Here is a 57,671-nt window from a genome sequence, read left to right on the forward strand (position 1 = left end):
ACAACACTTGACAAATTCTCTCAGTAACACTCATCATATTGGTTTGGCATATGTCAATGTATGTTGACATATGCGCAACTTGGTTCAGCTGACAACAAACCATAAACTGATTTTTTTTTTTTTTTTTGCTTTTTTTGTTCTATATTTCTATCTAAAAGCTTGAACTTTTAACGTTGAAATCTCTCAAATTTTGGATCTTAAATTCGCCACTACATAGTCACATAATAAGAATCAATAAGATGTCAGAATTGGCTACAATACTTGACAGGTGGTGACCCAAGTGATTGTGTTCCTTAAGCCAAACGTCTTGGCAACGTCCAAGGCCGACATGTTTGGGGGTCAAAACAAATTCTCAATGGAACCATTTTTTTTCTCTATACTGTTCTGAGACACAAAGCTGCGCACTGGAGAGGGACCTATGCTAAAATGCGCGTGCCTGCACACGTCATCATCTACAACTTTGGCTTTTGTACTTGTATGAATACGCCCTTTTCATAAAATAAAAAAAAATCTGACAAAAAAAATAAAGGATCGAAAGGAAGAAGAGAAGCAGCCTTTTTTGTTCAAACGGTAAGGCTTTTCTTTGTTTCTTAGCTCATGACTGTTGACTGGAGGGGACACCATTTATTCCTTTTGCCTCATTTTCCCACGTAATTTCATGAATCATAGTTACCACATTTTGTTTTCAAATAACTAATAGCGTGTGAAAATGCGAGTTAGATCAGTTAGTCAGGACAATATGTCTATTCTCTTATGCATGAGTTCGAATCTCCTCTTCAAAGTTAGGTTACTTGGCCAGAGTAATGTGCATGCTCACTTACTTTTGAGTTCAAATGCGTTTGCACGTAAAATAAAGTAGTTTACCATGTCACATTGGTAAAAGGAAAAAACAAACTCAGTTTAGATGTGTGTGTTTCTCTATAGCTTTTGAACGGACACAGGGAGAACGGACCACGGTACCACCTTTGCCTGGTTGAAAGTTGCAACTATTCCATCAAGCTGTTTCTGCAGCCAGAGTCTGCAGAACCAGTAAACACAAGTTGATTAAGGCAAAACTAGAACAACCCCAAACTTATTACACGAAGCTAAACTTGTTATAACTTCAGTTAACCTCGAGTAGCCGGCCTAAAGTAGCTAAAGAGAAAGAGGCAATCGATCGCTCTCTTTCACTTGTAACAAATTCTTATGAGTTTAATAGGTTGCCGGCATCGCATCTTTGCATATTCAACGATGCAAATAGCGTTGAAAAATCGCATTCTTGTTATGCAATTTGCTTGGTGCAGTCTTACAGCTTCATAATTCACTGGTATTGCATGAAAATCCTGAACTAAGCCGTTACTCACACCGCAAACGATTAAAGAACTACTTCTCAACAAGAAAGCCTCTTACTCTAAAAGCTTCACATTTGTCTAAGTACAGCATCGCAAACAAAATCAGGATCTAACGCGTTAGCGAGTGGATGTATTTGATCAGTCTACGGGGAGTAATTTCCACACTCCCCTTTTCACTTCCATTTTTTCTCTAACTTTTCTAGTCATTAGATTGAATAGCTCAGAGGACAACCAACGGACGTAGTTAAGGAGAGGAGTGCTGGAGGTGAAAAGGCGAGTGCTGAAATCACTCCCCTTTATCTATTAGACTGCAAACCAGATCCACCATAGTATTGCTTGGTGGTTTCGCGTGAGAAGTCTGCAAATGTCATCCCATCTTTCAACCGCAATGCAAGAGGTGGTACAATTTTCTGTATTTCTTCGGTCAATTTACTTTGATCCGGATCATCAACCTGTTTGATCTCTGATGATGTCCCCATGTTCATGGGGTAGTCTGTTACCGAGAAAATTTTGTTCCACGCCGGCTGCAAGAACACAACAAAAGTCTCTCTGCTCAAATTATCGAACTTGGAAGGCCTGCAAACAGACCGAAGGGTGGCGCGGAGCTTTCCTCTTGATATGATATCAGCCGACTCCCCACCTGAATTATAAAGCTCTCAGGAGAGGCCTTCACCATGAATACATTATCCTTTCTGGGATCAAATATTTGCAAATAAGTATTCCATTAGGATAAGGACACTCTTGATCCCCTTCTCCTTTCGCTTGTCGATCATTCGACAAGCGAAGAATTGGAGCTGTCAAGAAGGTGAAAATCCCATTATCATAATGCCATTGCTGCCACAGATTATCAGAACAAATCCCCGAAACTTGTTTGCATTTGTCACCAGTCCAATTCCTGATAAAGAATGGATCTACTAAACGGTGAATGATTCTTACTCATTCGTCGATCCGTGTTCTGAATTCAATTGGGGTTCGTCAAAATCATTTGAATGTTTGATTTGAGTTGTGAAGGGCGACACATTTCTCTTAGGGTTCTTCAAACTCGAGACACATCACTCCCCCAAGTGGTGATCCTAAACAAACACTTAAAACAAGGAGAGGGTTTATATGATACGGTGTATCGCAAAGGTAAAGTTGCATGCCAATGAAATGAAGATATTTATAAGTTTTTGTTCAAATATTTTTGTTTTATTGGCACGTAAAGCTACATAGCAATGTACCGGTACTATGTAAGTTATTCTCTATATATAAGAGCAATTTTTATGTGATGAACATCATGATGTTTCGTACTAATAGTATTATATGGAGATTGGAGAGACTTAAACATTATAACAAGAAGTCGAAAAATTTATTAAAATCCAAGTGCTTCTTGAAAAGCACTTAAAAGTGATTCTCCAAAACTCGCTCATATAGATAAAACTTGCAAAAATACGAAAAGAAGACAAAAACCAACACAAACTAAAATTAAAAACCATTCAAAATTTGTTTTGAATTTTATTTTACAGCTTCCACTCACGTTGATATCTTCCTATAGCAACCTTCAGCACGAAGATATTACACAGCTACTCTTTTAAAATTCCAGAAATCCAAGACGTACGGAATTTACAAGATAAAGCAATCGCAATGCGAGAATGCGAACTAAGCCGTGGTTTCTTTGAAGCTCTTGGTCAACCAAATGGCTGTTTCCCTCGGAGAAACCTTCTCGGGTCCGAATGGCTTCAAGAGCACTCCGAGCTCGTCGAACCTTTCTTGTTGTAGAAGACGCGCGCTGAACTCAAGCAACCCTTCCAAAGCCTCTGCACGTTGCTGGAATGATGAGGTGTCGAATCGCTGCTGTCGTGACTCCGAAGATGAATGGCTCGAAACACCAGCGGTAGTTTTCTGCTCAGGAGATTCACTGCCATTTCGAGCAGTTCCATGGCTGCCATCAATTGTACTGGACTTGGAAATGGTTTTGTCTATAACCTGGATCATGCACTTGTCCTTTGTGACAGAACGGTTGATGCTGTTCGGCTTGGAAGAAGGGCATCGTGCAGATGTTGATGAAATTCCACGAGTGGGAACGAGTGGGTCTTCAGAAGAGGCTAAGGGGAATTCAGCCATCTTGTCAATTCGCGGGGCATTGACAGAAACGTCTGGAGACTCCATAATCCCAAGGGGACCAACATTGGCTCTATATGGGGTTTGTGCAGCTGCAGTACTTGTCAAGAACGGAAGAGAAGCTCTTCGAGTGGACTGGGAAGATTTTCTGGCCGGAGAATCTGACACCGGAAGCTGCAATCATGAGAGTAACAAAGTTGTCAAAATCAATAAATAAACACACCGAGTTTATCCAATTCACTAATTTAGTAGTATGACTTACCGAATCACGTTTTGAGTTGACGTGAGAAATTCTTGACTCTGTAATGTGTTTCGTGGGAGTAGCAGAAACTTTTGCTGGTGCTGCTCGTGGACTATTAACAACATTGTACTTTGTGGACACCAACTTTCTGTTACCATAATCTTCCTTGGTACTTCCCATAGATACCTCCGTGAATTTACGACTTAAACAACCTGGAAATTCCAGTGTCCTCACGCTAGAACTTGGAGAGCCCTGTTCAGTTCCAGAGATGCTAGGATTTAAGGTCCTATCATTGCTGAATGATCGTCTTTTCTCTCTGCTGGTACGAACAGGACTAGTTTCTGGCTCCATGAATCGTGTTTTCCTCACATAACTGGACCGAGACCAGTCAACTGGGAAAGTATTCCGTCGAGGGCTATTCAGTTTTAGATGAATCTTAAGCACATAAGGCTGAAGATGGGGATGAGCAAGCACCTCTGCAGCCTGATAAAACATGGATAATGTCGTAAATAAATCCACGTAAATGGATGATTCACTTCTATAAATAAGTATGTGTAACTCAACAAACATTCATGCAATGTACATCATACATGATCTACTAGTACATGTAAGAATCAAATAAACAAAAATGTATTCGGCAAAGAAACACAAATAAATAAACTTACACTTGGCCTAAGTTCTGGGTTCTTCCGCAGCATGCTTTTAACAAGACCTCGACTGCAAAAGAGAAGAAAACAGAGAATACGGAAACCATACTGTCAATCAACACATTTGATTCATTGAAAACCATATGCAAACAAATATTCATTGAACAAACATCAAAATTTCCACCGACAACGTCTAAGCTCAACTCACAATAAAATCCATAAATGAAATTGCAACCATTAAAAGAACTTAAAACCCAGAGGCAATCGAAGCAGGAAGTAGACTCACAATGCACCAGAGTACAACGTTGGAAGTGGAGCCACTATTGACTTGTTTATTTTGTTAATCAGAGATTGTATATCCTGTACTCAGAACGAAATTCATAAGTTATCAAGGAAAAAGGTAAAGCTTGTAGTTCCATTCAACTCCTCAAGCCTTAGATAATTCTTGTTTAGTGCCAACATACCGCAAACAGGTAATACAAAGTTCACAAAATTGAAAATTCCTAACCGAAAATTAGCAAACTTACAAAGGCTTTAAATGCAGGCCTGAACGCAGCCATTTCATATATACAGCATCCTGCAAGACACATTCTATTTATATGTGTGTATGGCTAAAAAATCGAGGACAAAAAAATTGATGGGTTTGGGTGGAGGTTAAGAGGAGGGAAAACTTACCTAAAGACCATATATCTGACTTAGAACCATAAGGTATGTCAGCAAGAAGCTCAGGGCACATATAACTGGGAGTTCCGACTACCTGAACATGGAGCAGACATACCGGATCACACATAGGCCAGGGTGTAAAACTTCAAACTATATGCGTCGGCTGAAGTACTTACAGAGGAAGCTAGATCATCCGAAGTTAACATTTTCGCGAGACCAAAGTCACCTAGATATATTATTATTGTAAATTCAGGATACAATTATCAAGGGCGAACACAAAAATGTGAAACCGAACTTGAGTGAATCAGCAATGAAAGAACTATAGCTTACCCAGACGTATGTCTTGATCTTTTGTCAAAAATATATTTGAACACTGAAGTAGAAGAACACAGTCAGAGAAAACTCTGGAATTTCAAACCTGTAACACTAAACAAATCGCTCCTTTACTTGCCACTGACCTTGACATCACGGTGAAGAATATGGTTGGCATGCAAGTAATCAAGTGCCATCAAGAGTTGAACTAGCCATTGGCAGAGTTTCTGTTCATTTCCAAATTGCAGGAAAGAAACATAAGTTATTGGGAGTATCACACTTTGATCAAACGCCTAGGATACAATTAGGAAATTCATAAAACCAAGTGGAAAGTTCGCTGCAAAGTAACAACCTCTTCTGAGAAATGAACACCACGGGCCCTTTTTATGGCTTCCATCCTGTACAGCAAGAGGCATTAACATGAAAGGTCAGAAAAGCGGTGGGAACAAGGCCAAATCAAATAATTCCTAAACTAGTAATGAACCGTTTTAACGAAGAAGCAAAACTTACATGTCGCCTCCTTCACAATACCCTATAACAATGCACACAAAGCAACCCTGAAAGTGAAAGGCATCGAAGCTTTAATTGCAGAACTAGAGAATTATGTGGAACGTGAATAACAAGCAACTCATGGGGGAATAAAAAACAAACGTTCTTATGAGATACTGACCCTTTCAACCCAGGAATCTTTGTACTCCACGATAAACGGATTCTGTACCGTGGAAATAAGCTCCATCTGCATTACAACAAACCGAGATAACCATTTAAATTTCAGATTCTTACAACCACCATTCCAGTACTACTCAAGTCTCAACACTGTTAGCATACGGATTTAGTTTTAAACAAAAAATAGAGAACTCCGACCTCCTGGTGTGCAGATCTCCGGCTTCTATCAGTTTGACGAGCAAGACGGATCTTCTTAAGGACATACCTACGCATGTAAGTACGTATCAAAATTTAGTAATTCTATCTCAAAAGTAAATACTAGACGTGAGTTGCAAGGAGACTCACTTCTTCTTTTCGTGCTTATGCCTCACGAGAAGAGCAGAACCAAAGGAACCCTTCCCAATCTGCTCTAGAACTTCATACTGCTCCATCATATGTTCTACCACTCTCACTCTTCAGTGTCTACAAAATACATCTACATCTGAAAACAATGCACAAAAACAAACCACACATGAAGAAATTAGTGAACTTTCAACAATGTAACCCCATACACTAGTTTATCAGCTTAAACAAGGAAGTAAACTATGAATCGTACTATGACAAACACAAGCCATCAACCCATTAAGCAATATTCAGTCCCTAATCAAGCTTAATTAGCAATTTAATCAATACACAATACGAACACGTGCGTCAATTCATCACAAACAAACCATGAAAACAGCAGGAAAAAGTAAGAGCAACAGTAACAGGAAGTACAAAGAAAAGTACCCAAGAATCCAGAACGGCAAAAATCACCAAGAAACTGGAAGAACAAGTGAATCTGTAGCTTCTTCTTCCTTAAAAACTTAAACTTTAAATTAAAAAAAAAAAGAGTTGGAGTAAGTAGCTTAATTAAATGGGGACAAAATTAGGAAATTCAGATTAAAGCCATCCACCTACTTCCCTCCTAATTAATTAATTTCCTAATTTTACTCCATCAGATAATGCGAATGACAAGGTGGGCGCCAAAAGAAGTAAAACGAAAGCAATGCCGAAGAAACAAGAATTCAAGTTCAAAATTTGCATAGAGAGAGAGAGGTTTTGGCTTGGCTACGAAAAGATTCTGGATAAGGGTAAGGATCCTCTCCGATCCCTTCCTTCTAGTCCACTAAGTTCGAGGATCTGGGCCATTGAAATTTGATCCAACGGTTAAAGTTATTATAAGTTTTAAAGTAAGACCTTGTTTGTAGCCGTTGGATCAAATTTCAATGGTTCTGATCTCCGAACTTTATAGATTAGGAGGAGAGAATCCGGAGAGAATCATTTCCTGAAAAAGGACCGGGGAATTGGGGTAGGGCCCACTGCACGGGTGGTTGGACAAGGAATTGGGAAGGTGCCAAAGGAGGCCCCCACGTACACGCCGTTCGAAAGGAGCTTTTCTTGGCGGATTTTGCGGGATTTTCAAATTTGTCGGAAGTCGGATGCCTGCCCTTGGTTACGAGTCCAGTTGGTGGGCTGAGGCCCAGAGTTAATGGTTTGGTGGGCTTTTTTTTTTTAAATTGGGAGTTTGTGAGTTCGGGTGTTAAAACTTAAAATTGAAATTTTGTTTGGAAATTATTTTTCGTTTTTACCAAAAAGTGAAAATTCAAGACCAAATTCTGAAAAATCAAGAACGTAGTTTTCAGTTATCGAATAAGATTTTAGTTTTCAGATTTTCAAAAAATAAAAACTAAATGGTTATCAAATAGTGCTTTAATATTTAATACGAGCCATATGAGGAGGAGGGGCGAAGAATTAAAACTTGAGACATTTGCATCTAAGTTTGATTTGATCTGTATAAACTAGCAAAAGGCACACATCGAACAAAATTTATCTTTAACTTTTGTTCCGAATTACTATTAATGTGCATCCAACAAATGATAAAAATTATATCAGACAAGAAATATAGAGGATTATCAACATCTTGCATGGATGCTAGCCACTTGGGTGCATCAATGGGTGGACTTCAAATGGCTGAAACTACTAAATAGAACTTACAAACCGAAAGTTACAGAATAGTTCTTCTATATCGAAGAAATATCACCTGATTCTTTCACATAGCTAGGGTTTCAAGGCTTCATTGCTTTCAATTCATCGTTTGTAACTGTAAAAGAAGGTAATGAGGCGCCAATAAGGGTTAGTTGAGTTGGTAAGATCGTTCTCTTTACCAGACTAAAGCATAGATTCGAGTCCTGTTGCCCGCAATCATTTTTGGTGGGCGATCTGTGAAAAAAAAAAAAAAAAAAAAAAAAAACTAAGACCCTCTCTGTAAGTTCTCAAAAAAACGTGTAGTATGTCATGATCTTAAGATGGGTAACAAGGCCGATTTTTATAAGGAAATTTTAAATATGATGCTCGACAGGATGAATTGGAGGCTATTTCGTATATATTTTAACATATATATGGAAAAGTTTATAGAGACGACATGAAGTTTGATTGGAGGCAGTAGGTTCTAGTTTCTCTCAACGCTTGACCTTGGAGGCAGTAGGACGCAGTAGGTTCTAGTTTCTCTCAACACTTGACCTTGGAGGCAGTAGGTTCTAGTTTCTCTCAACATTTGACATCTCTAATTCTCTGCGCCCGATGTTGTGCACGGTTTGTATTGGCCTGAAGGATCGTGTCATTTGTTCTCAGTCAAGAACTTCTTGTCGCATCTTATATTTCGGGTTCTTTAATAATATAATTGCTTAGTGTAAATATTGTCACTTTCGTGAATGACAAGTTTCATACTAATTATTATGGCTGGCTACTCAAGTATGTAAGATGATTTTTTTTTTTTTTGTTTTTTTGTCCAAACGTAAAGAAGATTTGGCCCGCTTCAATATGTAGTTATGTACGCAAACAAAAGAAATTCTGCCCTAAATGCAGGCAGTGGTAGGTTTCAGGGATCAGTGTTCAACAAAGCAACACAAACAACATGCATGTTCTGTTTCCTCACAAAATTCTTAAGAGTACAGTCAGGGACCCCCGTTGCTGCAATAGGGTGATGCGTACTTATGTAGTAGCCCAATTAAATATTCCAACTACTTCCACATGAATATTAGGCCGCATACCTAAACACAAGCACAACACATGAATAAAATGCGCTAAATAAGCCTGGAATTACAAGATGATGGACGGGGTTTAACTTTAGTTATTATTGAAAAAATTAGAACACGAGCTTCATTTACTGCAAATCACTTCCGGTCGCATAGTAAAAACTTAACGCACACATGACAAATTGTGCCTTTTAAGTTCTTACGAACAAGTATTTTCCAAATAAAATATAATAAACTAACGTTCTTCTATCTAGTGTAATTTGTTTTGTTGTTGTTTAGACCAGATGGAGAGTACTTCATGTTCCAAGCTGACTTTATAGAAAACAATTTACATACATCATCATGTGTTGTCTCGTACCAATGGAACAAAGTCATGTGAAAAAGTACTATCTCGTTGAAAGGTTCTATACATCCGCCCTTTCTCCTTCTCCACTTTACCAGGCCAACTTGCAAGTTGCAAGTTGCAACATAGGCCACTATCAAACATGGGACGGAGAAGCATTTGATTTTGGAGAGCCATCTGTGTCTAATCCATGCTGCTTTGTGAAAGTAGTAGAAATAAGTTTTAAGGTAGGGTCAATCTTGAAACGTTTCAAGATATGAAATGATCTAAAGTAGAGGTTAAGGGAGTGCTAATGGAACTGGAATGAGTTCCTCCTCACGAGATCCATTAGCATATCTCCGCATCTTGGACCACATTCATCTGCATATATCGTTTTTGTGCACACTATATGTCGCTTAGAATGCTCTAATGGTCACAGCTCAAGAAAAAAATCAGTTTTCAAAAGCATGGAAAGAGGGTTTTGGAGAAGTACAAAGAGATAAGCACTGCTTCTATATCAAAGTAGTAGAAAAGCAGAAGAGTGGTAGTTTCTTTCACTTTATTCTGTATGATTCTTATGGATCCAATCTTTGCACATTATCTTTTGTCTGCCTACGTGATACATCAAGGGGATTTTAATAATATTGTCACATTAAGCTGATGTTCTTACTTGTTCATATTTTATGAGATATTCTAGATTTATTCATATTTAGGTTTTATACTTATAACGCAATTCAATATTGCAACGAGTATATCTCCATATAGAAATATATGACTTCTAATTAAATGAGTTCTTTCTCCTTGTAAGGAAACCAAACATTACAGTTAGACATATAAATATTTTATTCGTGATTTTAACGAGTTATTTTTAAATGTGTGTTAGACATAATCGATCATTCCATATATAGTGTCAAGCAGCTATCCATCGTTTTTTCATCCAATTTGTATTTTTATACAGAAAAAAGTAATAGGATGTGGCAATATGAGCACAGACTTGAAGGGGATTTCAAGCTAACTTTTATTAGAAAGCAGCAAGAGATATGGCGATGGATTGATGGGCCTAATACTGCTGAAAAGAGAATCTCTGAGAAGACCTTGGAGTTTCCTAAGGAAAATGTGCATGGTGGAGTGTGTGAACAGTATATCATTAAGCAAATGCTAATGTTGTATAGAAAATAAAGCCATTTGCAAAGTAATATTATTGGAGAGGACAATTATGCATGAAATTTATGAACACAATAACATTAATATATATTTGATAAGGTTCTAAAATGCGATAGGCACTAAACAAGCGGCAAATAAGGTCTAGCGCATAGGTGTCTAGGTGAGGCTAAGTGGGCCCCAGGTGGGTACCTTGGCTTTTTTTTATTTTAATTAAATTTATCATTTAACATATAAATAAAAGATAATGCTATAGAGACCATATTTTTAAGGGTAATGTCTTAGCGACACTAAATTTTGAGATAAAATTTGCAAACTAAACTATGTACCGCCAATAAAAATGAGCACATTTATTAATGCTTAGTAGTAAACCAATCATCAACTTTCATGTCTTTTAGTTTCCAAAATTTTGTCTACAAATTTAATCTCCCTAGCATTACCCAATTTTTAAACCAAATGATGTGTCACGATTCACCAATAGGAAAAAAGCACGTTAATCAAACTTAAATAATAATCCACATCATTTGGTTTACAAAATTTGGTTTAGAAATTTTGTCTCCCTAGCATTACTCATAAATAATGTCTACTTATACTTAAAAATATACATAATTGTACTGAAATACATAAATTGCAAATATAATAAAGTATTAGAACAAGCATATAGTGAGAGTTGCGATCTAAGCCGGTGGCTAGGCAAGTCCAAGCGAGTGCATAGGCGGGTGGGGTGCCTAGGTAGGTCTAGACGTCATTTTTAAAATTTTCAAATGCTTAGGAATTAATCGAGGCGTTGGACAGTCACCTAACTAGCTCCTGGACAGAGATTTTTAGAACAATGATGTTTGATATTTTTCAGTGAGCCACATATTCTTTGATCAATAACTTCCATGAACCTTGAAGAAATTAAGGAAAGCATTGGCACCATACATTCCTTCTCAACCTCTTTGCTCTTTGTTTCTAAAAGTCGAAGGAAATATTAACGGCAGCATTTTGAGGCCACAATTCTTCCACCCCATTTTTGGGGTCACGCCACCAACTGCCTATTCCTGTCCTGCTCAAGTATATATTGATTTCGGGTTCATTGCAGTGGTCATATATTCTGTTTGTGGAGGGCCTATCTTCCTTTACTGTACATATATACCTGGTGAAAAGCAAAACAAAGGTTCAATGTAAGGCACAAATACAGTGCTTTCACAACATGAAATAGCAATCATCGCAACAACCACATTGAACTCAATTAAAAAAATCTGTGAATTATAATATTTGTGATGCAAATAACACTGTTCCCACATTTGATTTTATTTTTTTTTATTTTTTTTTTTGGGGGGGGTGGGTTTTTGTTTTTGGGGGGGGGGGGGGGGGGGGGGCGGCGGGGAGGGTGTGCATGTTTCACATGTCTTGTTACTCAATTATACAGCAGCACACTGAGTTGCAGACTGGAGCAGGAATTGTACCATAATTCAGGTAGAAATATTTTAGGCCATATTATACTAAAACTCAGTTGAGAATCACTGTTCAGCAACAGGGCTTTGACGAAAAAGGCATGCATGCTACTGGGTCCGATGTAGTAGATCATCTGTAGCCACCAATTCTGCGCTCCCCTTGAAGACATTATTATGCTCGCTTTTAATTTTATTGGAAACTCATTCATGGTGTCCTAAAAAATGCCAGAAGTTTGAGATGAAGTCAACCAATAATGCAGATTTGATATCAATTCAATTAATAAAGCAGGTTAAGATAAATGAATTGTTATTAGCATTCCAAAAATCTCATTTAGCACTTGAAACTTTTTATAATTAGAAAGAAAAATACACTTATGAGGATGTGTATAATGAAATTTTTGGAATGCTAATAATAGTTACTTAAGATAAACTTAGTCAAAGTAAGCCTTGCATTCATCAAAAAAATATGAATGGATGTTGATAAAGGACATGGATCCTATCCGATCCATGCATCCTAATCCTAGGGATCCACCAATTCGGACTATTGAAATTTGATCTAACGGCTAAAGTTATTATAATTTTTAAAGTGGGCCCCTGTTTGTAGCCGTTGGATCAAATTTTAGTCGTTGGATCAAATTTCAATAACCCAAATTGATGGATCCTTAGAATTAAGATGCATGGATCCGGAGAGGATCCATGTCTGTTGATAAAATGGAAGTCATATTATTGTCATTGTACTTGAAACATAATTTCCATGTCATAATATTGGTAAAATATAGTACTGTCATTTAGTTGATCCCAATGTAACACTATTTTGTATCTTTTTTTTTTTTTTTTTTTTTGTAATAGATATGAATCTAATTCTAGCATGCAATCATAAATATATCTCGTTTGTCTTGTATTTCTCACCACAGTTAAAAAAACGCATAACTAAGGTTCAAAATATTTTTGAATGAATTCAACATATTTTTATTAATTTAGGTAGTCGAAATTCATTACTAGATGTTACTGTTCAGTTTGTGGATATTTCATTAAAGTTAAATTAATCAAATTATCCACTACCAGCTTTATTTTGAACCTACAAGGTCACATACAATAGAATGTTATCGAAAGATAAAATTGATAAAGACTGAATTTAATATAAATTGTTTATATTAAATGTTTTATTTAGTATTTAATTAACTTGTTTGGGCCTTCTATTTATTGGTGGCTATTTGACCTAAAATAAAATAAAGAAACCCATTCCAACAAATAAATACCGAATTAATTAAAAAATAAAATAAGAACGAAACGTGCAAATCTCAATGACAATAAGGAGGTGAGGCAAGCACTAGGGAGCTTCTGAAACTTGCCAGACAAAATTTGTTGTTTGTTGAATTGGAGAAAATTTGCATGAACTTCCATGTTGCAAAGACGGCTGAATGAATTCAAGGAATAATGAAGGATTGAGAAAGATGAAGAACTAAAGAGAGAAACGTGAAAGCTCTTTGTATTATGATTGATGATTAATTATACTACAGTTCTTTTCGTTATATACATACAACTCGCTTAACAACATAACAAACTACTTAACAAAACTATAATAGTTCATTACACCAGATGATGTCATCTGTTAATCCTTGCTATATAAGACCAACGCACCACATAGTGACACATCACTTAATAATTGTTTGCCTATAAATAATAAGAAGTTTTTCACAAACAGTTAAAACTTTAGAATTGTATCGATATATAACATGTTTATTTCCTATTTATGATATATCATTTGAATTGCAAATTTAGTTTAGAAACTTGATCTCTCTACCATTGTTCTTTTCTTGTTGAAATTAACCCCAGCTTTAAGTTCATACTTCATACAATACTGACAAAAAATAAACTTCTCTCTCTCTTCTCTATCCATCCTCACTTGAGATAATTTTTTGCTTCTGCTAAACAATGTCAAATATTAACTCTTACGCAAACATTGCAGAACTCTTCTGAATCCTAAAGATAAATAACAAGTAAGGGAAGAAATGGCGTTGGCTGATAGTACAATTTTGTTTCTTGATACTCATGTTGAGAAAGAGGAACCCTATTATTTTCAAATTACCCTGATAAAACTAAAGAATAGCAATGAATCTATTGGATTAGGAAGATAATCAAGTTTTTTTAAATAAAATCAAATTTAGTTTCTTTCACTCAATGTGAAAAAGGAAAAGAAACGGAACAACTCTGCAAATCCAATATGAAGGAGTGCCAGTGTAGGGGAGAGTGCTCTCCCTTGACCTCCAATGGTAAACAAAAAACTGGAGACGGAGAGTCATTGAGAGTTTTCTTACTTGATTAACCTTTGAAATTCGCACCATATGAGGCTTGATTGATTACTGTGCACTTAATTGTTATGATGTATATGTTAAAAGTAAATAATTTCTTATGAAGGGAAATTAATAATTAATAATTAGCTATTAGACTAAATTCTGTTGAGAGTTGAAATGTGAGAGACAATTTGTCTCACATCGGTGAGTTGTCAACCTAGCTATGGGTTTATATGGTCTTGGGCAACTTCCTATATTGTCAATTGGTTTTATGGTGGAATCCCAATTTCATTATGGTATTAGAGTATGTTGTCCCACGTGTGAAAGTCTAAGGGTCACATGTGCTCACGCGTCACCCATTTGTTGTTCACGTGTAAGCTTGAAAATTGGCTAGATGTGCGGGGGCGTGTTGAGAGTTGAAATGTGAGAGACAATTTGTCCCACATCGGTGAGCTGTCAACCTAGCTATGGACTTATATGGTCATGGGTAACTCTCCATATTGCCAATTGATTTTATGGTGGAACCCCAATTTCATCAAATCCGTTAATGATAATCTAAATGTTTAAAAAATTTGTCAAGTCTTGTGTAAAACACGGAACCGCCTGTGTGTATGTGTGTGTGTGTGTGTGTGTGGATATTGGTTTTGTAAAGTAAAAGAGGACAAGAAGACCTAGCACAGATTCGGAGTCAACTATATAGATAAGCATGCGTTTAAGGGAACGGCATTCTCCGTTGTGGGTTGTTTATCTCCTTGTAGGCAGACACAGGATACGTAATCCATATCCAACTGATAAATCGAAGGACAATGAACTGCAATTTAATAGGAGCATTTGCCTTCAATTATTGTAACTTTAATGAAATCATGGAGATTTGACATGATTGTTCATTCCACCAGTACAGGTTTCGGATTTAATATTCAGTCACCAGATTCACAGTACATGACACGATTAAGGTTTAGTGGAGGTAAAAGTTCATTCTAAATTCAAGCAATTTGAGCAGAAAGGTATGAAGATAAAAATTAGGATAAACATTATGCGTGGTTAGCACTAAATTTTCTAATTTTTTTAACAACATTCTTTTGCATTAAAGGGTTGAGGGATTCCAGCTAAGTCAGACAATACGCTAATATAATGAATTGGTATCAAACTCGCTATTCATGAAAGTCGAAAATAAGAATTCTCATTTACAAATGAAAAAAAATATCACTATACCGTAAACTAGAATTGAAATTAATTGGAAAATAGACATGCAGCAGATTGTAATTGGCAAACATACACACTTTTTGAAAGAGAAAGAAATTAAAACTAATTAATTAATTAGAGAAATTGCATGGAAGGCGTTGTGAGGTTTTGTCCAGGAAGGTTGTAACTTGTGCAGGTTTTTCTTAACAGAGTTTCTCATTAACAATAATCTATTTTAAGTGGGAAGTTGGATTTGATTCCAATTTGATGACAAAAGTAAGCAACGTAATGATTCCAAAAATAGCAAACAAAAATGACGTTTGAAAAAGAAAAATACTACTTATAACTTCACGACTGAATTCGTCAGCAAAATGTCAACCAAACCTGTCACATCCCGGCCTGGGGCGGATCTCTTTCCGGGCCCGCTCCACTACCGTAGCACGATATTGTCCGCTTTGGGCTTACCATTCCCTCACGGTTTTGTTTTTGGGAACTCACGAGCAACTTCCCAGTGGGTCACCCATCATGGGATTGCTCTAGCCCCCTTCTCGCTTAACTTCGGAGTTCCTACGGAACCCGAAGCCAGTGAGCTCCCAAAAGGCCTCGTGCTAGGTAAGGATGGGAATATACATTTAAGGATCACTCCCCTGGGCGATGTGGGATGTCACAATCCACCCCCCTTAGGGGCCCGACGTCCTCGTCGGCACATTTCCGGCCAGGGATTGGCTCTGATACCAATTTGTCACATCCCGGCCCGGGACGGATCTCTTCCCGGGCCCGCTCTACTACCGTAGCACGATATTGTCCGCTTTGGGCTTACCATTCCCTCACGGTTTTGTTTTTGGGAACTCACGAGCAACTTCCCAGTGGGTCACCCATCATGGGATTGCTCTAGCCCCCTTCTCGCTTAACTTCGGAGTTCCTACGGAACCCGAAGCCAGTGAGCTCCCAAAAGGTCTCGTGCTAGGTAAGGATGAGAATATACATTTAAGGATCACTCCCCTGGGCGATGTGGGATGTCACAAAACCCCTTCTTCTTCTTTTTTGGTGAATGAGGGGGTGAAGACACCGGCCCCAAACGAAATAATACATGTCACTAATAACAATAGAGCAGCCCATAAGGGCACCTACAAGATCATCCGTTAGATGTTGCATAAGTCATTGAGGAGGAAACTGAAAAGAACACAACCCAAAATTCAAATTGTAGCTCCATTTGGTTAGCTGGTTTGTAACATAAATTAACACATTCATGTTCATCGAGCTTTATTATAAATTTTCTTGCTGCATTATCTCAGTTCTCATAATTATATTTTGTAAATAATGACCTCTTAACAACTCTTGTATTCCCAATTAAAAAAAAAAAAAAAAGAAGTCTTGTACATAAATATATTCCATAAATAAACCACATTAAAAAAAATGTAATTAATTTTAGTTAATTTAACTAAGATGCATGATATTCGTTGCTGCAAATAATATCGAGTATGACTCCGATCTTTCAGGTCTAAGATCAGACACACATGTGTTAAACATGATGGTGAGAATAACCCTAAATTAGATATTATGAATGCAAAATATTTAAATGCATCCAAATGTCAATGGCAATATATTTTATGGGTATCATATAAATAAAAGAATAATTTAGTGGCAATTCAATAAAAATTAAAAAGTATGTAATCCCACTGGAACTTACATAGCACAAATTACATAAACTTGAATTACACATAATGTTTTGTGTAATAAAATTTTTAAACTCAAATACATATAATTCGTTTGGAAATGCTTTTAAAATAAATTAAAGCGTTTTTGATAAAAATATTTTTGAAACTAATTCTTAGTAAAAATCCAAGTGGATTCTGAAATGTTACTTTAAGTGTTTCTTACAAGAATCACATATCTGAAATTTTTTTTTCTAAAAAACACTTTAAGTGTTTAAGTGTTTTTGAAATCCAAAATCAATTACACTAAAAACATTTTTTTATCATTTTAAAAACACTTACAAACAAAAGCTATAGACCATCTCTCTTTCTGAAGTTTTTAGTGCACGCGTGTACAACCATTTCAGGGGTAAAAGTCACTATATAGGTTGAACGTATAGGTATGGTGCGGATCACCATATAAATTATAATACACAATTACTCGAAAAAGAAATGGCTTAGTCCTATAGTGTTTGACATAAATATTGACACACCATGATCTGGAATGCTCACTTGGACTCCAAATCAAGCTGTGTTGGCTGACATCAAGAGGGTGATGAAGCCATAAAGTGTAGTGATATGGAAAATGTGAATAAATTTAAATCTAAAAGTGCCTAAATATAAGAGTGCGCTAATGAGTGGGAATGAACCCATTTCACACGTGATGTCAGAGCATAAGTAAAGTACGCTAAAGTAGGATGAGAATTATACCATCGAAGGTAACCAACCATACTGAGATTTGCCAAGAATCTTCGTCAACACGAAAGCACAACTACTAAACCTGGAGGGGCAAAAAAACAAGGATGAGTGGGTCTAAAAATAAAGTTTTGTAAAAACCTTTTCGAAAACATCATAACCCCTCACTGTAAAACAAGTATAGTTTTCAAAATATACATACTACGTATAGTATGAAAATACTTACCATAGTAGTATCTCAAGACTTCAATACATCACAAATTTGTACAATAAGCATATAACCTCTAGTAATCACAATATCTCACAGAAATAAATAAATCACATCGAGTGCTCATTGACACATGCTGACACACAATTTCATGCTGAGGTATTCTGACATGAACATGACTGGGTGTAATAATGGTTTACGCTCTAATACTACAATCATGTGAAGACTGATGCTATGGGCGTCACATACAAGTCCCAATTGCCTATAGCAATCTAGGATAGGACTGGCAACTACAATGGATCCAAAGTGAGCGTACGGTGCGATGTGAACATACACGTGAATGACTGGCCCTAGCCTAGGCGAGTACTAACACCGGTGCAGCAACGATGAGCAGATAACGTAAAAATAGTCATACCACAGTAATTCGATAATTCTAGTCAGCATATATTATTCATGGCTGAAAATATAATTAAGGCATCCCACACATACCTGTGCATCCCGCAGGATTCAGAATAATTTCGTAAATTCCGTTATTTCGCTAATTCTTGTAAACATTAGTCTAATCTAGGCATACGTAGGAAATTCTTTTTCAAATGTATAAATGAAAACTAACAAATATGTATATACTACATAAAAGAAAAGACTCACTCACGGATATTGGCGAGGACATAGCCGTTCGAACTAGGAAAGCCAAAGTCTCCTATAGTAATTGCACCTAAGCATAATATTGGGACCCATTAGTAAGACTAAATTAAAATGTTTGAATTTGGAAAAACGGAGTGCCGATTTGGAATTAGAGCATCGAAATACGCTCAGGAGGGTCCCGGGCAACTTTTGTAAAAAGTCAACAGTCAACCCTAAAAAGTCAACTAAGACACCCCGGTGGCCAACCACGTTAAAACTTTGGAATTTCACTAAATGAGTGTCAAAAATGGATTCGGGACATCGAAATTAGCCTAGGAGGGTTTCCGAGAAAATTTCAAAAAAGTCAACACAAAGAATATTCCAGAAAATATTCCAGGAATATTCTGGGTCTTTGCCGGAAAATTGGAAAAGTCTCCCGGAGTTGGTTTCTGCACCAGATTGTCACCAAAACATGTATGCAACTAAAAAAAAAATCGAATAAAAACATCAAAGAGGAAGAGATCGAAGGTACTTCAAGTCTTACAACGGTTGGAAATTTTGAGAACTCGTCGAAGTTCTCCATCTTCTGTTTCTCCAGTTTACATGCAGGCCCGAGGGTTTAGTTCAAATTTTTGGGCTCGAGGAAAGAGATGGGACGAGGTGATAAGTTTGGATTGTGGTACTAGAGTGTAAACCATTATTACACCTAGTCTTGTTCATGTTACAATACCTCTGCATGAACTTGTGTGTCAGCATGTGTCGATGAGCACTCAATGTGATTTATTTATTTCTACGAGATATTGTGATTACTAGAGGTTATATGCTTATTTATGAATTTGTGACGTATTGAAGTCTTGAGATACTGGAGGCTATGGTAAGTATTTTCATACTATACATAGTATGTATATGTTGAAAACTATACTTGTTTTACAATGAGGCGTTATGATGTTTTTGAAAAGGTTTTTACAAAAATTTATTTATAGGTCCACTCACCCTTGTTTTTTCGCCCCTCCAGGTTTAGTAGTTGTGCTTTCGTGTCGACAAGGATTCTTGGCAAATCTTGGTATAGGTGGTTGCTTCGATGGTATAATTCTCATCCTACTTTATTATACTTTACTTATACTCTGACATCACTAGTGAAATGAGTTCATTCCCGCTCACTAGCGCACTTTTAGGTTTAAATTTATTCATATTTTCCACGTCACTACACTTTATGACTTCGTCACCCTCCTAGTATCGACCAACACATCTCAATTTGGAGTTCAGATGGACATTCCGGATCGGGATGTGTCAAATATATTATATATAGATCAAGATATATACCCCTCTGCCTCCTTGCTGAAAAATAATTAATAGCTCCAAAAGAAAAATTAGATGAAATTTCTAGTTGTTACTAAATCATGATCATTTGCTTTAAAAAAAAAAACTCCTACACTTACAAGCTATGGTTTCGAATCCAATAAAGCTCAACAAAATTCATAATTAAGTCAATTATATGACATTGAAACCAATTCCTCTTCTTAATTAATTGATTTGTTTTACTGGCTTATCCACTTCAATGAGACTACTAATTATTTGGTCTTCCACAAGTTTAAGTGTATTTTATTCCCAGATATAAGACATTTTTGTTTAATTTTTATAACACAATTGCTATACTGGTGTATGAGTTTGATATATATGATTCAATGTATTAATTCTAGGACCCATCTAATTCCTAATCTATTATTAGTTATTCTCTTTTATCTTTTAAAAAGTTGGTCATTTATTGTATAGGAATCAACCTCATCTACTTCCTAAACAAACTCACGAGTTCACTATTGAACTCAAAAATTAGAATAACTCCCTAAATCTAAAAACTCCATAGCGCCCAACCCCTTGCTTTCGCTTGGGGCCGGTGGCAACTCCTATCTCCATTCGTCTAGCCTTCCTCCTTTATCTTCTAAGGGATTGTTGTTTATTTATTTTTCTTCTTAGTATTTCTGTTAATAAGTGGTTATATGTGAGCCTTTCTTCGTGAGTATGTTAATTTTATGTTGCGCAAAAAATTTATATCGGTATAGACACTAGTTGGTTCATTGTTAGTTCTTCTTCAGAGTCAACGCTGCTCGTTGTCAAAGAGTGTCATCGTGTTCATTATATTCAAGGCTTCGTGCGTAGAAGTTTTCATCAAGAATGGAATTTCTTTGGCTTTGGAGTGCCATCTCAGTCATCTGAGTTTGGGTATAAATGATTTCAAGACTTGGATGCGTTCCTTTACTTATCCTCGAGCATGTTTGGCCCTCAAATCCATATGGTGGCAATTAGTTTGGTCAACTTGGCCTTTTATTTATGTTAAAGCTTCTTTGAGGACCTCTTGAATATTATCTCGAATGTCCTCTTTGATAACTGTATCAAATCTTAATTTTATAATAAAATTGCTTTTATTTCATCTAAAAAAAAAAGAATTAGAATCACTCTCATAAAAATCATCAAATTTTTTGACCCATATAAGATATTATTCTTTTAGATCAGAATCAAACTTAACTTTTCGGTCTATTGTGGAAGAAATAAGGGACAAAATAAAATAATCTAGTGCGGTTCAACATGCGTTCATTTTGTCAAATTATTGTATCTGACATAGGCTTCTTATTATACATGAGAGGATAATTAGTCTTTAGTAGCCTTAATAGTTGTCCCACTTTGTCTTCTGGGATACCCCCTCATACCCGTGATACAGTCACAAACACAAGATGTTGGTTTTCATATATATATATATATATATATATATATATATATATATATATATATATTCCATTATATCTTTTTTTTACCATTAGATTTTATTATATTCGATCTCAGCCGTTAGATTTAATGTATTTTAAAATTACATTTTTTTAAAAAACAAAATTTGAATCTGGACTGTTGGATCAACCAACGGTCCAAAAAGCCCAACGGGTCCCACCCTGTCGGGCGCTGAAAAGCTCAACCCAAGTCGGCCAAGTTGAGCGTGTGATCGGGTCGGGTTTGGAGGGGGTGGGGGATATATATATCACCAATTGGAATTTTGGTTCACTAATATTAATTTGTATTAATTTGCCTCCACTTGATCAAAAGATGTCTCCAGTTCGATGCCTATGTGTATGCGATAATCATTTCAAATTTTCTATTGAACAAGAAAACTCATTTAAATATTTTTATACACAGATAGGGTAGCGTAAATTACTTTATAATTATGAGGGTCTTTTCGCGTTACAAAATATTTTTGTAAATGCCTTACCGTCTTATAACGACGAGGGATCATGTGGTTAAACATGTATATATATGTGCTGAGGTAATTATTAGTATGAGATACAAAACCTCGCTCAAACGCATCTGCTGAATAGTTGGCTTGTGAGTTTATCATGACTTGTACTTATTGGCTGGTTGCTTTATTTTTTTAGTGAGCATTTTCTAAATAAAACCACATCTCTAATTAGTGATGTCTTGATCCAGCTGATAAAAGAAAAGGATGACATCTTGTCGATCTAATACTTAAAGAGTGGTTTATTGAAGTAGTAGTGGAGAGTGCTGTTGCATCAATTTGGTCCTTATACAAGTCAGCAGACGTCAAACGTTTTAAAAAAAAAAATCGCAGTTTATATGCTTTACGCAGGTATATATCAGCAGCTAAAGATCGAGCGGTTCAAATTTGAACCCTATATTTGATTGAGTAATTGAATGACGTTGTGACAAAATGATTAATCTGTGTCAAATTGGCAAATTGGTTGTCCTGTCCACTTATGGTTTTTCGTCTGTTACTCAACAATGTGAACATTCAGATATCAAAAGGGTTTTATTTATTTAGTTTTAAAAAATACTTGACTTGTGATTATTGGACCTGACACGGAAATATTCTGCTCTCATACAATATTTTAGAATGAGCGTTAAACAATATTTGCAGTCTCCCGAACGGAATATTCCTCTCAACTTAACTGCGCATGTAAAAAGGAATACCCTACTATTTCCTTGTATGTATCAGGAGTCATGTAGTTTTTTACATGGGAGTATATAGTTAGAAATAAAAAGGAAAAGAAGAAGAAATTTTTTAACATGACATATGCAATTACTTAAAAAGCCAGGTATACGTAAGCATGGAGGTAATCAATCATTATGCCGAAACGAAAAAGAGAAGAACGATGATCACTGACTTTGATGATTTGACTAATATCTATACATGCATGAATACATTACCATAGTTGAAAAATCAAGTAATGTTAGGCGCTCTTAAGTTCCAAGTAAGAAGACTATTATTAATAAGCCAGTCAAACCAGCCGAGTTATTCTCTACATATTGAACTCCACTTCAATCTTATTGTGAAAACTTGCTTATCTTAATCATTGAACAGTCTGAACTTGATCCATGTAGAAGATAAGAGATATTTAGAGCAGTGGTTCCTGAATTTTCATATGATTGAAACTTTGGTCCTTGAATTAAAAAATTATGAGTTTGACCTGAATTTGTCACAATATGAAGCAATAGTTATTTTTTGTAACTCTGTTAACTTCAACCCCTTGTTTACCTCTTATATCCATTCATTTGGACTGAATTCTAGCGGTGTTGCTGAAAAAAAACCATTGCTTCACATGTGACAAGTTTAAGAACCACTATACCAGTTTTCTCCTCAAAATAAATACGTTAAGCTGAAGGTAATACAAAGTTTGATGAGATCATAAGTTTTATGGCATGTTCACTAGAATTAGGAATTAGAATTATGTTATATTCATTATTTCCCAGATGTTGCTATCACATATGTAATGCCTTGAGCATTATATTAGTTAGGTGTAATATTGGATTTCTTCGCACTCTTTCTTTCCCTAATAACGATTCATGTTCATAAGTTCTCTCCATTTTTAGTCGGTAAACATGCCAAAAGTTATATCTTAATTACGTAATCTTTATATCTTAATTACGTAATCTGAGGATATCTGAACTGATGCATGGCAATCACGGTTACCAGCAAATAACTGTTTTCCACAAACTAATCAACACTCTTAAGCCGACACGTGTTGAAACTAATTGGGATTCATATACACTACAACCAATGAGAGTGCACCACGTCATCACAAAGTGATGCCATATAGGCAACAAAGGAGTAGGCCACGCCCATATATGCATATCTAAATCGTAAAAAATTGTGGTGCATACGGTTTCGTCTTCAATTTATTGTCTTCCTATTTTAAGTGGCTCTCTTTGCTGATTAATATATTATAGAGTAATATTATTGTTTGTAATAAAAAAAAAATTAAAGAAATAGAAATTATAAAGGAGAAAAGAACCAGAATATTAATATACGTGAGCTTCCCGGGTTTTTCCTCCTCTTCGGAGGAGAAGTGAACAAAATAAAGCACGAGGTGTGCAGCTAGCATTTTTGAAAACCCTTGCAAACGTGTCCCCCTGTAGTCACTAATACAATACCCCATCGTGGGTCCCCAAACGCATTCTCTTAAAAAATAATGAAAAATCCAAACCAACACGACCGTCCTCCACTTGTATATATTTCCCACAAGCAACCCCTCTTCTCTCGATCAGCCTCAACAATCATCTTTCTCTCCATCCTTCCTACAACTTCTTCTCCTTGATTTCTCACCCAACTTCCCACCACATCCTCCAAATCTTTCTCCAAATTTAGCATTCCCAATTCGGTGCCAGAACATCCCAAACCCATTCAATACTATTATAAATTGTGTCCTTTTAATTTGTTCGTACTTAGCTAGTTGTTCGGAATCACTCCCCTTTCATTTTATCCGAAATCACTTCCCTTTCATTTTATTATGGGTAACGTTGATTACGCGTACCCTTCAACCAATGTGGAGAACTCTCCACACCGAGTAGAGATCCCACCAGCTCAACCTTTCATCAAAACATTGAAGTCTTCTCTCAAGGAGACCTTTTTTCCTGATGACCCTTTGAGGCCGTTTAAGAACCAACCTGCTTCAAGAAAATTCATTCTTGGCTTCCAGTACTTCTTTCCCATCCTTGAATGGGCGCCTCGCTATACACTCGATTTCTTGAAATCCGATCTCATTTCCGGCATCACCATCGCTAGCCTCGCGATCCCTCAGGGGATTAGCTATGCCAAGCTTGCTAACTTGCCACCAATTCTTGGCCTATGTAAGTAGCCTTTTTAAAAAAATTAGTCTCATTTTTTTTTTCTTCATGTTATTCACGCTCTCAATTTGTTGTTCAGTGTTCAAAAAAAAAAAAAAAAAAAAGCGTGCAGATAAGATTATGGGGTCGGAATATCTTTTTTCTTTTTTTTCTTCTTCAATTTTAACGTGAATGGATTAATAATTATGTCACATGTGTCATGTGCGAGTTGCGTTGTGATAGATTATTGAACTTTGATTCTTTTATTGAGTTAAAAATAATTAATAATGTAGATTCAAGCTTTGTTCCACCATTGATTTATGCCATGATGGGGAGCTCAAGAGATTTGGCCGTGGGGACTGTGGCTGTGGCCTCACTTCTCACAGCTTCAATGCTGGGGGCTGAGGTCAATGCCGCAGAAAACCCTACCCTTTATCTTCACCTTGCCTTCACTGCAACCTTCTTCGCCGGAGTTTTCCAAGCTTCCTTGGGTTTGTTGAGGTCAGCAATTACTAAAGATTCTATTCATTTTAACTATAATTAGCTAATTAGAAGCAACTTATTAACTTTCCAAAAAAAAAAACAAAAAGCAACTTACTAATTTAAGTAGTGGGAACAACAAAACAAGCTCAAATTGATCGAAAAAGGTTAAGTTTTTACTGAAACATCTTGTACTTGTATATATTTCTGGATTTTTTGTCTTTTATGAGAATTAGACTTTGTCCTTGTTCAATTATGAATAGACAAACGCAAATTTTTGTAACTGATCGTATTCAAGAATCTACAGAGACAGTGATCGATCACTGCCAGCTTCATATATAGATTGGAAAATACACAAAATATGGATAGAAAGAATATAAAAATTATAGTCCCAAATTTTTTTCTTTCTATTTTTGGTATGTATTTCATATTTTACAAGGGAGCTGAGACCGCAAATTTGCTTATATATATATATATATATATATATATATTTCTAATAAACAATTAATTTCGTGTATATATATACATATACGTATACATATATATTTATATACGTGGTTGATTTTTAATTTGATTCGACTGGATTTTTGCAGGCTAGGGTTTATTGTGGATTTTTTATCACATGCAACGATAGTAGGGTTTATGGCGGGGGCAGCAACTGTGGTGTGCTTGCAACAGCTAAAAGGAATTCTAGGGCTTAACCACTTCACCAATGGGACCGATTTTGTGTCAGTTATGCGCTCTGTTTTCAGCCAAACACATGAGGTTTGTTGTCCCTTTCCTGCCTTTTCCGGCCACAGAAATATATAAACCAATATCACAAATTTATAAATCTCAAACGCTCGTGATACTTTTCTTGATATTTAATTTAATTAATGGAAAACTATTCCATGTGAGCATATAGGATCAAATTAATGGGTGTCAATCAGATGAGTGGAAATTAATAAATTTTAACTTATATAATACTGTTTTAGAGTTATCTGTGACTTGTCTTATCATATCTAAAACTCACGTCATTATTCTAAGAATAACATTATATGTATACACTCACCAGAAAATATTATGAAAAAAATAGAACTCTTACATATCTGCGTTATCGTAAGAGGAGTTTGATTCTTGAACTAGCTCGAGTGGCCATGCGTACTCTTTTGAGTTAAAAAAAATGAAAAAGTGAGGGCATTTTTCTAAAGCTTGAAGTGTTTTTATTTCAAAAGGCATATGATGTGTTGAAATAACAATTGGCATAGAAGAATTTGAGCTAGAAAGTTTGCATCTTTGGTTTTCGTTTGCATATATAATTCTATTTCTATCTCAATGATTGATGGTTGTTGCAGTGGAGATGGGAAAGCGGAGTTTTGGGTTGTTTATTTCTTTTCTTCCTCCTCACCACCAAATACTTCGTAAGTGAATCGAACCAGCCGTATCTTAAATTTCTTGTTTATTAATTTCAGATACTTATTCTTTGTATCTGCCATGTTTTAATTAATCTTGATTTAAAATTAAAATCTCTTCTGTCACGCAAGTATATGCTGTTGGCCCAAAAATTAAAATATCATGAAATTGAAAGCAGAAAAATATGGTATAATTCGATTGGATTAATAGGGCCATTACTGAAGTAATTTATAAGTAATTTACAGAAAACTATCACTGGATGGGATCATATGTCCTAATCAGAAAGTTTCTTGAACTGCTTAGCATCTCATTTTTCCAAGCCTCTATTTTCCATGGTTTGGAATCAACTTTTATATATATATATATATTTTTTTTTTCTTCATCAAAATTCTCCTTTCATTTTCAACCCTAACCTACTCCCACTTTCAACATTAAGTAACAAAACCTTTCAAAGACGATTGACCCCGAGCTGCATCTGCATCCACCTTGTTCAAGTAATACTAGCATTTAGTAAATAATTAGAAAATTTAATTAATCCATGAAAAGGGAACTTTTAACATAATATAATTATTAACCATTGTCTTGACGCTTTCTCTGGCCTTGTCCTTAAAATTATTGCTCTAGTTTTGTTTACGTTGTAACTTGTAAGCATGAAGAAAGTGAATTTTAAATTAATGCTAATGTGGCTCATACAGTTTATTTGTCTTTATATGTTGGACAACATGATAATGCAGAGCAAGAAGAAACCTAAGTTCTTTTGGATATCAGCCATGGCACCTTTGACGTCAGTGATTTTGGGAAGTGTTCTGGTTTATCTCACCCATGCTGAGAAACATGGCGTTCAAGTGGTGAGCTTACACATCAAACTAAAGGGAACACATGCATAACCCCAATCTCTCCTTATAAGAAAAAACTTCATAGGATGGCCTATAGCTTTTATATGTCTATCTCTCTTGAAAACGATCAGAAACATAAAGAGCTCATGAGATCGTCCCATATACATTTTTCTTCTCTTGCGCGAGAGATTCTTTTATGTCATCGAGTATATATACTTGTGTGTCTACATCTCACACCATTAAATCACATGCACATGAGGGCATACATGGCAAACCATCTATCTCTCATGCGAGAGATTATATCATGATGTTAGGTGTATACACTCGTACGTATATTTATGTTTGACATCGTGTAACGAAAGGTACAGACACTAGAATACATACAGTACACACTGTGTGGAGTCCGTGATCACCAACTAGAGTGGCTTAGTGTGGAGAAAGACATTAGGAACAATTTGGACCACCATAAACAGAGACAAAGTAGGTCTACCTCCCCATGTGCTATAAGCCTTTCACAAATTAATCTTGGGCCAAAACCGAAAAATGATTGTTCGAACACTCTGTCGTCTACATTATTTGAGTCCCCACAAATAATAGCACTGTGTAGTGACTGGGGGGACCCCCAACTTTGCCTTACCTCCCATAGCATTATGTGATAGTTCTGGTTGCTAGGTCATGGTCAACAGATTCAACACGTTTCCTTTTCATTTCTTTTGAATTTAAAATTAAAATGAAAATTCCTTCTTGTTTGCTTTTTGTTACTTACCCAATGACAAAAGGTTTCTAATTAATGCCTGTATTTTATGGTGAATATATTCAGATAGGAAATCTGAAGAAGGGGATTAATCCATTGTCGTTTGGAGACCTTGTGTTTGTGTCTCCTTATCTCACAACAGCTTTTAAAACTGGCGTCATTACGGGCATCATAGCTCTTGCTGTAAGTATATATATCTAAATTAAAACCTTAATTACTCTACTAATTATTGATTAACACGACTGATAACCATAATTAATAGCTTAAAATAATTAATAAATTGATTGTGGAATTTGTTGATAATTATGTGCAGGAAGGAATAGCAGTTGGGAGAAGCTTTTCCATGTTCAAGAATTACCACATTGATGGGAATAAAGAGATGATTGCCATTGGGATGATGAACATTGCTGGTTCTTGCACTTCTTGCTACCTCACTACAGGTACTAATTACCTATATTAATTACTTAATTACTGACAATTGTTAATGTTGAGGAGAAACACTTCTAGAATCATGTATACCATAGGAAAAAAAAAGGAATCATCTATCAACTATTAATGTCGGACGCCATAATAGTTGAGTTCAATAACAATTGAATCCAGTGATTTTTCTTTTATTCATACTAATGTTTGATGTGTTTTTTACAATGAAATTGTGATTTTGAGGATTAATATTTGTGAAGAGCCCTTTAATTAACTTCATGTGAAAATTATCTTCTCTCATTAATCACATGAAATTTCTTCAATAATTTTCAGGGCCATTTTCCAGATCAGCAGTGAACTACAATGCAGGATGCAAGACGGCAATGTCAAACGTTATCATGGCAATTGCAATGATGTTCACATTGTTGTTCCTCACACCATTGTTCCACTACACTCCCCTTGTTGTGTTGTCTGCCATTATAATCGCCGCCATGCTCGGCCTTATAGATTATGAAGCTGCAATCCACCTCTGGAAGGTTGACAAGTTTGATTTCGTTGTCTGCATGAGTGCGTACATTGGTGTCGTTTTTAGCAGCGTTCAAAACGGCCTAGTCTTAGCGGTACGTATGAATATAAGTCACAGTATCCTAATGAAAATTATTGTGTGTATGACAGTAACAACAGGTCAACAAATTACTGTGGTTTGACTTATTTATGCAGGTTGCAATATCTGTGATGAGGGTGCTTTTGTTTGTGGCAAGGCCTAGGACCTTTATTCTTGGAAACCTTCCGAATTCCATGGATTACAGAAATGTTGACCAGTACCAAAGTGCAAGCAATATTCCTGGAATTCTGATACTTGAGATCGATGCTCCCATTTACTTTGCAAATACCAACTACTTAAGAGAAAGGTATTTGAAAATTACAACTGAAAATTAACTATGTTTATATAAAAATTAATAGGTATTTAAAGCTTGATGTTAACCTAAACCGCTACATATTTTCAGGATTACAAGGTGGATTAATGATGAGGAAGATAGAATAAAATCTGCAGGGGAAAGTAGCTTACAATATGTGATATTGGATATGAGTGGTAAGGGAAATTATTAAACAATTATTATGCATTAATCAATTCACCTAAAGAAAATAATGTAAATTATTCAATTAGTGGTACTAAACACCCTAAAATTGATTCCTTTGCAGCCGTTGCTAACATAGACACAAGTGGAATAAGCATGTTGGATGAGGTCAAGAAGCTAGTTGATAGAAGGGGCCTTCAGGTACAGTTTATAGTCTTTTATCGTGACTTTTGGAGTGTTAGTAATAGTTTTAATATACAAAGAACACTAAATCTAACACCTTGTTTCATTTATGCAATTAGCTTGCATTGGCGAATCCCGGAGGAGAGGTGATGAAGAAGATGAACAAGTCGGAGTTGATCGAGAAAATAGGTCAGCAATGGATTTATCTCACAGTTGCAGAGGCGGTTGCAGCATGTAAATTCATGCTTCACACCACCAAACCCAACCCCATCAAAGATCAAGAACCCGGCGCATGGAATAACGTCTGAGTTGCGTAGCTAGCTTAATTGGCTTGCCTATGTAGTACGTACCAATATTTGGATTTATGTATCAGAAAAAAGCAGCATGCGTGCACGTAAAATATGATGAGGTCTCATTGAAAATTGAGGAATGAGTCTCGTTGCTTTACGTCTATTGGTTTGCTTAATTAGTGGAAAGTTGGAAGCGTTAATTTTTTTCCTTCCAACATTATGTAATTTGCATAATGTATATCTCATGACGAAACAAAATTTTATATCTCATGATGAAACAAAATGTTATGTAGATTCATTTTTGTGAACCTCAATTATGAGGAGTAGTCAACTTATATGTTATTGTCGAAATAGGTCTGGCCACTATGATTTCACGCAAGCTTATATCGACTTACATATCAAATCAACCCCTCAAGTGACTGGTCAAGAAATTCTTGTTTTTTATAATACTTTCCATTTTGAGTTTGTGAAAAGAAAAAAAAAAAGAAAAAAAAAAGTGCACCTACTTTTACGAGTTTTCAAATTTTAGTTTTCATTTTTCATATGAATATAAAAAACAATACAATTATCAAACAAGCTTTCATTTTAAAAAGAACGTAAACAAAAAATCACATAAACAAATTTAAAAAGAATGTAAACAAAAAACCGCATAAACAAATGAAATGGTCATCTAGTGGACCCTAAATTACATATTTTTCTTAAATCATAGTATTGTTATTGTACATGTGTTATTTAGGTACTTATATACTTTTCACATTTAATATATTTATTTTTTCTTGTTTATTTTTGAAAAATTCTTTCATACTACGTAACATTAAATGTTACGAACATTGGATGACTTAGATTAATTGAATTATTTTTTTTTTTTACTATGATTCTGTGAATCCAGATTATCTAATGCTCGTAGCATTTAATGCTACGTGAGGAAGTGTTTTAAGAAACTTTCCAAAATAATACACATGTATTTTTTATGTATCCGTTTCATCACGAGTTTTCTCCAATTTCAAGAGCCGGTTTTGCCACTTAATACCCTAGTAATATTTCTCTTCACTTGTAAGGTGGAGGTCTTAGGTTCGATTCTCACTAAAGGCGAATTTAAACCACATTATTGCTAACCCTTTGTGAGGTTAAGCCTACTCCCTATTCTTTAGTGTAGATAATATCGTTTGTTAAAAAAAAAAAAAAAAAAAAAAAATTGGTTTAACCCAAGACCAAGTCAATGTTCAAATTGCATCCACAATCAAACCAGCCCACATCCAGTCGGCCCTGCTGTCGTGGACTCCCTGTTAGACCAACAGTCGTTTCCGTTCTGTTCCTGCAAAACAAATGTGGACGACCGAGACTACCGGCTCGAACTCGGTTCAGTGACTTTCAGTCATCAAATGTCGGAAACGCATGTGTTGGAGATGAAGAAAACAGTTCCAATTTATTAACTTTCCGTCACTTTCCTTCCATCCAAGCACTTTTTCTCTTCTGGGATCATCAGAGCTTTACCTTCCATGGCGCCTCCGAAGAAATCGAAGAAAAGCAAGAAAGACAGGAAATTGAGGAAAAGCAAGAGCGTGGTTCCGGTGGAGGCGAAAGCAGTTGATTCTGATTGGTGGGATAGTTTCTGGCAGAAGAATTCTTCAACCCCAGCAGGTTTTACCTTTCACTCGGCTCGCTGACTCTTCAGTAACCCTCTTAATTTACTGCTTTTTTTTTTTACTGGAAAATGTTACATTCCACGAAAAAATTTGATGTGGGTTTTATCTAAAATTTGTTCTGGAATATTAAATTCGGTAATTTTATTCAGATTTACAGCTCAAAACCTGTAAAATGTGGTTTTCAAGTTGGCTAGAATCATGAATTTGATCACTGAAATGGTAAGAATTCAGAACAGCACCTGAACATGCATGTTGTTATGAAGATGTGGGTTAGGCCAGTTGGCTAGCCGCCCCCTTGCACCGAAGTTCAGATTCCCCTCCCCTTAAATTGGAGTAGGTTTTTCATACGAGCGAGGTATTCTAGTTTAAACTAATCTAAGCTGCGTGGAAGGAGATTCGAACTTGGATGCATGAGGGGAGCGCATCTCTAGCCCACGTCTGCGTAAATTAGAGTAGTTTAGAATATATATCATCTTGTCAAAAAATGCAAGTGGTTGTGGTAAATATCTGGTGGGTGTGACAAGAAAACTAGCTATCAATTAAGTATTTAACATTTTAAGGCGCTCTAGCACACAACTGCATAAATCAGAGTAGTTTAGAACATATATCTTGTAAAAAATGCAAATGGTTGTGGTAATTTCTGTGACCGTTACAAGAAAACTAGTTATCGATTAGGTATTGAACATTTTTGAAGGCGCTCTAGCCGACTACTGTGTAAGTAAGATTAGTTTAGAATATATATCTTGTAAACAAATGCAAGTGGTTGTGGTAATTTCTGGTGGTCGTTACAAGAAAACTAGCTATCGGTTAAATATTTAACATTCTTAAGGGCGCTCTAGCCACGACTGCATGTATAAGAGTAGTTTAGAATATATATCTTGTTAAAAAATGCACGGTAGTTGTGGTAATTTCTGGTGGCCATTACAAGAAAACTAGCTATCGATTAGGTATAATTATAAATTTAGAGATTTTGGTTTGACATCTGCAGTAGGGAAATTGTTGATTTCTATTTTAGTAGAGATTTTTAAAAGTTGATTTCACTTTAGAGAGTTTCCATGATAAACTTTGTTCTGCACTTCTGATTAATTCAAACGTGTGTAGGTTCTTCAGTATCCAATGATGAGGAGGAAGGATTTAAGTTTTTCTTTAGGGTTTCGAAAAAGACTTTCGACTACATATGTTCACTTGTAAGAGAAGACCTTGTGTCGAGGCCGCCATCAGGACTCATCAACATAGAAGGCAGGCTTCTCAGTGTTGAGAAACAGGTTGCTATTGCCATGAGAAGGTTGGCATCCGGGGAGTCTCAAGTCTCAGTGGGAGCTGCCTTTGGGGTTGGCCAGTCCACAGTTTCTCAGGTCACTTGGAGATTCATTGAAGCATTGGAAGAGCGCGCGAAGCACCACCTCAAGTGGCCCGATTTGAATAGAATAGAAGAGATTAAGTCTGAATTTGAAGCATCCTTTGGATTGCCGAATTGCTGTGGAGCCATAGATGGTACACACATCATTATGACCCTTCCAACTGTTCAAACATCAGACGATTGGTGTGATCCGGAGGAGAACTACAGCATGCTCTTGCAGGGAATTGTCGACCACGAGATGAGATTTCTCGACATTGTGACTGGTTGGCCCGGGGGCATGACTGTGTCTAGACTGTTAAAGTGTTCGGGGTTTTACAAGCTCTGTGAAGGCGGACAGCGTTTGAATGGAAATGCTAGAAGTTTATCCGGAGGAGTAGAGATTAGAGAATACTTAGTTGGTGGGGTTGGCTATCCTTTGCTTCCCTGGCTCATAACTCCTTTTGAAAGCAATGCCGGCACAGCTTCCATTTCTTCTTTTAATGCCACACATGAGGCTGCAAGGTCGCTTGCAGTAAGGGCATTCTCGCAGTTGAAGGGCACTTGGAGAATCCTCAGCAAGGTTATGTGGAGACCTGACAAGCGAAAACTTCCAAGCATTATCTTGGTATGTTGTTTGCTTCACAATATAATCGTCGACAGTGGAGATATATTGGACCCAGATGTTGCTTTATCTGGTCATCATGACTCAGGATACGGAGAACAATGCTGCAAGCAAGTTGATCCATTGGGGAGGACCATGAGGGATAACTTAATCAAAAACTGGGAGCGTGGCAAGCAGACCGGTGCACCAAAGTGAATTTTGTTCTGCGGCTCTGCTCATCTGGTTTAGACGAGTTGAAAGCTCGGAGCCTCCTTGCACAGGGCGCCCTACAGATACTGTTTGAGGAGACGTTGAAGCTTGTAAAGCTTGAAGAATCTGTACGCATTTTGCCTTGTCTTCAGTGCAATTGGTTTTTGGCAAATGTCAAGGAAAAACTGTTTATGCTGTCACTTTGCCCTTTTTCCTTGTGCATGTATTAGGGTTTTGGACTACAGACCGAAAGTAACATGTCGAGCCGTGGAGAAAAACTTGGGTGTAACCGGCGGTATATCCCCTCACTCTGTAGTGCTACAACATATGTGACGAGTGCTGCAAGGTGAGGGTGATATACTCCCGCTTACACGTAAGGATCTCCCCGGATTCCGGAGAACGAAAAAACCTGTACGAGAACTTGTAATGCAGAAAGAATGTAAACACCGAACCAACAGGAGGAAAAAACATGAAAGAAAGCAAACCCCATCAGAGTGGGTTTCCTTTGAATAGAAGATGGGGCCTGAAATATACAGCAGGATCTCAGAACTAATTCAAGACCCAAAACTCTTCCTCTCTCTCTCTAAAATATGGCAAAAGGTTAAAAAAAACTTATGGACAATGAGGCAAAACTAGTGCCTCGTCATTTTACTGGAAACTAATGAAATTTCTTGGCTTCAATCTCCCCTGGTTGGGGGCTGTATGCATGCACAGAAGGGCGCTTTCTTCCGTTTCCCTTGGTTGACAGGCTTTCTCACGCCATAGAGGTAGTCACGTAGAAGAACGCTTTTCTTCTGCTCGAATATTCTAGCTGATCCTTTGCTGTCAGTTTTGCCATCGATTTGCAGAAGAAGAAACTGCAGTTTCTGCACCTGCAACTGCAACCGCCCAATTTTTTCCGACCCTCTTTTTGCTTGTTCCGAAAGTCTCCTCCTTCTCACGCTCCCACTTTCATCTGGTACTTCCCCAGAAGCTCCCTCCGAGGACGGAGGAGGAGCATCTTCAACACTCTTCATCAACTTTTGATTGGCGTCAAACAACTTTGTAATGGCCTCTTCAGCTTCTTCCAGCTGCCCCTTTACGCTATCAAGTTCCATATCTTTGCCATTTTTGCTCTGTTCAGTAATCTCCACCTTTGTCTTAAGGTCTTCCACGGTTATCTGAAGGTTTGTCAACTTCTGCACATCGGAGTCAAGTCTTTCTAGGATCCTTCTCTTGTTCCCTTCTTGACGGGGCTGGGTAAATCTCCTAGAGAGCTCTAATTTGTCAATGCCCAATTCCTTCTCAACCAATGACTCAGAAGAGGGGTGTTTTTTCTTGTGCTCCTTCACTGCCTCCATCTGACCGTGGTCAGTAGGTACCACGGCCCCCTCCTGGGATTTGCCAACCATCAAATCAATGCTACCATCCTGGTCAGCGGTCTCCCACAACTCAAGCATCTGAGCATCAGGCTCTGTGGTTTCTCTCCTGCTTACCTCATAGGATGAACACTCCGATATGTGATCAAGAACGATGTCTTTTGTCAGAACTTCATTCCCTGATCCAGCTATTTCACGCTTCTTCCGAACCCGATTTGTGGAAACATGACTTTCTTTCTCCACCACTGCCTTTTCAATAGCTTCAATCCTTCTTTGTAAATTCTGCAAGTCCAAAACACCATCTGATACCGTGGCCATTTGATCTCCATCCGTTTGAGATCTTTCAGCGTGCAGAAAGGCATCCTGGATATAAGAATACAAATATGTTAATTTCAAATGATATCCGAAATCACACCATTGAACTAGAAAACAAAGTCACTACGTCTTAAGCTGAACAATCCATGTCCAACCACCAAATAAGCTTTAGACAGAAACCGGCTTACTTTCTGAAAATTTTGCCAGAGATAAACCATGAACTTTGATGATAAAGCATGAATTCAAATAACGGCTTGTGATAATTAAAACTTTTAACTGCCAGAGGGAACATATAAACAGACATGAATCTTACCTCTGATTCTTCATTGTCAAGTTTATGAGATCCGGTGTTGGCAAGCATACGCTTCTCAAGTGATGTTATGCACTCCTTCAAAGACATGACAGCTGGAATATATGCAGCCAACTGAGCTTGTAGCCCTCCATTTTTGTCTTCCAATGCCCTGACTCTTTCTTTCATGATTTTGTTCTCTATGCCATTGGAATTGCTTCTGTCTTCGAGTATCTGACAAGCTTCAATCAGCTCACGGACTTTTCCTTCAAACAATGTTTCACGAATGGTGGAGGTCTGTAGTTCGCCAAAGAATGTGACAGCCTGAAACAACCACATTTCTATCTCTTGCCTTTCCTTTTGCAGTTCATTGATCAAACTTTCCTCTTTAGTTTTGGTTTTTTCAGCTTCTCCATGCATCTTCCGCAGTTCAGACTCCAACTCCTGATTCACTTCGCGAAGGCTCCAAGTCTCTTTGGTTTGATGTTCATTGTCTGCAGAGAGTTTGAAAATCTGCTTCTCTTGATGTTCTCGTACCACCTTAGCCTCATCATACTTACCACTCAGATCCTCCACTAACGCATGCAATTCTTGCTTCTCATTTTGTAGCGCATTGACGGCCTGATGTACTTCCAAAAGCTCATTTTCCTTATGAGACACTGCATCCTTTGCATTTGCAATTTCACCATTCAATTGATCATTGACGTATTTAACTAGCTCCAGCTCATTCTCGGACTTATTTAATGACTCCTTGAGCTGTATGTTGTCCATCCATGTAACTTCCAACTTCCCCTCCAATATTCTTACCTTATCTTCCAGGTCATTCTTTCCAAGATGAAGTTTATCTAAATAGTCAGTGAGCTCTTCCAGTTCCAGCAGCTTTCTGGAAATAAAATCTTTCAGAACAAGTGAAAAGTTATTGTGATATATCGTTTCACCAAACATGACAGACTTCTCCTCTTCGAGGCCACGATTCTCTTCCCACAAATTCGATACCATCCTTGTCAAAGCTCCTTTCTCTACAAGCATCTTGCCATTCTCTTCCAATAGATTGTTGTGTGCACTTTGCAAGTCCAAGAACTGCTCGTGCAGATCATCTATTTCAGTCCTCAATACTTCCTCTCTGCGGTCGCCTTCCACTACTTTCAACTTCAATTCTTCATTCTTCTCCTCAAGTCTTTGGGCCCCACTCTGCAACAACACAAGCTTCTCAGACTGGTTCTTGAACTCTCGGTCCAGGGTGTTTCTTTCTCTCATAAGATTTGCCGCCTCTAGTTTTAGTTGGTCAATCATTTCTATGAGAACTGACTTCTCAATAACCAACTGTTGATTTTGATCACAAGTTTCAGACAGAGATTTTTGCGTCTCTTGAAGTTTGACAAGAATGTGGTTAAAAAGTGTTTGGTCTTTCTCAACCTCTCCTGCACAATCGAGGTTTGCATCCATGTCAACAGTCTTCAACACCTGATACAGCCCCATTCTCAGTACTTTCGTTTGCAAAAGAAAGGATTTAATCTCCATCTGCTGCTCAAGATTTCCATGCTCTAGGTCAGAAATCCGCTTCTCTGACATTTTGGATGCCTCCAACAGCTTTTGACGCTCAACCATGAGGGACAAGATCTTTTCTTCCAGATCTTCTATGCATTTCTGCAAGACAAAGATTTCAATCTGCACGTTCACAGCTTTGTCTTGTTCCACTTCATATTCTTTCTTCCTGCACATGCCTTCTGCTTGGAGATGAGAGATCTGCAATCCCATACCGGCCATCTGGGTTTCACTTAACTGAACAAAACTAGCATGCTTTTGCTTCTCAGAATCTAAGAAAACATGTAGCTCTTCCACTTTACAAAGTGCAAATTCTCTTTCCTTCTCCAGAGAAGAGAGTTTCTCTTCTGTTTCTACATATCCTTTTTCCAGACCTTCCAGTCTTTGCCGAGTAGCATCCAACTCAGAAACTACATTTTCTCTCTCCGTGATCAGACCAGACCTCTCGTTATTAAGCAATAAACAGCACTCTTCTAAGCTCTTTGATTTTACCCTCAAGCCTTCAAGTTCAGCATTTGCATCGCAAAGGGAATTCTCCAAAAGGTTGTTATTCTCGGAAGATTTCTTCAAATTCTCAGTCATAATCTGTAACTGAGAAAGCAGGGCGGCATTTTCAGCAGCAATTGTGCCTTTTTCTTCCAGATGAGATTGACATGATTCTTCTAACTCCCTTACCTTCCCTCTAACCCCTTCTAACTCAACGTTCAAATCAGAAATGATATTCTCCAAAAGAACATTTTTCTCCATAAGTTTCTGCATGATTTCCAACTTTTCTAGCAGTGCCGCTTTCTCACTTCTCTCAGCCTCACACATCTGTTCTAGCTGTGATTTTTCATCCCGCAGTTCTTTCACAGATGACGCGAGGCACTCTGGACCCAAGCCGACTGACTCGACCTGCTCTAGCATAGCTTGGTGTTTCTTGTTCAGATCATTGAGTTCCTCTTTCAGGCAATAAATCTCTTGCTGGAGAGCGTTTCTTTGGTCTACTCTAAGTCCAACTTCCTCTTCGAGTTTCCTAATTGTCTCCCTCAAGATTAAGATTTCATCTTGCAGATTTTTTATTGACATGGATGAAGACAGATTGAGCTCACTCAGGCTCTTGTTTTCCTCCTTCGCCTTCTGGACTTCGTCCTTCAAAACTAGATTGCGTGTTTCCATGTCCTTCATAATCAAAGCTCCATTCTGAAGCTCAGAATACATAGATCTAAGTTCCTCCTGGGATTGAGAATGCAAATGCTGCAGTGTCTGGAAAGCAGTTTCCGCCTCCATGAATCGCAAACGCTCTTCTTGTATGCAAGTCCAGAGTCTGCCCAACTCCTTCTGCTTCTCTGTAAGTTCTTCACCCTGAGATTCCATTTTCTGCACCAAAGACTCCAACTCAGACTGGAGAGTCTGATTAGATTGTGCCAGCAGAATACACGTTTCTTCAGAACCCTTTAACTTTGCAATCCCATCAGCTATTTCAGAGTGTAGCCGTTGGGCCTCCTCTTGGGCACTAGCTATCTTATGCTCTAGAGCAGATATGGTTTCCAAGCACTGCTGGTACTGGAGAGCAGCAGCTTCCTTCTCTTCATTTAACTTGGCAATTGCTTGCTTCAAGGTTTCAACTTCACCTTGGGCTTTGACAGCTCGCTCACAAATTCTTCTTGCATCCTCCTCAATATGCAGTATTTTTTCCTCCAGATTTGGTATTGTTTCTAGACATTGTTGATATTGTGCAAGTGCAGCTTCTTTCTCTGCTACGACATTTGCAAGATCTTGCTTTAGAGCTCCAGCTTCAGTTTCAGCTTTACTTGCGCGATCATTGAGCTCTCCAGCATCCTTTTGGGCACGAGAGATCCTGTTCTCCAGATCAGTGATTTTCTCCAAACACTGCTGATACTGCAGAAGGCTAGCATCCCTTTCAGACTCTAATTTGGCAAGTGCTTCCTTCGAAGCTTGAACTTCAGCTTCAGCTTTGCTGGCTCGTTCGTTCAGTCCCCTGGAATCCCCATGTGCACGAGAGGCTTCCGACTCCAGATTATTTAACCTCTCTAAACACTGTTGGTACCGAAGTAGGCCAGCTTCCTTTTCAGCTTCTAATTTAGCAAGGGCCACCTTCAAGTTTGAAATTTCTGTCTCCGCTTTACCCAGTCGATCAGACTCGGACAATGATCGAGCCTTGATGTCATGGGTCCCATTGTTCTGCATGCTGCAGTCCTTTTCTTCTGCATCATGAAAATTGAGGCCTTTTTTCGCCCTTCCTTCTCCAGACCCAAATAGATCATTCAGCTGTTTCAAGCCCCTTCTGCTTGTTGCAGAGTCAGATTCATCAGTATAAGCTCCATTCCTTTTGACACCGAGGAAATGGGAAGAGGAGATTCCCAGAGCATCTTTTTGCAATTCATCAAGGTCTAAGAATGCCCGCATTGGAGGTGGCATCTCAGGGGTATGGGGATCAGCCTCACTAGCTGAGGAACCTGCCGGCGAATCATCTCCCATTGCAAAGGGAACTTGGTTGGGAAATGCTTCTGCCATGGTTCGATGAGCCTGGCGCAGAGCCCCAGTTGCATGATCATATCTTTCAGCTAATGCACGGTACGCTCGATAGAACTCTTCAACCAATTTCATTAATTCTGGGCGCTGTTTATAGTACATCTCTGCCCTCCTAGCAAAGGAATCAGCATCCAATTCAATGAGCTTGATCATGTGTTTGACTTTGACATCCATATCTGTTCAAGAAGTTCAAACATAATTAACCCCATATACATCTAATACATAGAAGAGAGAGATGAGGGAGAGAGAACAATATTGCTGTTATGAACAGAGAGATGAGGGAGAGAGAACAATATTGCTGTTATGAACAGAACATCGAAAAGATAAAATCAGAACCGGAAAGATGCACGAGATCAAACTGCGAAGTATTGTGATTATCTTGTTGGCAAATCAGGATCACTGCAGTTTACAAGCCCAGTACTACCACACTGATGTCACCTCGAGCAGTCGACAAAAGAAATTGGGAATCAACCGACATACATATTTACACTATTAAGACTAACTTAAATAAGGTCTGAGTTCCATTTCTTAGCCATCCAATATCCCATATTTGTTGATGTAACAGTTTAGGAAAAAAGAATTCGTTATACATTATGAACATTTCTCGATAGGAAGAAGTTAAAATCATGTCACAATATGCAATGCAGTTGATCAAATATGTATGGTGTCCGACAAGACAGCATTACTTCACTCTACATATGTGAGAAACGCAGCAACAAAACAGCAAATCAAACCAGTCATCTGATGTATACCTGTAAGATTTTCCTGAAGCCATCTCGAATTCTTTGGGCTTATGTGGCTATCCCACCACCAAGAATACTTGCGTCTAGAGTCTGCCTGCAACGCGGTAGCCATAACTCTGGCCAATAACAGCACCACCTTCGATACTGCTTTTGTGATACTCCGATCCACAAACCAACAAAAACCGAAACCAAGATGGATAATTCAACAAATGACCTGATAACCAGGCTCTATACCACCAGAATTCAGTAATTCTCGGTAGGATGAAGCCTCGTATACTCTGACTTCTCACACGATCAAGCCTAATCACCAAAATCCACAATCGAAAATCAGATTAATTTATAATTTAGAACAACATGGTGGGTGAGATCAAATTCTTAAGAGCATGGACTAAACTAGAAAGATCACAAAAGGCAAGCAATTACCTGATCAGTAAAACTCTGGTCCGGAATCATATGCTAAAACTGAATGATACGATTCTACAGAAATACCTGATCAGAGACAAACCAAGAGCCAGATGGTCAGAATTTAGTTAAAAAAAATCAACAAATTCACAAGCTTCATAGAATCACCAGATTTTGAAGCAATAAACTAAAAACGCAATTACAAATCAACCCAATTCCTTCAAAAATTTCAGAAAAACAAAAGGATCAAACTTTTAATTACCCAGGAACCAAAAATTAAAAATTTAGTCAAACGAAGTCATGGGTAGGAGGATCAAGCCCAAATAAACCACCAAACGCATTTTCCCACGAAGATTTAGACAATGGCATCAATTTTCTCAGCAGAAGAAGCGAAAACTGCAGAAAAAGGATCAAAATAACTTACCCAGAAGCAAAAACGATCACTCAAAACAATTTCTCTTCTTCCTTAATTTGCGTTTGCGATTGGCGACAGCAGCAGCAGCGAAAAAAAAAAGCACTTCCAGCACCAGCTGCTTTTGCTTTACTCTTTTCTCACCCCATGGCTGATAGATCGCAACGTATCCGTCTCAGAAACTGCTTTCTCTGTTTTCTCTCTCACTACGTTCTGCTTTTGCCTTTTGTGCTGTGTATTACCAAAGAAAAAGTTGGGTGGACAGACCGGAAACAGTAAAAAACAGCGACTGCAAAACAAACGGTAAAAAGAAAAAAGAAAAAAAAAAGCTTGAAGTTAATGCTATTTTTAATCCCTTTTTTTTCAGATTTTTGTTACCAATTTCGGTTTTCACTTTGATTTGGAAAATCTTGAGCATTTGCAGTTTTGTTTTTCTGATAGTAAAACCTACTGATTCTTGTGAAAATGGCTGGGACTCAGTGAAATGACTAAAATATCCTTGGTTTGGAAATCAAGAATGATTTTTTTTCCTTGGGGTTTGTTGATGTTTGGCTATGATTTTGTGCATGTTTTAAAGATGGTGTTTTTTGTAGGATTGAGATCCACTCCGAATCCGAATCAGCAGATCAACATATTTTTACTTTTGATAGAGAGAAAAAAATTCGAATTGTCCAAGTTTTTTAAGTTTTTCTTTTTTTATTATCAAAAAGTTTTTAAGTTTTATGAAATGAGTAAATAGGATAGTTAATAAGGATCTAAGATTAAAATTGGATAATTCAGATTTTTCGATCCGCAGACTTCAGACACAGAGATTTAGAGCCCATTTCTAGCCTTACCAAAATTACCAAGAGCCTTCCAAATTTTTTATTGTTTTATTATTTTTTTCTTCCATTGCGCATTATCTTAGTTGTCTCCTTTATTAGAATATGAATTTTAGACACGACTATGACTCCCCAATGGTCGGTCAGATGTGACCATGCCTATCATCCTAATGTCATATTATATTCAATGTGGCAAATAAGTTGTCTAATAAGCAATATTAAATCTTAGACCATAGTTATTCTAATAGATTAACGACTGCTTAGCTTAATCGAGTCTGCTGACTTTAAACGGTATTATATATATATATATATATATATATTTTTTTTTTTTTTTATATATATATAACTAACCTATAAGTTATAACTACAATTTTTATCTGGTTAATAAGATTACTGAATTTTCCTTCCCGCATAGTGAATTTGGAGAATACGACTACTTTAGTAGAAATCAAAGTCGGGAGTTTGGTCACTTAATTCCCATGCACTTTTTTTTTTTGAAGAAAATATACGATATTCATTAAGCAAATTAGAATACATATAAATTGAAGATAGTATGCATAATAGGCTTCGATAAAAACTTTGTCGGAAATTTCAACCCGGTCAAAAGAAAAAAGAGTGTCCTACACTACAATAGAACATATCCTCAAATGAGCAATAGAAAGGAAAATTACAAACCATCTTCGAATAAAATATTCCTAAGCAGATCCGGAGGCTCCTTGAACCACACAAATTCTTGAGAGCTACTAAGTCCCATACGAGCAAGTCGATGCGTTGCGGAATTACATTCCCGATGAACATGGTTGATCACCGATTTTGGCAATCCTTTGAGAAAGAAATAATGTGAGGAAAGAAAAAAAAAATTCTATCTTGAACTTCCAACTTTTAGTTGTTGGTTTATTTAATGGTTTATAATTCATAAACAATAATTCTGATTAAGTCATTCTGCACTACGGTTTGGTGATATTCCTTTTCAGTTATAAGTGAAAGGTCTTAGGTTCGAATCTCATAGGTGGCGAATTCGATACCAAATTAGGTTGCCCATTATGTAGCTTAGTTGAACTCTCTTTCCCCTTAGTATAAAATATATCTTTGTACTAAGAAAAAAAAATTATGATTAATAATATGATTTGTAAACAATAAAAGCATACATTTAGTCTAGTTTGGTATTGTTGTGCTTTAAAATAAAAAAATGTTTATGTTGTGTTGTAAGAATAAACAGCTGTAAAATAAAGTTGTTGAATGTCTGATAAACTTTTTTTTTTTTGTAAAAGTGCTTTTAGAAAAACAATGTTTGAGTGTTTGATAAATTTTTAAATAAATTGTTATGAAAATGTTAAATGACTAAAAAAGATATGGTATTAATGTGATATAATAATTGTCAAATAGAATAATGTAGGGACAATGATTGTAATTTTGTAAAATATGTGGGGTATACTTGCTATTTGAAATTTTTATTAAATGGGCACTGATTACGATACTTTAGACTCTACTTCTGCTTTTCTACTATCAGTGACAGCAGTATTTCAAAAAAACATTTTTGTTATTTTATCAAACACATTTGATGTTTCAGTTTTTTTGAGTAAGCTGTTTTTTTTAAAACATCACAATCTCAAACCAATCCTTAATAATAAATTGTCCTAATAATTAGAGTCTCCTGCTTTAATCTGTTGTGTTTCATGTTCAAATCCAACTCTCTGTGTTAACATACTGCAAAACATAGCTTGTATTAAAAAACTTAAAAACATACATTTGAGCAGCATACCTACATTCTTATTTGGCATTTGGCAGTGAAAGGGCATTATGGTAAACAGACCGGAAAAGGAAACGAGAATCTTTCTGATACTTGGCAGAAATGACACGGTGTCAAAAGGTGGGCGGTGCGGCTGCAAAGCTAGGACGGTCGTCATTTGTCACGCGACTAATAAAATTCTCCATATAAAAATTGTCAAATTCTAATTCTATCCACACCCTCTTGTCCTTATTAATATGGAGAGAGTGACATTGTGTAGACATTACGATCTCGTTTGGAAATATTGTTAAAATAATTTAAGTATTTTTTTTTTTAAAGAAATTGAGCTTCAAAAATATTTGAAGTATTTTCTTATAAATTACTTGTATTTTTATTAAGAATTAGTTTCAAAAAAATTTTACCAAAAACAATATTAGTTATTTTAAAAGAAACCTCAAATGAGTCATACATTTATAGATAATATTGACTCTACATTTTTTAATTTTAATCGCCAAAGTGTCAGCAAAAAAATCTTAACGGTCATGTTTGATTTGACTTTCAAAGGTGTTTGGATTAAAGAATAACTACTAGGTATATAATTGGTATCTTATTTTTTTTAACAAATAATATTATCTATACTAATGAATAAAGGAGTGAACTAAGTCTTAAAATAGACTAGCAATGATGTAGTTCAAATTCGTCTTTAACGAAAATTGAATATAAAACATTTCACTTATAAGTAAAAACAAATATCACCAAACTATACTAATAAGCAACATAATTAGTTTCGGAAGAAAAAAGAAAACTGAAGAACTCTTAACTACCTTATTCACCCAACAAATAATGAAATTCCAAATTCCAAGTTCCAACTAATAAGACTTGACAGTTGCATGCCATTTGACATCAGTCCTTGCTACGGATTATAAATAGGCTGCAAGTCTTTTTCCTAAGAGAGGGAACTATGTTTTTGACACGGCTCCTAATAATATTAAAATGGTTTAGAATTAGATGCTCAGAAACATGTAAAATGTGAAATGATTAACAAATAATTGACCTACTTTTTAATTTCCTTTTATTTATCAAAGGATATGCTATTCACACATATTTTTTTTTACTTCTCACACATCCTTTATTAATTTCTATCAATTAATTTTCTTCAATTCATCCAATCCAATAGCCGAAAATTAGAAGGGTGAGAATATCATACCCCTTTATCATAAGATAAAATTTTATTACCAACACACTATACATACAAAACTGGAGGCTCATATACACGAAAATCTCAAAGCAACAAATGCACCTAAAAAAACAACAAAAGAAAAGGCCAAACCAAGAGTTGATGTCACATCCCGGCCCATGCCCCTACCACATCCCGGGCTCGACTCCGTCGTAACAAGATATTGTCCGATTTGGGCCCCGAACACGCCTTCACAGTTTTGTTTCTAGGAACTCACACAAGAACTTCCCAGTGGGTCACCCATCATGGGATTGCTCTCGCACGTTACTTGCTTAACTTCAGAGTTCCGATGAACTCCAAAACCACTGAGCTCCCAAAATGCATCGCGCTAGGTAGAGATGGGAATATACATATAAGGCTTACATGATCCACTTCCCTGGTCGATGTGGGATGTTACAATCGACCTCCCACACGACGTCCTCGTTGGCACACATCCAGCCAGGGATTGGCTCTGATACCAAATTGTCACATCCCAACCCAGGCCCCTACCACATTCCAGGCTCGACTCCGCCGTAGCACGATATTGTTCACTTTGGGGCCCAACCACACCCTCATGGTTTTGTTTCCAGGAACTCACACGAGAACTTCTCAGTGGATCACCCATCATTGGATTGCTCTCACGCGCTACTCGCTTAACTTCGGAGTTCCGATGAACTCCGAAGCTAGTGAGCTCCCAAAAGGCCTCGAGCTAGGTAGAGATGGGAATATACATATAAGGCTTACAAGATCCACTCCCCTGCACGATGTGGGATGTTACAGTTGAGCCCAAAATAGAAAAACACACAAAAACCCTAAATGCATGGATCCTCTTCTGTCGTTGAAGCACTTGCCATCGACCACGAACCAACCCCCTGAAAACTCCTAAGAGAAAACCTAGCCAAGTCACAAAAACAAAATAAACAAATTTCATCGTTCTCAAACAAACACTCCACATATTTAAATTGCAACCACCAAGAGAAGGAAGCCAGTGGGAAAGTACCCCCTTATGAAACAACAATGCTAGAGTCGGGCAAGTTGAGAACCTTGGTGTATGCTCGCTATATACTTAATCATTTGCCATGTGCCTTTTTACTTAACCTTAGTTAATTTTTTCAAATTTGGAAAAACAACATTTAATGTGAAAGTTAATTAGAGTTACTTAGAAGGAGCAAATGATTATGTGTATGGTAATCATACGCCACAATTATGGTGATGAGCAAAAATACTCCCAGGTGAGAGCTTAGCCAAGAAGGCTAACCAGAACTACTAGTACAGAGAAGTTGCCTGCAATACAAAGTGTTGGGGCTATAGAATGGTTTTTTTTTTTTTTTTTTGGGTTAAGCTTGTGTTCTACTATAAAATTAATTGACAATGTGGAGAGTAACTCAAGCTTTTATAAGCTCTTACAAAGTTTTTCTTTTATCGATATTGAACTTTTTTACCTTCACATCCTCACAATAATTACAGGTTAACCACGATTTTGCATGTAACTGTAAATGAAATGGTTCAAATATAAAGTTGAAACAAGGTTAGTAATTAATTTATTTAAAAATAAAAAAAAACCAAACCGTTATAGTGTTAGAGAGCAAGCGTGGTGTAATCATAACACTAGTTGAGGAACCTGAAAAAGTAGCTGTCCACCCATCGAGTTGAGGAACCTGAAAAAGTAGTTGTCCACCCATATGACTCCATCACCCGAGTTAATCTACAGTTCTCGAACCTTTTTCCTTTTGTAAAAGTTTTCCATTTTTTATTTTATAATCTGAAAATACTGAGTAGTTTAAAAAATAAACGATAAAGATAGTCATAAGAAATTGAAGTTGGACTATTGAAGACAAACCCATGTTCTTTAAAAAGAAAAAAAGAAACGAGAGCTCTTCCTTTTAGTTTGATCACGAGATGTCCGTTATCATAAATTTCGATAATATGTCTTAATTAAGATAGAGATAATTACCATGACTATGTTGTTTGTTGCCTTAAGTGTATAAATCTACACAAATTATGCTAAATTGGCAGAAACGAAGAGATTAGAAAAGGGATCAAAATTAGGTTTGATCATCTTGTTGGTTGCTAGGGTTCTCAAAAGTCTATATGAGTGGGAAGTGATATTGTTTAGACTCTTGTGCCGAAAGGGATTTTAAAGGATGAATTATTTATATATAAAAAAAGAAAAGAATAATATCTAGATTTGATTACTTGATTATTATGAATTATTCAATAAAGGTGTCCAGAATTAGCAGCCTCCCAAAAAACTGAAAAAGGCCACACAAAAACCAAGCTCTGGAGGCTTTGACCGTTAGATAACAATCAAGTACTAATTAGAAAGGATGGTCCATAATGAATTTTTTTTATGTGCTGAGAAGAAGGTCGGTACACAAGTGTCATAATATAATTAATTGAAATAAAATTTCTTCAAGTTTCCAACCATTCAATGTTTAAAACATCTATGAAGTTGTCGATATTTCGGTTGAAAAATGAAGGATATGAAAAGAGGGTGAAATGGAAACTTCATTTATATCGGCGAGATATAGAAAAATCAATAAATATCGATGATCTTAACTGATTCACTATTTAATTTTTGCCGGAATCCATTACTTCTTTTGAACTTTAGAAAATTTTCTCTAATTTCGACTAAATCTGAATGAGTTTGATATACCCACCATAGTAATGAATATCGATGATATTAACTGATTCACTATACAATTTTTGCCGGAATCCATTACTTCTTTCAAACTTTAGAAAATTTTCTCTAATTTCGACTAAATCTGAATGAGTTTGATATACCTACCCTAGTGCAAATTTCCATAATTTTCCGTCGAATGTAACTGATATCAACATCGATATTTTCATAAATTTGCATATCATTTTTTACTTGCATTGATATTTTAAACGTTGTTTGTATTATAACAATTAATGTAACAGGCGCCTCAACACACAGAAAAATCTCTAGTTAAGAATGAAGGTTTAAATTGAAAAGAGAGAGAGAGAGAGAGAGAGAGAGAGAGAGAGAGAGAGAGAGAGAGAGAGAGAGAGAGAGAGAGAGAGAGAGAGAGAGGGTGTCTTCTACGTTAGGGTCACCATGCATGGTTGGAAAATTGGAGTGTGACTGAGAGCATTAGTCTCTCCTTGCAAGTTGAACATTAGCTCGAGATATAGAATTTTGGCTAAGGCAATGAGACTTTGCTATTTCCAGAAATTTTGATCTGCTTGTTTTTTAAGCAAAAGCAAATGGTGACTTGAAAAAAAGTCACCAAGCCACATGGTTTCACAAAACTTGCGTGGAGGCTAGGCTAAACCCTACAAAATCAAAGTTTCAGTTATGCTTGTACACACCCTCTATATATCTCTAGGATAACATATAATTACTACAACAAGAATGAAGTAATCATAGTGATGAAGAAGCTCAATAGTGCTTTTGGAGAGCACTTATGAGTTAAGGAGTGAAATGATGTGAGTTTTAGCTGTTGATGCATAAATATAGTTCTTAAAAAGAAGAAGAATGTTACAGTTATTCGTTTATGTTTTAATGAGTGACTATCAATCGTTGATGCATGTAATTTGTAGACGTTTTAAAAATTGCAAAAACAAAAAAGTAGTTATAATAAAGTAAAAGAGCCTTTGACTAATTGTCTAAATATCAGTAGACGATTCTCAACCGTTAATGTATATTACCCCGTTTAATTAAGAGTTGGTTGAATAGCGTGCGCATGTGAAGTGTGAGAACAAGCAAGCAAGATACACAGTGCACTATGTTAGTGGGAGCTTCTAGGACTGACCACAAGACAAATGCAGCGTCCAAACCTAGGTGCCAACTTTGTCAGCCACCAATACGAACTACCCTCACCAATCCCTATCACATAGGAAGTCCTCCACTTTTACGAACTATATATTCATATTCACACACATGCAATAAATTTAAGCTACACGATAAGTTATTTATCCTAACTTAATATCGGATTCGTTATTTATAAAAGTTAAAATAAAAAGTTTTCACTTAACAGGTAGTGAAATGTATCGTACTATATTAAGACAAATCAATGAAGGGCTGAAATAAGTGAGGGTTTTATAGCCAAAATGATTTTTGAAATTAACGTAATTTTTTACTTTGATCTTTAACAATGAAAATCGACATAAATGACCTCTAAGTTTGTTCATCGTAAATTATTTTAATCATTTTGTTAAATATCTGTCAATCACGTGAACAACCACGTGACTACCTTTTTAATGGTATGTTTATCAAACTAACCCATCCACTTAACAAAAATATTGATAGATTTTTTTCGCGAAATGATTAAAATGATTTATTGTGGACAAACTCAGAGACTACTTCTATTGATTTTTAATATCAAAGATCAAAATAATGAGTTATAACCACCTCAACGGAACATTTTTGCTAAAAAGCTAACAAGTGAGCAACTAACTGGCCCTTTCTGAAAGTACATATATAGAATATATTAACGGGGGTAAATTCTAGATCTATACATTTGGATTGGTTTAGCCAGCAAAGCAAACATGTCATAGATTCTAAATTGCATTTTATCATATGGTTGCGAATGCCATGATGGTGTTGGGTAAAAGTGTGGACAAGTGTGAGGCTGGTGATGATGCATATGCTCTCCATCTTAATCACAAGCTTCGATAGATGACACGCAAACGATGATTCTCCATTGGAAATAATAGCTAGGGTTGTTGCCTCTTGGGATAATAGCCGGTCCTTGCATTTTGTCATTTCTTGATCAATCAAACCTTTGTTATTTTGTTCTAACATAGAAAAAGTTAATTGACCCACTAACTAATATTCTTGTAAATATTGTCCCATGCATATATCAAATCTTTGATTTGTGTATAATGTCTAAGTAGCTAAGATGGGGATTTTCCCCTAAAGCTTTAAGGTATGTGTACTTACTTAGGATACGATAAGTCAGAAAATAACTGATGGTTGATAAAGATATGAGAATGACATTTGGTTACTCAAGGATTAGATAAATGATTCTCATGGTGGTTTTATGTTTGGTTGTTTAGGTATAACATACCTACTTTCTTGTGTGTTAGTACTTTAGATTTTTCAACCCACCGTAAGAGTTTGATTCCTATATTATTGGTACCACACATACTTTTTCGGATGGTGGAAGGCCTAATGAAAGTAAAACAAACCATCTTCTTCATCATAAATGATCTACAAGAGATATCATATTTTAAATATAAAATTTAAATTTGATAGCTTATATGACACTTGGACATTTTTCGATTTGCTCTCCATCTGATATGTCAAATTAAAAGCCTTTAATAATCAATTAAAAGTAATAATAAATATTTTTAGAACACAAAATAATAATAATGGTAAAACATTAATAGTCAATTAAACATAATTTCAAATTGCTGTTAATTTTGGCTGCAAATGTGATGGCTGTCATTCCACATCATGACACATCAAAATTGGCTTTTCAGTTGAAAAATATTGTTGCTGTCTTTTTTTTTTTTTTTTTTTACTGTTAATACATATTTGAATTTTTTACCGTCTCCTTTGAAGATTCTCTAATTTACTACCTACGACCCTTGATCTAGTATCGCTTGAATCTCCACTTTGTTGGACGAGGTTCTGATTTCTAAGTGCACATCCACAGTCATTTGTCGAAAGAACAAAACTTACTGTTTGTATAAGCCCAATGAAGCCCAAAAATAATATGCAAGTAGCCCGGCGAAGCCCAAATATATTGAGCCCAAATTGGAGTTGGTATCGGATTGGATAGTTTTGCCAGGCAAGCACCTCATCAGTGTCAGTTTCCATGTTTATCACAAACAATCCCATCCCAAACCCATGCTCTGAATTATCCTAAAAAATAAAAAATAAAAAATAATAATAATAAATAATAATTTCTATACGCAAGTGCGCAACACGACAAAAACACGAACCCTGTATACTGTCTCCACTGCGTCACACTCGCAGAGCTCAAACCAAAACGATGCCGTCGTTCGCCACCGTCCTCCGCCGGAAGCTCTCCGGCAAAGCCTTCCATGTCCGGTTAGTAACAGTAAGAGATTTCTCGGCCTCTGAGACGCGGAGAGTAGAGAAGATTCTGATAGCGAACAGAGGCGAAATAGCCTGCAGGATCATGCGGACCGCCAAGCGACTCGGGATTCAAACAGTCGCCGTTTACAGCGACGCCGATAGGCATTCGCTTCACGTCAAATCGGCCGACGAGGCCGTGCATATTGGACCTCCACCGGCACGGCTCAGCTACCTCAACGCCTCCTCGATTCTCGACGCCGCCGTTCGTACTGGCGCTCAGGTCAGAATCGCCGAGAATATAGCTCAGTAGCTCAAATATCTTCATTAGCTCATTGCATTGCCAAAGTTTCAATATTTTTGGAGAATTAACAAATAATTTGATTGTTTAAAGCTTTAAAGTTGTGCTTATTGGATTGGATATGTTTGCTTGATAATTGAAATGGATTTTTGTTCTTGGATTAGTACATGGATATGTTGTTTCGGAAATTGTTGTGACTGTTTGGAGGATTGGAAAATGGTTTGACTTTTCTAATATCTGTGCTTATTGGATTGGATAATTTTGTTCTTGGATTAGCACATGGCTCTTTTGTTTTGGAAATTTTGTATTACTGCTTGGAGGATTGGAAATTGGTTTTATTTTTCTAAAATTTGTGCTTATTGGATTGGATAGCTTTGTTTTTGTGCTTACTAGGCTATCCATCCTGGCTATGGCTTTCTGTCGGAGAGTGCTGACTTTGCTCAACTTTGTGAAGATAAAGGTCTTACATTTATCGGGCCTCCGGCATCTGCCATTCGCGACATGGGTGATAAAAGGTATGTGTCACTGCCTCCTTACTGATGCTGCATGAATTGGTTGTGTCATGGGTTTGTTTCCGTTCTAAATGGTTTATTTTCTTGTTTGCTGAGCGATCATTTCATTCCTATTAATGTTGAATATGGTTATCAGTGCTTCAAAGAGAATAATGGGCGCGGCAGGGGTGCCGCTTGTGCCTGGATATCATGGTAACGATCAAGATATTGATCTAATGAAGTTAGAAGCTGACAAGATTGGATATCCAATCTTAATAAAGCCAACTCATGGAGGTGGAGGAAAGGTATCCCTTCTTGGCTTCCCGTAGTCAAAAGTCGAGATATTTTTTTGTTTCTCTTCACAAGATGTTCTTATAGTTCAGCTGTTTCTTCACATAATGTTCTTATACTTTAGATATTTCTAGGGTATGAGGATTGTGCAGAGTCCTGATGAATTTGTCGAAGCTTTTTTGGGAGCACAACGTGAGGCTGCTGCTTCTTTTGGCATTAGCACAATATTGTTGGAGAAGTATATTACACGGCCAAGGCACATAGAAGTTCAGGTAACGCCCAGCACAACTTAGAAGTATATTGTAGTTGATACTGTATCCAGTAAAGTTCAGCTCATTGTCATATCAATTTCACATAAAACCGTATGATTTGATTTTTGGTGATTGTTTGATATTGAAGATCTTTGGGGACAAACATGGGAATGTTCTACATTTATATGAAAGAGATTGCAGCGTCCAGAGAAGACACCAGAAAATAATTGAAGAAGCCCCAGCTGTAATGTTCATTTCCTGTCTTGTCAGTGTAGATTTGTCATTGTAAAAGTAGAGTTGTAATGGAAATTCCTTCGTGCAGCCAAATGTTTCTAATGACTTTCGATCTCACTTGGGTCAAGCTGCTGTATCTGCTGCCAAGGTGAGGTACTTTTAATAGTCATCTGTTTTATACCTGATACACAAATGGCCCCTGATTAGATTAAGAATGATGGCCTTTACTGATCACCATTCTTGTTTTATGATACTTAGCCAACCTGAGTTCTATCTAAACATGGGTCACTACTTTTGTGCATGGAGTGTTTAGCCCCCATCAAAAGCTAGAAGTTAGCTAACTGTAATTACAGTCTCTCTATATCCTTATAATTTACAAAATTTCGGCTCACAGTTTGGGGGAAGTAATAGTTTCTCCAGATTATGTAGACACGTTTCTCTCAATTCTCAGGCTACAAATAAAAGCGTACAATCTCTCTATATCCCTAAACTTTGAAGTCTCTGTTGATAAATAAAGGCAGTTGGTTATCACAATGCTGGCACTGTGGAGTTTATAGTTGATACAGTCTCAGGCCAATTTTATTTCATGGAGATGAACACTCGACTTCAGGTGCTTTAAGCCTTTAACCATTCTGTTCTATTCTATTTCAGTCAATGAAATTACCAGAATCTTATAGGTTATTTGATGTTTCTGCAGGTTGAGCATCCTGTGACTGAGATGATTGTCGGCCAAGATCTTGTAGAGTGGCAAATTCGTGTTGCAAACGGAGAACATCTTCCTATTAGTCAGTCACAGATCCCCTTATCAGGTGACCTTTTTTTTTCTTGAACAATTGTGAAGAAGAAAAAGTCATGAAAGAGGTCTTAGCCAAGCTTATGTGTGATTACATATACAATGCTATTCCAAAATGACTCTTGACTAGCTTTTAGCTGAGTGCTTGGTGGTTCTATATTGATTTGACTTAGTCAGATATTGCCTGTTCTATGACAAGGGTACCTTAAAGTGCTGTGCTATTAATTTCAAATTACAAAATATTCCCTAGATGCCAAAATTTGTTTGATGAATTTTATCAGGCAATCAAGAAGCTCATTTATGACATAAAATGAATATTTCGTAATAACTTGGATACGAAAAATCTTAGAATTCATTGACCCTATCTGGGCCTTACTATTTAGCTTACATCAAGAAGCTCATCCTCATTCTAGGGATGACCTCCCATTACTCTCATTTTAGCCCTAACTCTTTTTCTCTCCCAAAGGCTCTCAAGCCTCCGTGTACAATGTAACCTACGTTATCATAGTGGAAACAGAAACTACACCAACATGGATGTAGCCCAATTTGTGTGAGCGATATATATTTTGTGTTCTTGTGTGTTTGTGTTGTTTGGTGGTATATAAGCTAAATAACTTTAGGCATCAACAGAACTAATGCAAGTTTGCTCATTCTATATGTTGAAAGCAAAAATTTATTGAGCCTCTAGGTTTTTGATATAATTATTCATTATGATGAAGGTCATGCATTCGAAGCCCGAATATATGCTGAAAATGTACCGAAAGGATTCCTTCCAGCAACTGGAGTCCTTCATCACTATCATCACGTTCCAGTCTCACCAACAGGTATGTCTCAGTACAAAACTTATATGATTCATCGAAATTAAAGTAAAAAATCCATCCCCAAACACTCAAGTTGGCATAGATTGTTTGAGCACCAGTTGCTATCCAGGGATATCACAGCTAAACAAGTCCTTGATTATTATCATCTCCTGTCCCTTGGTTATTTGTATTTGTTTCTTACGTTGAGTCTGTCCTTGAGCAGTTAGAGTTGAGACTGGAGTTGAACGTGGAGACACTGTTAGCATGCATTATGATCCTATGATTGCTAAGCTTGTAGTATGGGGAGAAAATCGCACTGCAGCATTGGTGAAATTGAAGGATTGTTTGTCAAAGTTTCAGGTACAACCAATTCTCAAGTTGCATCCTCTGCACATTAAAGTACATTTTGCAATCATTCAATGTCATGCTATCTTTTTTAGATGAATTAGATATCTGATGCCCATGAATCAGCAAAGTTTAAAACATTAAATGGCTCCGTAGACAACACGTGACATGTGGAAGGCATATTGCAAATTCATATTGATCCTGTAGTTTCAGTATATTATGGATCCTTGTGTTTTAATGCTAATTTTCATATACAGGTTGCAGGTTTACCAACCAACATCAATTTTCTGCTAAAACTTGCTAACCATCAGGCATTTGAAAATGGTGATGTGGAAACCCATTTTATTGAACGCTTTAAAGATGACCTCTTTGTCGACCCTAGTAATTCACTGCTGGTGGACAAAGTGGCTGGTGCTGCTAGATTTGGTGCTACACTCGCAGCTGCGTGTCTCATTGAAAAGGAAAATTCTGAATTTAGAGAAAATCTTCCTGGTAAATTGGAAGTCTTTAATCTTCAAACATATTCAGTTCTTAAACCGCTATAACATTTATTTCTCCTTATCTGTTCAGGTAGCAAAGGCATAAACTCCATATGGTATTCTTCTCCCCCCTTCAGAGTCCATCATTGTGCTAGACATACTATGGAGCTTGAGTGGGAAAATGAATACGATAGCAGTGGCTCAAAGTTACTGAAGATTTCAACCACTTATAAAGAAGATGGGAGCTATCTGATTGAGGTAGTCTTACACTAATTGGCCAGATTTGCAACTTCCCTTATAGTATCTTATGTGCAAGTTGTTTCTTGTCTGTGTTCCATAAAGTCATTCCCTCAGCAAGTTTCTATACGTCTGTGCAGGCAGAAGAAGAAGAAGACAGTTCCCAATGTGTGGAGGTCAAAGCAACTTGCATAGGCAACCACGATTTCCGAGTTGAAGCTGATGGTGTAATCACGGATGTTTGCTTAGCTGTTTACTCCAAGGTAATAACGTTCTCTGCATGCACCCTCACAGAGAATTACACTTTTTTTATTTCTGTTCATTTGGAGTTCAACCATCATTAATTCGTTGATTCCAATTTGCGCTTGCAGGATCAAACCAAGCTCATTCATATATGGCATGGGTCACATCATCATCATTTCAAGCAGAAAATTGGTCTTGAATTGTATGATGATGATGATCTCGAACATAAGCCCAGATTTGAGAAATCATCATACCCTCAGGGCAGTGTTGTTGCGCCCATGGCTGGGTTGGTGGTCAAGCTTCTGGTCAAGGATGGGACAAAGGTGGAAGGAGGACAGCCCATACTAGTTTTAGAGGCAATGAAGATGGAGGTTTGTACTGCTGCTACTGTTGCATAGTGCATCCACACTTTATTTCCATGTGCAATATTCAAAATCAATTCTTATCTTTTTTTTCTTTCCGTTTTTTACATTTTGAAGCATGTTGTAAAGGCACCATCAGCAGGCTATGTCCACGGGCTTCATCTAGCAGCTGGCCAGCAGGTTTCTGATGGTAGTATTCTCTTCAGTATCAAGGTTAGCCGTTTGCTTTCTACTACCATCTGTATGAGTTATTGAAGCTTTACTGAAACAGAATTACATGAACAAGCGTAAAAGCTGGTAGCACAGAATCATTAGAACGCGGTTGCATGTGTTGTGTGGCATTTTGTCCTGAAACAGTACATGACAACCGTTTCTTTTATCCCCTTCTTTTTGAGGACGGCTTAATGCTTTGAAGTGCAAGGCACTTCTGGACAAAATATATCTCCGGTCCTTGTTTACAGACTTCTAAGATTTGAACTTCATTTAACTGTTCTCTATGCATGAGTTTTTGGCCTACGATTTAACGTGGTCATCATAACTTGCACACTTCCATGTTTGGGCTCTAAATTTTGAATGAATAATATGCATCTGTGCAGGAGTAACAATACATCATCAAGTCTATCGTTTCTGAAAAGTTTCGGCAAGAGCCGTGACCGCACTCCAAAGTTGTGCTCGAGTAGAGTGAGTTATCGAAACTTTGACACCATCTCAGTTGTAAGAAACTAATTCATAGCCTTGTTTGTATATAGTCATTCATATAATAAAATCTTACAAAAGAAACCTCATGTCAACAACAACAACAATAACAAAGCCTTACCTCACTTAGCGAGCCGGTTGTACAAAGCCTTATCCCACTAAGTTGGTCGGCTGTATGAATTCTAGAACGTCACTGCGCTCGGTTTTATTTTGTTTCATTTTCCAGTTAATATCTCTATAGCTCCAGATCACTCTATGCCCTTGAAATTTTTATATTGCATAAGATTCATCAGCCGAATTTCCAAAAATGCAATCCATTCCTGCATCAGAATGTCTCAAATTAACAGCTAGCTTGTGCTTTTGGTCAACAAATTGTAGCTAATTGTTGTCTACCGTCACTTTAGGCTGAAAAAGAAAATTGTTAGTAAATACTCTAATTTACGGGTTGACGATTTGAACTCGGGTGCCATGGGGTTGGGTACACTATTCTAACTAACTGCCCTAAGTCACAATCGATGAACTTTTTCAACCTTACCCAGGGGTCGATCGAGAAAGGACACCAATTGTTTTTATGATCCCTTGGCTAATTGAGTTAATGACAGCTTAATTTTGGCATCTAATTCATTTGTTTTTAGGAAAACTAATGAAAGGGGCTTGAAAACTTTGAGTTTTAACGATAAAGACAAAATAAAGGATAAAGTGAATGATACCATGATTGATTTTTTAGTGTAAAAATGTGGTTTTTCGTTAAAGTGAACAGTATTGTAGGTTTTTCGTTAAAACTCCCTTTGTTTTTTCTTCATAA

At 36.9% G+C, this 57,671-nt stretch overlaps 5 protein-coding genes and 1 pseudogene across 6 annotated transcripts; 3 read left to right on the top strand and 3 right to left on the bottom strand.

Annotated features, from left to right (window-relative positions):
• Window positions 1-1,626: 1,626 nt before the first annotated feature.
• LOC125478495 lies at window positions 1,627-2,384 on the bottom strand (annotated as a pseudogene).
• Window positions 2,385-2,771: 387 nt separating this feature from the next.
• LOC103957197 (serine/threonine-protein kinase Nek2) lies at window positions 2,772-7,005 on the bottom strand. The gene is made up of 15 exons (XM_009369311.3): window positions 6,729-7,005; window positions 6,306-6,441; window positions 6,159-6,225; window positions 5,965-6,030; window positions 5,805-5,851; window positions 5,647-5,692; window positions 5,441-5,521; window positions 5,313-5,355; window positions 5,159-5,208; window positions 4,995-5,076; window positions 4,847-4,896; window positions 4,606-4,679; window positions 4,338-4,389; window positions 3,694-4,155; window positions 2,772-3,605 (listed from the first exon to the last, which is right to left on the bottom strand). The coding sequence occupies exons 2-15, from the start codon at window positions 6,392-6,394 to the stop codon at window positions 2,970-2,972; spliced, it is 1,845 nt and encodes a 614-aa protein (XP_009367586.2). The 5' UTR covers window positions 6,395-6,441; window positions 6,729-7,005; the 3' UTR covers window positions 2,772-2,969.
• Window positions 7,006-24,172: 17,167 nt separating this feature from the next.
• Window positions 24,173-30,489, top strand: LOC103957198 (sulfate transporter 3.1). Its single transcript, XM_009369313.3, has 12 exons — window positions 24,173-24,765; window positions 25,035-25,242; window positions 25,815-25,986; window positions 26,556-26,621; window positions 27,348-27,461; window positions 28,270-28,386; window positions 28,517-28,643; window positions 28,957-29,243; window positions 29,344-29,534; window positions 29,631-29,716; window positions 29,827-29,903; window positions 30,005-30,489. Exons 1-12 carry the CDS (start codon window positions 24,426-24,428, stop codon window positions 30,191-30,193), a joined length of 1,974 nt encoding a protein of 657 aa, XP_009367588.1. The 5' UTR covers window positions 24,173-24,425; the 3' UTR covers window positions 30,194-30,489.
• A 926-nt stretch (window positions 30,490-31,415) lies between these two features.
• Window positions 31,416-34,171, top strand: LOC103957199 (protein ANTAGONIST OF LIKE HETEROCHROMATIN PROTEIN 1). Of its 2 annotated transcripts, none has more exons than XM_009369314.3 (2): window positions 31,416-31,816; window positions 32,923-34,171. In XM_009369314.3, the coding sequence occupies exons 1-2, from the start codon at window positions 31,675-31,677 to the stop codon at window positions 33,975-33,977; spliced, it is 1,197 nt and encodes a 398-aa protein (XP_009367589.2). In that variant the 5' UTR covers window positions 31,416-31,674; the 3' UTR covers window positions 33,978-34,171. The 2 variants fall into 2 exon arrangements, with proteins under 2 accessions (XP_009367589.2, XP_048442778.1); XM_048586821.1 differs by having other exon boundaries at window positions 32,932-34,171.
• Window positions 34,172-34,566: 395 nt separating this feature from the next.
• LOC103957200 (protein NETWORKED 1D) lies at window positions 34,567-41,787 on the bottom strand. Its single transcript, XM_009369315.3, has 5 exons — window positions 41,583-41,787; window positions 41,180-41,245; window positions 40,766-41,056; window positions 35,958-40,189; window positions 34,567-35,692 (listed from the first exon to the last, which is right to left on the bottom strand). The coding sequence occupies exons 3-5, from the start codon at window positions 40,866-40,868 to the stop codon at window positions 34,649-34,651; spliced, it is 5,379 nt and encodes a 1,792-aa protein (XP_009367590.2). The 5' UTR covers window positions 40,869-41,056; window positions 41,180-41,245; window positions 41,583-41,787; the 3' UTR covers window positions 34,567-34,648.
• Window positions 41,788-51,210: 9,423 nt separating this feature from the next.
• Window positions 51,211-56,997, top strand: LOC103957205 (methylcrotonoyl-CoA carboxylase subunit alpha, mitochondrial). Its single transcript, XM_009369322.3, has 16 exons — window positions 51,211-51,626; window positions 52,038-52,159; window positions 52,293-52,440; window positions 52,561-52,698; window positions 52,826-52,921; window positions 53,000-53,059; window positions 53,429-53,521; window positions 53,609-53,720; window positions 54,424-54,528; window positions 54,728-54,864; window positions 55,107-55,341; window positions 55,420-55,586; window positions 55,706-55,828; window positions 55,937-56,179; window positions 56,288-56,383; window positions 56,767-56,997. The coding sequence occupies exons 1-16, from the start codon at window positions 51,300-51,302 to the stop codon at window positions 56,770-56,772; spliced, it is 2,208 nt and encodes a 735-aa protein (XP_009367597.2). The 5' UTR covers window positions 51,211-51,299; the 3' UTR covers window positions 56,773-56,997.
• Window positions 56,998-57,671: the final 674 nt, after the last annotated feature.

The sequence above is a fragment of a genome, unplaced genomic scaffold, assembly GCF_019419815.1.
Source record: "Pyrus x bretschneideri cultivar Hongxiangsu unplaced genomic scaffold, Pyrus_bretschneideri_v1 Contig25, whole genome shotgun sequence".
In the NCBI taxonomy this organism is placed as follows: Eukaryota; Viridiplantae; Streptophyta; class Magnoliopsida; order Rosales; family Rosaceae; genus Pyrus; species Pyrus x bretschneideri.

Bases quoted from the DNA above. Each gene is read 5' to 3' on its own strand.
- LOC103957197 (XM_009369311.3), bottom strand. From the start codon at position 6,394: ATGATGGAGCAGTATGAAGTTCTAGAGCAGATTGGGAAGGGTTCCTTT. The intron at 6,226-6,305 runs GTGAGTCTCCTT...TTACATGCGTAG, and splicing joins CATAAGCACGAAAAGAAGAA to GTATGTCCTTAAGAAGATCC. The intron at 3,606-3,693 runs GTAAGTCATACT...TCATGATTGCAG, and splicing joins TCAACTCAAAACGTGATTCG to CTTCCGGTGTCAGATTCTCC.
- LOC103957198 (XM_009369313.3), top strand. From the start codon at position 24,426: ATGGGTAACGTTGATTACGCGTACCCTTCAACCAATGTGGAGAACTCT. The intron at 29,535-29,630 runs GTATTTGAAAAT...ACATATTTTCAG, and splicing joins ACCAACTACTTAAGAGAAAG to GATTACAAGGTGGATTAATG. The intron at 29,717-29,826 runs GTAAGGGAAATT...ATTCCTTTGCAG, and splicing joins TGTGATATTGGATATGAGTG to CCGTTGCTAACATAGACACA.
- LOC103957199 (XM_009369314.3), top strand. From the start codon at position 31,675: ATGGCGCCTCCGAAGAAATCGAAGAAAAGCAAGAAAGACAGGAAATTG. The intron at 31,817-32,922 runs GTTTTACCTTTC...AAACGTGTGTAG, and splicing joins GAATTCTTCAACCCCAGCAG to GTTCTTCAGTATCCAATGAT.
- LOC103957200 (XM_009369315.3), bottom strand. From the start codon at position 40,868: ATGGCTACCGCGTTGCAGGCAGACTCTAGACGCAAGTATTCTTGGTGG. The intron at 40,190-40,765 runs GTATACATCAGA...CTTCTTGAACAG, and splicing joins GCTTCAGGAAAATCTTACAG to ATATGGATGTCAAAGTCAAA. The intron at 35,693-35,957 runs GTAAGATTCATG...TCTTATATCCAG, and splicing joins TTGACAATGAAGAATCAGAG to GATGCCTTTCTGCACGCTGA.
- LOC103957205 (XM_009369322.3), top strand. From the start codon at position 51,300: ATGCCGTCGTTCGCCACCGTCCTCCGCCGGAAGCTCTCCGGCAAAGCC. The intron at 53,721-54,423 runs GTGACCTTTTTT...ATTATGATGAAG, and splicing joins GTCACAGATCCCCTTATCAG to GTCATGCATTCGAAGCCCGA. The intron at 55,587-55,705 runs GTAGTCTTACAC...ACGTCTGTGCAG, and splicing joins ATGGGAGCTATCTGATTGAG to GCAGAAGAAGAAGAAGACAG.